A 50,950-nucleotide genomic window follows, 5' to 3' on the forward strand; every position below is an offset into this window, starting at 1 on the left:
GCTTCTATTTGAGTTCTGCTACGTTGTGCAATTGTATGTATTGAATGCTGAATAAATCCTCGAACTCAATTTGACGAGTTGTTTTCTGTTGCTGCGAAGACGGGCGACGTAGAATAAAAGAACACAACTATACGACGTTTGAGAACTTGTGGCAATCTCAAGTGTCGTGTAACAATTGGGGGCCAAGCCAAGGATCTACGTTTAACGCCAAGGGTTTTCCAGCAACAAGGACCAGCGTCAAGACAGTCACAGGAGGTAGCCATCAATCGGGTGTATCCTGAGGGATCAGTATTGAGACTATGGAACCGTGGATTCGGTGTGACTGTGGGAAGAGTTTGGTAATCGCCGCAGCTCGATACGGTGAGCGACGCCGGAGTGTATCGGGATTACAGAGGTTAGCTGCCGTTTGGACGAGACGGACTTCGTCGCGGAGCTAGTGCATTAATACTACGAAATACGACTGAGGTACGTCGTGTACGTATCGTGAGCAGAGTGCGCCGTCACGTTAGACGAGGAGGGTGGCAGCCTGCGTCTACGAAGGTGAACAGCGACGAGAGAAGCATCGGAGGTGCAGTAGAGACTGTGTTCTTTAGAAGACTACATTCGTCTACGTTCAGGGCTGTGAAAGAATACAGACGAACGCACCGGAAAAGACCAGAATGGCTGAGTTCTGGGCAAAAGGAATTGAACTGGGACTAAAAGGCAAGCAGTTGACGGAGTTCGTCGAGTCCCAGACACGACTGCTGGCGCAGCGTGAAGAAAGACAAGCGCAGCGTGAGCGAGAAGAAAAAGAAAGACAAGCGCAGCGTGAGCGAGAAGAAAAAGAAAGACAAGCGCATCGTGAAGAAAGACAAGCGCAGCGTGAGCGTGAAGAACGACAAGCGCAGCGTGAGCGTGAAGAAAGAGAAAGAGAAGCACAGCGTGAAGAAAGGAAAATGGAGCTGAAACGCGTAGAGCTCCAGATAGAAATGGAGACCAAGCGCTTAGAGCTTCAGACAGAAATGGTGCGTGTTCAAAATGAGCACGCGGCACCACGCCAAAGAGATAACCAGCAGCAAATGCTACACAGGGCACCGAAACTTCCAGCATTCGCTGACGGGAAGGACCAGATCGACTGCTACCTTGCAAGATTCGAGAGGTTCGCTGAGAGTGCTAGATGGCAGCGCGACGACTGGGCGATTCAACTCAGCGCACATTTGACTGGGGCAGCACTTGAGGTCTACACTAGACTCTCAAATGATGACGCCAGAGACTATGATGTACTGAAGGAAGCTCTGTTGCGTTGCTACAACTTCACTGAAAGGGGCTACCGTCAACGCTTCCGCGAATGCCAGCCATTGTCTGGAGAGACACCGAGCCAGTTTGTGGAGCGCCTGTCGTCATACCTGCAGAAGTGGGTGGAGTTATCAGGTGAAGAGCAGTCATACGAGAGTCTGCGGGACTTGATCGTGAAGGAGCAGTTCCTTAATGCCTGCCCGAAGGACCTGGCGACCCGCTTGGAAGAGCAAAAACTGCGGGGTTTGAAGGACATTACTGATGCTGCTGAGCGTTATCTCATTGCTCATGGAAGGACCCTGGGGACGTCAAAGTCATCGAAACCTTTCCAGAAGAGCGGGAACCAGGGAAACCAACCTGCCAAGGGACAAACTGAGTCCGCACCATCATCCAATGAAGGGCAGAACATAACGTGTTTCCATTGCAATGCCAAGGGTCACCGAGTCGCCAACTGTCCCCAAAAGAAAAATAACGGACATGTCAATGACAAAGCGCAAGAACATCGACGGAGATATTACGACAACAAGAGGCAAACGAGTGGCTCGAACCAACAAGTATGTGCGAGCAGCGTCATACTTCCAAGGGCTGCCGAGCAAGTGGCTACACCATCGGACGTGGAAGAATGTATATCTGATGGCCAGCTTCTACTCGCCAATGGCAAGGCAATCTCTGTTGTCGCCAGCGCAGCTGTGTCAGTGACGAACATGCCCGTGTCGAAGGGATTTGTTGAGAAGCAGGAAGTGACTGTTCTCAGAGATTCGGGCTGCAATGGGGTCATCGTCAAAGAGGATTTGGTGCCGACAGAGAAGTTCACTGGTGACTTCAAGTGGACGCTCATGGCTGACAGCAAATGCGTGAAGGCACCAGTGGTAAAAATCCAGATCGATACTCCATACTTCACCGGAGAAGTTGAGGCCGTCTGCCTGAAGAAGCCCTTGTACGATCTACTAATTGGGAACATTGGGGGTGCGAGACGTCCTGATGACCCTGATTTCGAATGGAGAATGGGCTCAGCTCAGCCTGCTGCTGAGGAGGAAGACCCACTGCCATTCGCGAATGAAGATATCAGCGAACTGTTACGAGATGACAGAGCAACTGTGCATCGCCGCGACCAGCCGCAGGTTGTAAGCGCTGTGACGACCAGAGCCCAGGCGAAGAAAGACAAAACAACTACGGCCACTCAGGGTCACCAACAGTTCTGCAACTGCTGTCGTGGACAGGGATCGGCTGATTCAGCTACAGGAAGCTGATTTGACCTTGACAAAGTACAGGAGTCGTCCTGTCAAGGAGATGACTAAGGGCGAAGGCACTGTGCAGTTTGAAGTGAAGGCCAAGATTCTGTACAGAGTGTTCCAGCACGCGAGAGTCAACGGTGGGAAGCCATTACGTCAAGTTCTGGTGCCTCAACCACTTAGGCGCCAGGTGATGGAGGTGGCCCACGACTCTATAATGGGAGGTCACCTGGGGGTCAAGAAGACATCGGACAGAATCCAGGCTGCGTTTTACTGGCCAGGACTGCATGCAGATGTGACTCGATTCTGCCGATCGTGCGATATTTGCCAGAAAACCATACCTCGAGGAAGGGTCCCGAAAGTGCCGTTGCAGAAGATGCCTTTGATCGACCGACCTTTCAAGAGGGTGGCCATTGACCTCATCGGCGAGATCAAACCGCCAAGTGAAGCGGGTCATCGTTGGGTACTGACCCTGGTAGACTATGCAACCAGGTACCCAGAAGCCGTGCCTCTGAAGAAAATTGACACCGAGACTGTTGCCGAGGCACTTGTGGACATTTTCAGCAGAATTGGGGTTCCTGAAGAGATCCTCACAGACCTGGGGACACAGTTTGTCTCTGAATGCATGGAAGAGGTCAACAGGCTGCTGAGCATTCGTCACTTGACTACGACACCCTATCACCCGATGTGCAATGGGCTGGTAGAAAAATTCAATGCGACGCTGAAGTCCACGCTGAAGAAACTATGCAGTGAGCAGCCAAGGCAGTGGCATCGCTACATCAATGCCTTGCTGTTTGCATACAGGGAGGTGCCACAAGAGTCCTGGATTCTCCCCGTTCGAGCTGATGTACGGGCGGACCGTGAGAGGCCCGATGCAGATACTAAAGGAATTGTGGACGAAAGATGTGGACACACCTGAAGTGAAGAACAGTTACCAGTACGTGTTCGAGTTGCGAGAGAAACTGGAGGAGACTCTCGAGATTGCGAGAGAAAACTTGAGAAAGTCTCAGGATAGCGGAAAGCACTACTACGACCGCAAAGCCGTAAACAGGAAGTTTACACCAGGTAACAAAGTGCTGATACTGCTTCCCACTGATCACAACAAACTACTGATGCAGTGGAAAGGCCCATACGAGGTTGAGGCCGTGGTAGGGATCAACGACTACAAGGTGAATGTCGGCAAGAAGTCCAAGATCTACCACGCTAACCTCCTGAAACTGTATGTGGAGAGACCTCCGGAAGCAGTACAGGTCGCAGCAAGTGTGGAAGAACCAGCCGAACTAGACGAGTTCAACGGCGAGGAACTACTGGACTTGGGAGACCTCCACAAGAAAGAGGGAGTGGATGACGTCAAGTTAGGACCTGACCTGACAGAAGATCAGCAGAAGGAGCTGCATGATTTTATGGGCGACTTCACCCATAGGTTCTCTGATGTTCCAGGCTCTACGTCCTTGGTCGAACATGAAGTCCACCTCACATCTGACGTTCCTGTTCGCTCAAAACCATACCCTATCCCGTTTCAGGCTCGGGAATCCTTGAAGAAGGACATCGACAGCATGTTGAAGATGGGGGTCATCCGTGAGTCATCATCCCCTTACTCATCTCCCGTTGTTGTTGTCAAGAAGAAAGACGGTACAAACAGGGTATGCATTGACTTCAGGAAAGTCAATAAGATCACCGTGTTTGACCCTGAACCAATGCCGACGGCAACTGATCTATTCCGACAGTTAACCGGCAGTAAGATCTTCTCAAAGATCGATCTCAGCAAGGGATATTGGCAGATTCCTGTGCGCGAAGAGGACATACCAAAGACCGCCTTTGCAACTCCAGACGGAACGTATGAGTGCCTGCGGATGCCTTTTGGCATGGTGAACAGTGGTGCTACCCTGAAGAGGGGAATGCGAAAAATGCTCAAAGGAATGAAGAATGTTGTGTACTACTGGGATGATCTGCTAGTCCACACGGAGACCTTTGAGGAGCATCTGGAGACTTTGAGGGAATTGTTTTCCCGCCTGACAAAAGCTAATCTGACCGTGAGACCCAGCAAGTGCATTTTGGGGACCGACAACGTTGACTTCATAGGTCATTCACTGAAGGAAGGTCAAAAGGGGCTTTTGTTGGAAAACGTCACCAAGATCCTCAATGCGCCACGTCCTGAAACCAAGAAGCAGGTGCGATCCTTCCTTGGATTGGCTGGGTACTACAGAGAGTTCATTCCAAACTTCGCCGCCATAACGGCGCCTTTGTCGGACATGACCCGAAAAGGATGCCCCAACCGAATACTCTGGGGACCAGCTCAGGAGAAGGCATACCAGACCGTGCGCGACCTGATGTCACGAGACCCGGTGCTACGCCTTCCTGATACTGCCAAAGAGTTCATCTTGCGTACAGACGCATCGGACGAAGGGATCGGCGCCATGCTGATGCAAGAGCATGGAGGTAAACCGTTTCCGGTCAGCTATGCCAGCAAGAAGCTGTCAGGAGCCGAGAAGAACTACTCGACCATGGAGAAAGAGTGTTTAGCCATCGTGTGGGGAATCAAAAAATTTGAACTCTACCTCCAAGGGGTGAAATTCGTGCTTCAGACTGATCACAAACCCCTCACCTACCTGAACTCTGCAAAGTTTGTAAATAATCGTATCATGAGGTGGGTGATGTACTTGCAGAACTTTGATATGCGAGTGGAATCGATCAAAGGTTCAGACAATGTTGGAGCAGATTTTCTCAGCCGAGTATTTGAGTAAAACGGTGTTCATTCTCCAACAGACTAATGTACATACCTGGATTTCAATCTGTTATGTATACATAATATGTGTACAGGTAGCGTTTCAATGATTGAAAGAAATTAGGTAAATTTCTTCTGGTGTTGGGGGTAATGTTAGGAAACGCTACCGTTGCTGAGCTTTGGTTCAGTTTTGTGTGTTGCATGTAGTTGACTTATTTGTACTTTGTGGGAAAGTACCGAATTATATTTTGTAAACACAATATTTATGCTTGGACGAGAATGCAGGTGAACTTTCTAGTCCTGTCAAAACAAGTTGTTTACCATGCTGTTTTAGTCGTAAGTTCGTGGCGTTCGTTCGGATTAAGTGTGTCGGTGCTTTTGATGTACGTCAGAGAGAATGTCGCTAGTTTAGTCCATGCACGGCTCGTATAATGTAGTTGTATCGTGTTCGGTCTGGAATATTCTCGAGATTGAGTATTTACTATATATGCCAGCGCGATTTGAATGTTAAAAAAGCTTCTATTTGAGTTCTGCTACGTTGTGCAATTGTATGTATTGAATGCTGAATAAATCCTCGAACTCAATTTGACGAGTTGTTTTCTGTTGCTGCGAAGACGGGCGACGTAGAATAAAAGAACACAACTATACGACGTTTGAGAACTTGTGGCAATCTCAAGTGTCGTGTAACAATTGGGGGCCAAGCCAAGGATCTACGTTTAACGCCAAGGGTTTTCCAGCAACAAGGACCAGCGTCAAGACAGTCACAGGAGGTAGCCATCAATCGGGTGTATCCTGAGGGATCAGTATTGAGACTATGGAACCGTGGATTCGGTGTGACTGTGGGAAGAGTTTGGTAATCGCCGCAGCTCGATACGGTGAGCGACGCCGGAGTGTATCGGGATTACAGAGGTTAGCTGCCGTTTGGACGAGACGGACTTCGTCGCGGAGCTAGTGCATTAATACTACGAAATACGACTGAGGTACGTCGTGTACGTATCGTGAGCAGAGTGCGCCGTCACGTTAGACGAGGAGGGTGGCAGCCTGCGTCTACGAAGGTGAACAGCGACGAGAGAAGCATCGGAGGTGCAGTAGAGACTGTGTTCTTTAGAAGACTACATTCGTCTACGTTCAGGGCTGTGAAAGAATACAGACGAACGCACCGGAAAAGACCAGAATGGCTGAGTTCTGGGCAAAAGGAATTGAACTGGGACTAAAAGGCAAGCAGTTGACGGAGTTCGTCGAGTCCCAGACACGACTGCTGGCGCAGCGTGAAGAAAGACAAGCGCAGCGTGAGCGAGAAGAAAAAGAAAGACAAGCGCAGCGTGAGCGAGAAGAAAAAGAAAGACAAGCGCATCGTGAAGAAAGACAAGCGCAGCGTGAGCGTGAAGAACGACAAGCGCAGCGTGAGCGTGAAGAAAGAGAAAGAGAAGCACAGCGTGAAGAAAGGAAAATGGAGCTGAAACGCGTAGAGCTCCAGATAGAAATGGAGACCAAGCGCTTAGAGCTTCAGACAGAAATGGTGCGTGTTCAAAATGAGCACGCGGCACCACGCCAAAGAGATAACCAGCAGCAAATGCTACACAGGGCACCGAAACTTCCAGCATTCGCTGACGGGAAGGACCAGATCGACTGCTACCTTGCAAGATTCGAGAGGTTCGCTGAGAGTGCTAGATGGCAGCGCGACGACTGGGCGATTCAACTCAGCGCACATTTGACTGGGGCAGCACTTGAGGTCTACACTAGACTCTCAAATGATGACGCCAGAGACTATGATGTACTGAAGGAAGCTCTGTTGCGTTGCTACAACTTCACTGAAAGGGGCTACCGTCAACGCTTCCGCGAATGCCAGCCATTGTCTGGAGAGACACCGAGCCAGTTTGTGGAGCGCCTGTCGTCATACCTGCAGAAGTGGGTGGAGTTATCAGGTGAAGAGCAGTCATACGAGAGTCTGCGGGACTTGATCGTGAAGGAGCAGTTCCTTAATGCCTGCCCGAAGGACCTGGCGACCCGCTTGGAAGAGCAAAAACTGCGGGGTTTGAAGGACATTACTGATGCTGCTGAGCGTTATCTCATTGCTCATGGAAGGACCCTGGGGACGTCAAAGTCATCGAAACCTTTCCAGAAGAGCGGGAACCAGGGAAACCAACCTGCCAAGGGACAAACTGAGTCCGCACCATCATCCAATGAAGGGCAGAACATGACGTGTTTCCATTGCAATGCCAAGGGTCACCGAGTCGCCAACTGTCCCCAAAAGAAAAATAACGGACATGTCAATGACAAAGCGCAAGAACATCGACGGAGATATTACGACAACAAGAGGCAAACGAGTGGCTCGAACCAACAAGTATGTGCGAGCAGCGTCATACTTCCAAGGGCTGCCGAGCAAGTGGCTACACCATCGGACGTGGAAGAATGTATATCTGATGGCCAGCTTATACTCGCCAATGGCAAGGCAATCTCTGTTGTCGCCAGCGCAGCTGTGTCAGTGACGAACATGCCCGTGTCGAAGGGATTTGTTGAGAAGCAGGAAGTGACTGTTCTCAGAGATTCGGGCTGCAATGGGGTCATCGTCAAAGAGGATTTGGTGCCGACAGAGAAGTTCACTGGTGACTTCAAGTGGACGCTCATGGCTGACAGCAAATGCGTGAAGGCACCAGTGGTAAAAATCCAGATCGATACTCCATACTTCACCGGAGAAGTTGAGGCCGTCTGCCTGAAGAAGCCCTTGTACGATCTACTAATTGGGAATATTGGGGGTGCGAGACGTCCTGATGACCCTGATTTCGAATGGAGAATGGGCTCAGCTCAGCCTGCTGCTGAGGAGGAAGACCCACTGCCATTCGCGAATGAAGATATCAGCGAACTGTTACGAGATGACAGAGCAACTGTGCATCGCCGCGACCAGCCGCAGGTTGTAAGCGCTGTGACGACCAGAGCCCAGGCGAAGAAAGACAAAACAACTACGCCACTCAGGGTCACCAACAGTTCTGCAACTGCTGTCGTGGACAGGGATCGGCTGATTCAGCTACAGGAAGCTGATTTGACCTTGACAAAGTACAGGAGTCGTCCTGTCAAGGAGATGACTAAGGGCGAAGGCACTGTGCAGTTTGAAGTGAAGGCCAAGATTCTGTACAGAGTGTTCCAGCACGCGAGAGTCAACGGTGGGAAGCCATTACGTCAAGTTCTGGTGCCTCAACCACTTAGGCGCCAGGTGATGGAGGTGGCCCACGACTCTATAATGGGAGGTCACCTGGGGGTCAAGAAGACATCGGACAGAATCCAGGCTGCGTTTTACTGGCCAGGACTGCATGCAGATGTGACTCGATTCTGCCGATCGTGCGATATTTGCCAGAAAACCATACCTCGAGGAAGGGTCCCGAAAGTGCCGTTGCAGAAGATGCCTTTGATCGACCGACCTTTCAAGAGGGTGGCCATTGACCTCATCGGCGAGATCAAACCGCCAAGTGAAGCGGGTCATCGTTGGGTACTGACCCTGGTAGACTATGCAACCAGGTACCCAGAAGCCGTGCCTCTGAAGAAAATTGACACCGAGACTGTTGCCGAGGCACTTGTGGACATTTTCAGCAGAATTGGGGTTCCTGAAGAGATCCTCACAGACCTGGGGACACAGTTTGTCTCTGAATGCATGGAAGAGGTCAACAGGCTGCTGAGCATTCGTCACTTGACTACGACACCCTATCACCCGATGTGCAATGGGCTGGTAGAAAAATTCAATGCGACGCTGAAGTCCACGCTGAAGAAACTATGCAGTGAGCAGCCAAGGCAGTGGCATCGCTACATCAATGCCTTGCTGTTTGCATACAGGGAGGTGCCACAAGAGTCCTGGATTCTCCCCGTTCGAGCTGATGTACGGGCGGACCGTGAGAGGCCCGATGCAGATACTAAAGGAATTGTGGACGAAAGATGTGGACACACCTGAAGTGAAGAACAGTTACCAGTACGTGTTCGAGTTGCGAGAGAAACTGGAGGAGACTCTCGAGATTGCGAGAGAAAACTTGAGAAAGTCTCAGGATAGCGGAAAGCACTACTACGACCGCAAAGCCGTAAACAGGAAGTTTACACCAGGTAACAAAGTGCTGATACTGCTTCCCACTGATCACAACAAACTACTGATGCAGTGGAAAGGCCCATACGAGGTTGAGGCCGTGGTAGGGATCAACGACTACAAGGTGAATGTCGGCAAGAAGTCCAAGATCTACCACGCTAACCTCCTGAAACTGTATGTGGAGAGACCTCCGGAAGCAGTACAGGTCGCAGCAAGTGTGGAAGAACCAGCCGAACTAGACGAGTTCAACGGCGAGGAACTACTGGACTTGGGAGACCTCCACAAGAAAGAGGGAGTGGATGACGTCAAGTTAGGACCTGACCTGACAGAAGATCAGCAGAAGGAGCTGCATGATTTTATGGGCGACTTCACCCATAGGTTCTCTGATGTTCCAGGCTCTACGTCCTTGGTCGAACATGAAGTCCACCTCACATCTGACGTTCCTGTTCGCTCAAAACCATACCCTATCCCGTTTCAGGCTCGGGAATCCTTGAAGAAGGACATCGACAGCATGTTGAAGATGGGGGTCATCCGTGAGTCATCATCCCCTTACTCATCTCCCGTTGTTGTTGTCAAGAAGAAAGACGGTACAAACAGGGTATGCATTGACTTCAGGAAAGTCAATAAGATCACCGTGTTTGACCCTGAACCAATGCCGACGGCAACTGATCTATTCCGACAGTTAACCGGCAGTAAGATCTTCTCAAAGATCGATCTCAGCAAGGGATATTGGCAGATTCCTGTGCGCGAAGAGGACATACCAAAGACCGCCTTTGCAACTCCAGACGGAACGTATGAGTGCCTGCGGATGCCTTTTGGCATGGTGAACAGTGGTGCTACCCTGAAGAGGGGAATGCGAAAAATGCTCAAAGGAATGAAGAATGTTGTGTACTACTGGGATGATCTGCTAGTCCACACGGAGACCTTTGAGGAGCATCTGGAGACTTTGAGGGAATTGTTTTCCCGCCTGACAAAAGCTAATCTGACCGTGAGACCCAGCAAGTGCATTTTGGGGACCGACAACGTTGACTTCATAGGTCATTCACTGAAGGAAGGTCAAAAGGGGCTTTTGTTGGAAAACGTCACCAAGATCCTCAATGCGCCACGTCCTGAAACCAAGAAGCAGGTGCGATCCTTCCTTGGATTGGCTGGGTACTACAGAGAGTTCATTCCAAACTTCGCCGCCATAACGGCGCCTTTGTCGGACATGACCCGAAAAGGATGCCCCAACCGAATACTCTGGGGACCAGCTCAGGAGAAGGCATACCAGACCGTGCGCGACCTGATGTCACGAGACCCGGTGCTACGCCTTCCTGATACTGCCAAAGAGTTCATCTTGCGTACAGACGCATCGGACGAAGGGATCGGCGCCATGCTGATGCAAGAGCATGGAGGTAAACCGTTTCCGGTCAGCTATGCCAGCAAGAAGCTGTCAGGAGCCGAGAAGAACTACTCGACCATGGAGAAAGAGTGTTTAGCCATCGTGTGGGGAATCAAAAAATTTGAACTCTACCTCCAAGGGGTGAAATTCGTGCTTCAGACTGATCACAAACCCCTCACCTACCTGAACTCTGCAAAGTTTGTAAATAATCGTATCATGAGGTGGGTGATGTACTTGCAGAACTTTGATATGCGAGTGGAATCGATCAAAGGTTCAGACAATGTTGGAGCAGATTTTCTCAGCCGAGTATTTGAGTAAAACGGTGTTCATTCTCCAACAGACTAATGTACATACCTGGATTTCAATCTGTTATGTATACATAATATGTGTACAGGTAGCGTTTCAATGATTGAAAGAAATTAGGTAAATTTCTTCTGGTGTTGGGGGTAATGTTAGGAAACGCTACCGTTGCTGAGCTTTGGTTCAGTTTTGTGTGTTGCATGTAGTTGACTTATTTGTACTTTGTGGGAAAGTACCGAATTATATTTTGTAAACACAATATTTATGCTTGGACGAGAATGCAGGTGAACTTTCTAGTCCTGTCAAAACAAGTTGTTTACCATGCTGTTTTAGTCGTAAGTTCGTGGCGTTCGTTCGGATTAAGTGTGTCGGTGCTTTTGATGTACGTCAGAGAGAATGTCGCTAGTTTAGTCCATGCACGGCTCGTATAATGTAGTTGTATCGTGTTCGGTCTGGAATATTCTCGAGATTGAGTATTTACTATATATGCCAGCGCGATTTGAATGTTAAAAAAGCTTCTATTTGAGTTCTGCTACGTTGTGCAGTTGTATGTATTGAATGCTGAATAAATCCTCGAACTCAATTTGACGAGTTGTTTTCTGTTGCTGCGAAGACGGGCGACGTAGAATAAAAGAACACAACTATACGACGTTTGAGAACTTGTGGCAATCTCAAGTGTCGTGTAACAATTGGGGGCCAAGCCAAGGATCTACGTTTAACGCCAAGGGTTTTCCAGCAACAAGGACCAGCGTCAAGACAGTCACAGGAGGTAGCCATCAATCGGGTGTATCCTGAGGGATCAGTATTGAGACTACGGAACCGTGGATTCGGTGTGACTGTGGGAAGAGTTTGGTAATCGCCGCAGCTCGATACGGTGAGCGACGCCGGAGTGTATCGGGATTACAGAGGTTAGCTGCCGTTTGGACGAGACGGACTTCGTCGCGGAGCTAGTGCATTAATACTACGAAATACGACTGAGGTACGTCGTGTACGTATCGTGAGCAGAGTGCGCCGTCACGTTAGACGAGGAGGGTGGCAGCCTGCGTCTACGAAGGTGAACAGCGACGAGAGAAGCATCGGAGGTGCAGTAGAGACTGTGTTCTTTAGAAGACTACATTCGTCTACGTTCGGGGCTGTGAAAGAATACAGACGAACGCACCGGAAAAGACCAGAATGGCTGAGTTCTGGGCAAAAGGAATTGAACTGGGACTAAAAGGCAAGCAGTTGACGGAGTTCGTCGAGTCCCAGACACGACTGCTGGCGCAGCGTGAAGAAAGACAAGCGCAGCGTGAGCGAGAAGAAAAAGAAAGACAAGCGCAGCGTGAGCGAGAAGAAAAAGAAAGACAAGCGCATCGTGAAGAAAGACAAGCGCAGCGTGAGCGTGAAGAACGACAAGCGCAGCGTGAGCGTGAAGAAAGAGAAAGAGAAGCACAGCGTGAAGAAAGGAAAATGGAGCTGAAACGCGTAGAGCTCCAGATAGAAATGGAGACCAAGCGCTTAGAGCTTCAGACAGAAATGGTGCGTGTTCAAAATGAGCACGCGGCACCACGCCAAAGAGATAACCAGCAGCAAATGCTACACAGGGCACCGAAACTTCCAGCATTCGCTGACGGGAAGGACCAGATCGACTGCTACCTTGCAAGATTCGAGAGGTTCGCTGAGAGTGCTAGATGGCAGCGCGACGACTGGGCGATTCAACTCAGCGCACATTTGACTGGGGCAGCACTTGAGGTCTACACTAGACTCTCAAATGATGACGCCAGAGACTATGATGTACTGAAGGAAGCTCTGTTGCGTTGCTACAACTTCACTGAAAGGGGCTACCGTCAACGCTTCCGCGAATGCCAGCCATTGTCTGGAGAGACACCGAGCCAGTTTGTGGAGCGCCTGTCGTCATACCTGCAGAAGTGGGTGGAGTTATCAGGTGAAGAGCAGTCATACGAGAGTCTGCGGGACTTGATCGTGAAGGAGCAGTTCCTTAATGCCTGCCCGAAGGACCTGGCGACCCGCTTGGAAGAGCAAAAACTGCGGGGTTTGAAGGACATTACTGATGCTGCTGAGCGTTATCTCATTGCTCATGGAAGGACCCTGGGGACGTCAAAGTCATCGAAACCTTTCCAGAAGAGCGGGAACCAGGGAAACCAACCTGCCAAGGGACAAACTGAGTCCGCACCATCATCCAATGAAGGGCAGAACATGACGTGTTTCCATTGCAATGCCAAGGGTCACCGAGTCGCCAACTGTCCCCAAAAGAAAAATAACGGACATGTCAATGACAAAGCGCAAGAACATCGACGGAGATATTACGACAACAAGAGGCAAACGAGTGGCTCGAACCAACAAGTATGTGCGAGCAGCGTCATACTTCCAAGGGCTGCCGAGCAAGTGGCTACACCATCGGACGTGGAAGAATGTATATCTGATGGCCAGCTTCTACTCGCCAATGGCAAGGAAATCTCTGTTGTCGCCAGCGCAGCTGTGTCAGTGACGAACATGCCCGTGTCGAAGGGATTTGTTGAGAAGCAGGAAGTGACTGTTCTCAGAGATTCGGGCTGCAATGGGGTCATCGTCAAAGAGGATTTGGTGCCGACAGAGAAGTTCACTGGTGACTTCAAGTGGACGCTCATGGCTGACAGCAAATGCGTGAAGGCACCAGTGGTAAAAATCCAGATCGATACTCCATACTTCACCGGAGAAGTTGAGGCCGTCTGCCTGAAGAAGCCCTTGTACGATCTACTAATTGGGAATATTGGGGGTGCGAGACGTCCTGATGACCCTGATTTCGAATGGAGAATGGGCTCAGCTCAGCCTGCTGCTGAGGAGGAAGACCCACTGCCATTCGCGAATGAAGATATCAGCGAACTGTTACGAGATGACAGAGCAACTGTGCATCGCCGCGACCAGCCGCAGGTTGTAAGCGCTGTGACGACCAGAGCCCAGGCGAAGAAAGACAAAACAACTACGCCACTCAGGGTCACCAACAGTTCTGCAACTGCTGTCGTGGACAGGGATCGGCTGATTCAGCTACAGGAAGCTGATTTGACCTTGACAAAGTACAGGAGTCGTCCTGTCAAGGAGATGACTAAGGGCGAAGGCACTGTGCAGTTTGAAGTGAAGGCCAAGATTCTGTACAGAGTGTTCCAGCACGCGAGAGTCAACGGTGGGAAGCCATTACGTCAAGTTCTGGTGCCTCAACCACTTAGGCGCCAGGTGATGGAGGTGGCCCACGACTCTATAATGGGAGGTCACCTGGGGGTCAAGAAGACATCGGGCAGAATCCAGGCTGCGTTTTACTGGCCAGGACTGCATGCAGATGTGACTCGATTCTGCCGATCGTGCGATATTTGCCAGAAAACCATACCTCGAGGAAGGGTCCCGAAAGTGCCGTTGCAGAAGATGCCTTTGATCGACCGACCTTTCAAGAGGGTGGCCATTGACCTCATCGGCGAGATCAAACCGCCAAGTGAAGCGGGTCATCGTTGGGTACTGACCCTGGTAGACTATGCAACCAGGTACCCAGAAGCCGTGCCTCTGAAGAAAATTGACACCGAGACTGTTGCCGAGGCACTTGTGGACATTTTCAGCAGAATTGGGGTTCCTGAAGAGATCCTCACAGACCTGGGGACACAGTTTGTCTCTGAATGCATGGAAGAGGTCAACAGGCTGCTGAGCATTCGTCACTTGACTACGACACCCTATCACCCGATGTGCAATGGGCTGGTAGAAAAATTCAATGCGACGCTGAAGTCCACGCTGAAGAAACTATGCAGTGAGCAGCCAAGGCAGTGGCATCGCTACATCAATGCCTTGCTGTTTGCATACAGGGAGGTGCCACAAGAGTCCTGGATTCTCCCCGTTCGAGCTGATGTACGGGCGGACCGTGAGAGGCCCGATGCAGATACTAAAGGAATTGTGGACGAAAGATGTGGACACACCTGAAGTGAAGAACAGTTACCAGTACGTGTTCGAGTTGCGAGAGAAACTGGAGGAGACTCTCGAGATTGCGAGAGAAAACTTGAGAAAGTCTCAGGATAGCGGAAAGCACTACTACGACCGCAAAGCCGTAAACAGGAAGTTTACACCAGGTAACAAAGTGCTGATACTGCTTCCCACTGATCACAACAAACTACTGATGCAGTGGAAAGGCCCATACGAGGTTGAGGCCGTGGTAGGGATCAACGACTACAAGGTGAATGTCGGCAAGAAGTCCAAGATCTACCACGCTAACCTCCTGAAACTGTATGTGGAGAGACCTCCGGAAGCAGTACAGGTCGCAGCAAGTGTGGAAGAACCAGCCGAACTAGACGAGTTCAACGGCGAGGAACTACTGGACTTGGGAGACCTCCACAAGAAAGAGGGAGTGGATGACGTCAAGTTAGGACCTGACCTGACAGAAGATCAGCAGAAGGAGCTGCATGATTTTATGGGCGACTTCACCCATAGGTTCTCTGATGTTCCAGGCTCTACGTCCTTGGTCGAACATGAAGTCCACCTCACATCTGACGTTCCTGTTCGCTCAAAACCATACCCTATCCCGTTTCAGGCTCGGGAATCCTTGAAGAAGGACATCGACAGCATGTTGAAGATGGGGGTCATCCGTGAGTCATCATCCCCTTACTCATCTCCCGTTGTTGTTGTCAAGAAGAAAGACGGTACAAACAGGGTATGCATTGACTTCAGGAAAGTCAATAAGATCACCGTGTTTGACCCTGAACCAATGCCGACGGCAACTGATCTATTCCGACAGTTAACCGGCAGTAAGATCTTCTCAAAGATCGATCTCAGCAAGGGATATTGGCAGATTCCTGTGCGCGAAGAGGACATACCAAAGACCGCCTTTGCAACTCCAGACGGAACGTATGAGTGCCTGCGGATGCCTTTTGGCATGGTGAACAGTGGTGCTACCCTGAAGAGGGGAATGCGAAAAATGCTCAAAGGAATGAAGAATGTTGTGTACTACTGGGATGATCTGCTAGTCCACACGGAGACCTTTGAGGAGCATCTGGAGACTTTGAGGGAATTGTTTTCCCGCCTGACAAAAGCTAATCTGACCGTGAGACCCAGCAAGTGCATTTTGGGGACCGACAACGTTGACTTCATAGGTCATTCACTGAAGGAAGGTCAAAAGGGGCTTTTGTTGGAAAACGTCACCAAGATCCTCAATGCGCCACGTCCTGAAACCAAGAAGCAGGTGCGATCCTTCCTTGGATTGGCTGGGTACTACAGAGAGTTCATTCCAAACTTCGCCGCCATAACGGCGCCTTTGTCGGACATGACCCGAAAAGGATGCCCCAACCGAATACTCTGGGGACCAGCTCAGGAGAAGGCATACCAGACCGTGCGCGACCTGATGTCACGAGACCCGGTGCTACGCCTTCCTGATACTGCCAAAGAGTTCATCTTGCGTACAGACGCATCGGACGAAGGGATCGGCGCCATGCTGATGCAAGAGCATGGAGGTAAACCGTTTCCGGTCAGCTATGCCAGCAAGAAGCTGTCAGGAGCCGAGAAGAACTACTCGACCATGGAGAAAGAGTGTTTAGCCATCGTGTGGGGAATCAAAAAATTTGAACTCTACCTCCAAGGGGTGAAATTCGTGCTTCAGACTGATCACAAACCCCTCACCTACCTGAACTCTGCAAAGTTTGTAAATAATCGTATCATGAGGTGGGTGATGTACTTGCAGAACTTTGATATGCGAGTGGAATCGATCAAAGGTTCAGACAATGTTGGAGCAGATTTTCTCAGCCGAGTATTTGAGTAAAACGGTGTTCATTCTCCAACAGACTAATGTACATACCTGGATTTCAATCTGTTATGTATACATAATATGTGTACAGGTAGCGTTTCAATGATTGAAAGAAATTAGGTAAATTTCTTCTGGTGTTGGGGGTAATGTTAGGAAACGCTACCGTTGCTGAGCTTTGGTTCAGTTTTGTGTGTTGCATGTAGTTGACTTATTTGTACTTTGTGGGAAAGTACCGAATTATATTTTGTAAACACAATATTTATGCTTGGACGAGAATGCAGGTGAACTTTCTAGTCCTGTCAAAACAAGTTGTTTACCATGCTGTTTTAGTCGTAAGTTCGTGGCGTTCGTTCGGATTAAGTGTGTCGGTGCTTTTGATGTACGTCAGAGAGAATGTCGCTAGTTTAGTCCATGCACGGCTCGTATAATGTAGTTGTATCGTGTTCGGTCTGGAATATTCTCGAGATTGAGTATTTACTATATATGCCAGCGCGATTTGAATGTTAAAAAAGCTTCTATTTGAGTTCTGCTACGTTGTGCAATTGTATGTATTGAATGCTGAATAAATCCTCGAACTCAATTTGACGAGTTGTTTTCTGTTGCTGCGAAGACGGGCGACGTAGAATAAAAGAACACAACTATACGACGTTTGAGAACTTGTGGCAATCTCAAGTGCCGTGTAACAGTTGGTTTTTTGAACCGGGAACTTGTTGTTTCGCGTATGAATTAATACACACTTACATACTTACACACATACACACACACATACACCACCACCCTTGTCTCGATTCCCCGTCTATGTTAAAACATAAAGGGAAGTGCTCTGACCGGCTCTCCCTGTTGGGCAATCTTTTGTAAACCAAGATATTAATGTTTTGTTGACTCGCCTGAGTATTTGGTGAAGATTAGGATCCATATGTGTCCGGTTCTATGGAGGGACGGACGGCCGTCCCCTGTCCGTGGACAAAAAACATAACGTTGAGGTTATCTCAAATGTTTTTCAAGCTAGCCCTCTAAAACATTGCACACTTTTAGGGTTTGATGATTTCACGAAGTGACCTAAGTTTGGTTGACCCTCGTCCAGTTTTGGGGTCACAGCGGGGTCATGTTTGTTTCATAAAAACAAGGTTGAGGTTACAGTGGTACCTGCCATGTGTGGCCCCTCCCATGAGAGGACACCTCCCTTAAAAGGACACATTCTGAGGTCAGATGTGTCTATTATCTCTACTAAAATATACTTGTCATGACAGGCCACCTGCAATGTAGGGACTTTTTGATGGTCCCAAGGGTGTCCTTTCATCACAGGTACCACTATATCTCGAATGTTTTTGAAACTAGAGCTTTGAAACTTTGCACACTTCTAGAGTTTGATAATCTCCCGATTTGACCTAAGTTTGATTGACCTTTGTCATGGTTTAGGGTCACAGGGGGTCATGTTAGATTCATAATAACCTAACATTGATGTTATCTCGGGCATTTTTGAAGCTAGAGCTTAGAACATTTGAACACTTCAAGGGTTTGCTAATCTACTGTTTGGACCCTAGTTTGGTTGATACCCCATAACATTTTGGTGTCACAGCGGGTTCATGTTTGTAAAATCTTAACGCTGAAATTAGCCTCCATTTCACACAATTGTTGGTGTTGATAATCATCAGACATGACCATAATTTGACTTGTTTTCATCAAATTTCTGAGTCACAGCATTAAAAATGTTTGCTTGAGAAGATTTTAACCCCTGAAATATCCACTGAGCTATCAAAAAATAAGTCTTAAGGTCATTAAGCTTAATGATATCTGTCATTGTTTGATTTGGTCACAGTCTTGGCTGGACTATTGGTGATGACATCATGTTATGATGTCATAGTAACAGGAATGAGGTCACACAAGTGTGAGTATTAACAGCTACATGTATTGTGTTTTCAGCATAGCAATAGGGCCCGATATTTAGACGAGACAAGTATAATGCCGACGAGTCGAAGACGAGTCGCATTATACTTGTTCGAGTCTAAATATTGGACCCTATTGCTACGATGAAAACACAATAGCGTTTATATAGCTATTCTGACATTAAATTCTGTGTTAAAATCATGTTTTTGTCAGCAACAAGTACCAGAATGGTCCATGTCGTTGATTGCAGACGACGGTTCCCTTTCCGCATGAAGCCACGGAAATAACCGAACATTGAAAAACCCACGGACATGCATTACGGAGAAAACTCGAGATAACCGGATGTTTAGCATTACGTCAATATGCTAGGAATCATATGACGTCATGACGTATCATGCTTGCCTACGTAGATTGTATGTTCGAAAGTCTGACTTCTGTTGGGAATTCGCGTGGTGAAGACTGCGGTAAATCTGTAGATGATAAGAGAACAAGGATTGTCTCAGAAGAAACGACTAAATGTTTCAGACCGGTAACTTCATTTCAACATTGCACTATACAATGGACGTTCTATGTGACAGGAGAGTTTGCTGATTTTGTGTTAAACATTGGAGAGATCGTCTGCTAGAATCAGAGATAGGTCGCTTCAGATTGCAGCTTCTGGAAATTTGCAAGGTTTGTTGCCTGTTAAAGAACTGGATTTTACACGTAATGTATGTCATGTACATTAAGCAACAACAAAAACACACACAAAGCAAATGGCATCGTCTGTCGACTTGTCACATAAACAAACCTGGCGAGGTATGCGTGTACTTTATACACGTGGAAGAAACCGGAACCATGCGTCTTTGTTATTGCCAATATGCTTTTGGATATTGGCAAAAATGGCTGACTTCCGTAGCATTATGCTTTGATGATCGGAAAAGGGATGTGTGAGACCATCCAATCACAGCCCCCGAATTCCCCCACGTGTCCATCAGAATAGCTATATATAATTGTTACAGTTAATCTGTGAAACCAGGGAATATGTGTATTAACTAAACTATTTTAGGTAATACATGAATTAACTGTTTTTGAAAATTAGGTCTTAAAATGGGGGTAAACTTACAGAGGTTATGAACAGGATATCTTAAAAAACATGGTCTTGAAAATGTGTTTTTCAGGGGTTATGGGTCTTAAGGTGTTACAAGTGTATTCAAGTTGCGGTTCTTGCTAATGTTTATGTTCATAGAGTTACTTGCCTTGATTGCGACGGCGTAGTTACAGGCGTATATGCACGGTCCAGTGTGCATTCGCCAGGGGGTGCCCAATTTGTACTGCTAGAACTAAGATACTTCTTGATTTCAGTAAATAGTTTCATTACATATCAACTAGTTTGTTTCCCGCAGTGGGGCACTGCGGTTATGAAATTAAAGGCCCCTCCTGTTTTTGGAACCGCAGGAGCTTTCTAGTTTGCTGTTAGGTAGATTTTTGGTTCCTCTTTCCTGTCATGCTCTCTTTTTCTTCATGAATTCTTTTCTTTTTTCTGCCTTCTTGCTCATTCACCTGTATTTTTTCCAAAAATCTCTTCTCTTGCCGCTTGTCTCGCGATTCATGTATAGTTTAATCTGTTAGTGTTCTGATGTAAGCCCAGCAGTAGATAGGTTAAGCCTATTTTAACATACTGGAAACTGGTAATCTTCCAGTAGGTATTAATTTAGTTTTACTAAAGCCTGCTGGGACACAAGTAATGGGTTAGTGCATTTGTAAACAGGAATCGCTTGACAAGTGGCCCCCTTCATCCCCCCCTTCCTCGTCCTGATATGGCTCTGCGTAGTCGGCTGGACGTTAAGCAACAAATAAACAAACAAACAAACAAGTTTGTTTTTAAATGGGTTTTTAGAGATCGCCAGATGGTATTGTGTGAATAACATCATTCGGTCAATTGTGCGCACGGCGCCGTGCTTATAGTAGCTCTCATTCCATTCCTTCTTTCCGGTATGGAAACAGACGTGTTTCTGGCGAAAGAATCGGCGTTTTCAACTCGCCATATCTTCAAATCCATTCGGACTAGAACAACGAAATGTGACTTTTTTGTAAAAAAAAATCCCGAACCTTGCGACTCTGGTAGTCATTTTGTTACGCGAAGCGGCCTTTGGCAGGTACGACAATTTTAGTCACCCAAGTAAATAGATCTAAAACGCACGTGGACGAGTTTTTCAATGGCGTTTTGGAAGTATGTGAATGTTGTGCTTACAAATCATTTCGGGGCACCCCTCAGTCTATACGTACAGACAAACAAATTGCATGGAACGAAAACTGAGAGGCTGGACTGTAAGTTGTTGTTTTGACTTCTACAAATCTTGCAGGTCTTTTATGCAAAACAGACTCAAAATTGCCTTTTTGACTCGCATGCGAAGCAAAAGTGAGTCTATGTACTCACCCGAGTCGTCCGTCCGTCCGTCCGGACGTCCGTCCGTCCGGAAAACTTTAACGTTGCAGACCTGTTTACACTACACATTGAGCGTAGTAAACTACGAATTTGAATAATATACTACGCAACTACGCAAGTCTGTCGTTTTCTACGCAAACGGTATTTTAAAAAAAAAAAAAAAAATTTTTTTTTTTTTTTCTTTTTCGTCTTTACACCTGTTCCTTTTCCCGTTGTGCTCTCACACCGCCCCGTCCCTACACGCAAACGGTATTGTTTCGGCTACGCATATCACAATCCGTAATTTTCTTCATCTCCCTTGACCGATCCATTTTCCAATCCATGTTTTCGGCCAGCAGTCGTTTGCTGCGTGCAGCGCGTAAAGCGCCCACGGGCGTTGCGTTGTAGCTTGTTAATGCCGAATAGGCTTCTCCAAGCAAATGCCGGGCACAACTGAAAGCGTTACTGCCAAACCATGCGGGCGTTTCGACACAATGGCTGAACGCAGAGCACACGAAAGTGAAGATGAGAACTGTGAAGAAAATGACTCCGAAAGGCCACCGACCAAAAAGAAAAAGACGAGCAATGCGCCGAACCAAGTCTTTCTGCCAAAATATCATCAGGACTACCCATGCCTTGTCTTCGCGGAAAGGAAAACATCATGCTCATTGCACTGTCTGCAATTCCCATTTTTCCGTCAGTCAATCAATACATGTGGTAAAAAGTAGCAATCATTGTTCTTGTTGTTGTGATAGGTCGACGAGAAATTCTACACATTCAATTACAAAACTACACATTTGCCTCATTTTGCTCCCAGAAAATACACATGCAATGTTTTAGGGGTAAACAGGTCTGACGTTGGATATTTCTTGGACACTATTCAGTCTATCAGTACCAAATTTGGCAAGATGGTGTATGATGACAAGGCCCCAAAAAACATACATAGCATCTTGACCTTGCTTCAAGGTCAAGGTCGCAGGGGCCATAAATGTTGTCTAAAAAATAGCTATTTTTCACATTTTCCCCATTTTCTCTGAAGTTTTTGAGATTGAATACCTCACCTATGTATGATATATAGGGCAAAGTAAGCCCCATCTTTTGATACCAGTTTGGTTTACCTTGCTTCAAGGTCAAGGTCACAGGAGCTCTTCAAAGTTGGATTGTATACATATTTTGAAGTGACCTTGACCCTGAACTATGGAAGATAACTGTTTCAAACTTAAAAATTATGTGGGGCACATGTTATGCTTTCATCATGAGACACATTTGGTCACATATGATCAAGGTCAAGGTCACTTTGACCCTTATGAAATGTGACCAAAATAAGGTAGTGAACCACTAAAAGTGACCATATCTCATGGTAGAAAGAGCCAATAAGCACCATTGTACTTCCTATGTCTTGAATTAACAGCTTTGTGTTGCATGACCTTGGATGACCTTGACCTTGGGTCAAGGTCACATGTATTTTGGTAGGAAAAATGTGTAAAGCAGTTCTTAGTGTATGATGTCATTGCTAGGTTTAGGTCAAGCATGTGAGTCGTATGGGCTTTGCCCTTCTTGTTTCAAGCAAGTGTTGATGACAGAGTATCGAAGGAATGGAATACACCTACCCTAGCCCATATGCCAGTCAGAATAAAGAACATGCTTTGCTCCTTTGAATGATGTACTATTTGGCACTATACACAGGTTTTTAGACCTGCCCCCAAAGTGATTTCCCGCAGTGGGGCACTGCGGTTATGAAATTAAAGGCCCCTCCTGTTTTTGGAACCGCAGGAGCTTTCTAGTTTGCTGTTAGGTAGATTTTTGGTTCCTCTTTCCTGTCATGCTCTCTTTTTCTTCATGAATTCTTTTCTTTTTTCTGCCTTCTTGCTCATTCACCTGTATTTTTTCCAAAAATCTCTTCTCTTGCCGCTTGTCTTGCGATTCATGTATAGTTTAATCTGTTAGTGTTCTGATGTAAGTCCAGCAGTAGATAGGTTAAGCCTATTTTAACATACTGGAAACTGGTAATCTTCCAGTAGGTATTAATTTAGTTTTACTAAAGCCTGCTGGGACACAAGTAATGGGTTAGTGCATTTGTAAACAGGAATCGCTTGACAAGTGGCCCCCTTCATCCCCCCCTTCCTCGTCCTGATATGGCTCTGCGTAGTCGGCTGGACGTTAAGCAACAAATAAACAAACAAACAAACGTTTTTACCACTAAATTAGTGATAATTTTATGTGTACGCCCTTGACAAACCTCGATAATTATCTGAAAATTCACATTGATAAGTAACTTATTATGATAGAGTGATACTCTCCATTCATTTATCTACACAAATTAATGTTTTATTTATCATTTGTAAAGCTAAATATGTCGGTTAGGATTACGTTAAGAATCAGTGTTTTTTGCAAAATCATATTTGACCACCCCCAGTAAAAAAATTGTAAAAAAAAGTTAATAAGGCGACCCCCTTTTTTCTTTGCACGGATGTGTTCATGTTGTTAGAGGAACCTGTGCAGAAAATGTGTAATGGATTTAAGCTGCGGTTTGAACACACCAATAAACCCTTTAAAGGGAGGGCGTCTTCTATGGGGTAAGGTGGTTAAGGGAGGGGCGTGGGTAACGAAGGCGAGTCGTGTGTAAGCATTTGCTTTTCTTGTAATAATATTCAGAAGTATTGGCGCATATGGGTTTTAAAAACGTATTGTGGGTGCATAGATCGGGGTGAAATAGAGAAGAGTTGGTGGAACTATGTGTCCCCATGACTTACGGATGAACATTTGAACTTTTGTTTTCATGTTTAACAGATGCAGAAAAGATATAAAGAAAGCATGGAAGACCACCTTGAAGTACTTCGTTTGGAGCCGCAGAATTCATCGTCAAAGACGGAACTTGAACATCTAAAAACATTGTACAGAGAAGTGAGTTAACACTTTTGTCAGAGAGAACTTGTGCTGTGACGCAATTTTTAAACAATCAAGGTCCCCAAAACTTAATCCTGGCAGTGTTTGTGTGGAGTTGGAAAGCATCTACAATAAAAACAAAATATAGGGGCACAATTCTGCTTTCAGTGTTTTAAAGTTATAACGTGCATCAGATCACTTTGTTCACCTTAGTTGTGACCTTACGCCTTTTAATGTGACAGCAAGCACTGCATGAATTTGCAATCGACCTGTGCCTTTAAAGAGACAATGGTCTGTACTGAGAATCAGGTTAGGACAGCAGCAAAATAATTTTATAAAGTCGCTGATAGTGGATAAAGTTTGTTCAGGCATGCCAGACTGACCTTGGATTCAAGCACCTGGCTGTTTGTATTCTGCGATACTTTTTAAGAAAAAAATTACATTGAGATTCCTGATAATATTATTCCCTCGCAAAATAGTTTTAATGTGAGCACACTTGTCCTAGTCCAGCGGCATGATAGTGTTATCTGGTATGTCCACATGTAATCACACCTTCACACATACACACACACATGCATGCACAGAGATGTTTTCTCTCTCTCTCTCTCTCTCTCTCTCTCTCTCTCTCTCTCTCTCTCTCTCTCTCTCTCTCTCTCTCTCTCTCTCTCTCTCACATACCACACACACACGCACACACACGCGTGCGCACGCGCGCAAATGCTAATGGGCACTCACACACACACATTCTTAAACACTGGACCCCCCTTGTAAGTCCTCCAAAACATCTGAGAAGGTAGACGTCTGAAAATGGGGGTAAATTTACAGAGCTTATGGAGAGAAAAAAAGTCTTAAGAAAAGAGAGTCTTAAAAAGGAGGGAGTCTTACATTAGGGGTCTTAAAAGGGGGGGTTCCACTGTACATGTTTTATATTTATATTGTTATCAATTATAATCAGGAGATCCATCCCGGAAAGGACATGCAAACAGCAGGCACCCCATACGACCATGTTGAGACAAAAGAGAGGGAACAAACACCACTGCCAGAAGAAGCTGATGATCCATCACCAAATACTTGTAAGAACATTGAATTTGATGTGTATGTGTAAAATCTCTCTCCTTTCTATACCTCTCCTAGTCTGTCTGCTTTCTCTTGCCATTGGTAGCTATTGATGAGTCAAGGGACAACATTGTTTTAGGAAGTAGCATGTTTCAGATTTTGCAGGATGCTTTATTTCAAAACTGCTCAAGTCAAAGTTTGTTGCTTTCTCTGCAATTTAGCCACCAAAGAGTTTACCAAGCTTTTTATACTGTAGCTACTTCTCTCCCTTCTGTCGGGGTCTGTCTATGCCTACGTGACCTTGATATGAGTGTTCTTCTATCATGTAACTTTGACCACCACTGACCCCAGAACCAAGAAGAGTGCAGGGCTATAATCCGTTTAAAATAAGTGACTGTTACAAAATTAAACATCGAAAAAACTAACATTTAACTGTTATTTAAACTCAGAATGGCTGAATAAATTCTTCACATTTAGATTTTATTGATAGACAATGTTTGGAAATAACTCTGTCGGGTTATTATGGGTTTTGAAGAGTTGCTTTTCCTGGAAAACAATGTTACAAATAAAACCATATGACATTGGAGACAACTGATCAACTGAATGCCCAGTGAAAGTTAGCTTCGATCTGTGTTTTCTGCATTGCCTGCTCAATACAACCCTCTTTTTGTTTGAGCTGTCTATGGCAGGGTCTGACTACTTATCATCCTCTTGCTTATCTTTTCTTTGCAAAAGCTTTTGAATTGTCTAATCTCTTCCCTTGTTTGACTTCCTTGGGTTCCAGACATGGTGTGATTTCTTTGACATTGTGTCTCCTAATAATTTAAATGAAACATCAAAGGTGATCATGTTTTAGTTGTGGTACAACAGAGGTTTCTTTGCAAGGTTTACGGTATATTCATTAGTTTAACAAAATCTTTCATAGCTTTGTTGTTTTACTGTCGTTTAGATGTACAATGGATTTGATTCAAAGTTGTACGCTGTGTAAACCTCTGTAGTTAATGTTTGTGCGTGTGTGTGTGTGTTTAACATTTTCTTTGGGATGGACAGGTTGAAATGAGAAATTTGTGTTTTATTATTTAGTGTGTGTGTGTGTGTGTGTGTGTGTGTGCAGGTAACCGGAAACTAGCTGAGACTGCATCTGAAGAAGATGTTCTTACATGGCTTGAACAAGTATGTGGCCTGAGAGAACCTGAATGGAAGCAGTTTGGCAATACTGACGGAGACACACTCTTCGCATACAAAGCTGATGAGCTAAAGGAGGACTTTGGAATATCATTAGGATGTGCAAGAAAGATCATTTATTTACGAGACAACCCAAAGTCAGAATGTCAAATGCTTTTCTGGCGTGTTGAAGATGTAGTGCAGTTTATTGAGAGTTTTGACAGAAGTAAACAGGATCTGACAGCCTTGAAAACACATGAGATTGATGGCGCTGCTCTTTTGTCATATAACAATAGAAACGAAATTGAGCTTGATATTGGGCTGGAAGGTCCCCTAGCAATGAAAATCATTGCTAAACGAAACAAATTAATGACAGAAGAGAAACGTGAGCCCAGCAGGGTACACGAAGGTGATACAGAGACTGCTGGTATACATAGTGATGTCATGAAGATTGCAAACAACACAAGCTATCCTCACCATAAATTGTTTCTACAGAATGTTTTGAACTTGCAGCCGTTGAAAAATCCTACCCCTGATCTGTGTGACTTTGTCAAATGTGACTTAAAAATAATTTATCATAAGGAGAAAGATTTGAATAAGTTAGAAGATAGTTTTTTGTTTTTGATCCTGTGTAAACCTGAATTTTCTGATTTTGGTCCACAAATTCAGGGGCACACCACAGATTTGTTCAACTCAATAACAAGCAATGTTTGCAGGTGGATGCAGTTCTTACCACCTGAAAAACAGAACATGTTTGTAGTTGATTCTGAGAAGAAACAAATATATCATGAAGGCCAAGAAATATCTTTTAAGCTTCCAAACAAATCCAGACCCAAGCTGAAAGCATTGAGAGAAAGAAGTGTTGCAGACCTGGAAAGTTTTAGCTGTGCCATTTTATTTGTGGACAAAAATCTGTTACAAGACCAGCGCAAAGGCTATTACTTTGACATGGGCACCAGGAAAAATCCAGAGTATTTTTATTTTGGTTTTGACATTCAAAAGCAATATTGGTTTTTTGATTCCCAAAATGGCCTCTCATTTAGTGAAGGGAGGATAGCAGAATCACAAGCTGGTTTGCTCAGAAAATGCAAGCTCATGCTGACTGATCCAAATAAAAAACTCAAAGATACTGACCCATGTTCAATAGAAGATGTTCCTTGCACTCAGACAGCAGAATATAGCCAAGAGGAGCTGAAGCCACATGAAGACATATGTGGTACAGGAATGCAAGAGAGTTTGCATGATCAGCATCAAACAATGCAAACTGAACGAGAGGAGATCAGAAACACGGACACTAGCCTTGAAAAGGATCGCATTCCAACTAACCTTGCTAACAGCCAGACCCCAAAATCCAGCCAGGAAGAGCCAAAATCTTATGTGACACCAAGAGGCTTTAAAGATTCAGATGTTGGTGTATACGAGGCAGGGATCTTAGATACTTTTGAAACAGCTCATGGTATGATAGATCCTCCATCTCGTGAGTTCAAGCTGCATGATTGTGCTGATGCACTTGACCCTAAAGCTAAGCGGGCTTTTCTCCTGAAAACACTTCGTTTTGTGTGCGGTTGTTTGAACAGTCGCAGAAATGGCACAATCTATTTTGGAGTAGCAGACAAAAATAATGAACATTACAAACATGGGGAAATTGTCGGTGTTGAAATGACAACAGAAGCACAGAGTGATTATTGCAGTTTGTTGCGGAAGTTTCTTTCAGAAGCATTTCCTGGCCAGGAAACAGTTGTCCCAGACTGTGTTGCAGGGCCAACCTTTGTTCGAAAAAAAGATTCATGCCCCCGAAAATGTGTTGTAGAAGTCGATGTGGAACCTTATTCCAATCTTACTGAAAACAAAATTTTCAAGTTTGATGCAAGCGTAGTATATTCATTTCTTGGTGAGCCACCTAAGGCTGAACGACAAAAAGATGTAAGTGGTGTATTTATCAGAGACATTGATAAAAGAACAGCAGAACCAGCTACAATAAGTCTTGGTCCTCAAGGTTTGAAAGACTTTAAGCATGATCGTCTGTGCGATTTGAGAGACATGAGATGTAAGGAAGAAAAAACATCAGAGAGACGGAAAAAGGGGATAATTACAATGGAAGAAAAACAGAAGTTTAAGACGTTTATTGCAGAATGTGATAGCTCTAGGTTTCCGATATTTTTTGTGTCAAAGCCAACTGATGCTGTGAGGGAAAACATGGAAAGCTGCCTGTCATTTGTGCCACGTATAAGATGGGCTGCCATTGTAGACTTTGATGGTGACTCAGACAAGGATGGGCTGTATAGTCTGTGCAGGACATCAGTGTCAAGCCCAAATGAATTCACAGAAGTGCCCATAACAGAGTTTGTTAATAATAAGTCAAACAATGAACTACGAGAAACATTTAATTTCCCAGTGAAGACTCCTTACATCTTTGCGAATGGAAAATCATCAGGTGAAAACTGTTTTGATTCACTAGGCCCCAATGAGTGGAAGAATCAGTATTTTCAGTTTGTTAGAACAGCTGATAACTTTTTTCAAGACCCGTCAGTTATCAGCTCTCTGAGACGTCTCCTTTTGGTCTTTGTTTCTGAAGAAGCAGGAGATGAGGTGCTCAAAACGTGTGATGACATACGTTACGCTTTCGGCTGGGAAAACCTTTTCTTTGTGTTTGACAAAAAAACACTGCAGAGCAAGTTCAGAGAAGCTTTGTCTGGTGACCTGATACAGCACAGTGCAGTTTTGTCATGGAGAGATGCTCAGTGTATCATTGAGGAAGTTCTTGAGTTCCAGAAAAAGGACAGAAGCAAATATGTTTGCACTGCCTCTGGGGCTTTGGTTGAGTTGCCACCTGAACTCTGGAGGTCCTGGGAACAGAACTTGGAAGTTCTTAGTGCAAAGGAGTGTGAGGAGTTTGAATTGACTTCTGGTGATCAATGGCGACAGATAGCAGAAACTGAGGAGAAATATTTCTATCGTGGAGGAAAAGTTTCATGGTTGAATTTTTATTTCCCATATCATGTTATGGAAAGAACATTGTTATCTGACCTTAAGCACAGAGTTTCTGAGTTATCTGAAAAGGTCAAAAACAAAGAGGCATCAAGGGTGATTGTTGGACATATGCCAGGAACAGGTGGAACTACCATAGTGAAACATTTACTGTGGAGTTTGAACAAAAAGTATAAATGTGCAGTTGTACATAGAATTACCCCTGACACAGAACGTCAGATCTGTGAATTTTGGGATGCTTGTGAGTGTGAAAATGTCAATGAAAGGAAACCTGTTATTTTGATAGTAGACAATGTCAGCAATGATGACGATGAAATTGACGACTTTGCACTTTGTAGAAGGCTTCACAGGTTGCAAAAAAATAAGAATCTTTTAAAGCCATTAGCCATAACTGTTATATGCCAAAGAAGTGTTAAGCGTACTGGAGATTTTTTTCTCACACAGGATACAGATGACACAGAGAAAATGTGGCTTCGAGAAAAACAGAAACAGCTGGAAGGGAATGACAGACTTGCAGGTGAAATGCAAACTTTGCTTGGATTCTTGTCTCTACGTCATGGATTTGACAGGACGAGTTTGCAGAAAATAATTTTGCCATATGTGAACTCTGAAACTCTTGGTGAGAATGAGAGAAAGCTTATTGGTTACATTGCCTTGGTGATGGTTTATTTTCCTAGTTCACTAGAGTCACCCGGAATTCCAATGATAAGCTGTGACAAACTGATGACTGCAATTCCTTACTTTACAACACCATGGGAGAAACGACTGACTACAGTTGCCAAGTACCTTCTTGTGGTAGACGGTTCCAGTGAGTGCAGGCACAATATAGTTAGGATTTCAACATATGCGTGTGCTGAGGCTATTCTTGAAACAGTTATCCAAAACTGTTCACTTGGAGACTTTGTCACACAATTTTTGCATTCTGATCTTTTGACAGAACAGTCCGGTACAAGCTACACAACAAAAAGGATTGTCAGCAAAGTTCTTATTGAAAGGCAGACGACAGTGGATGGGAAGAATATCACGCATATGTCGCCTCTTATAATGGCAATCCAAGCTGAAAGTTTTGAAAAGGCTGCAGAAGTCCTTGATCTTGGTGGAAATCAACTTGATGATGTAGTATTTTACCAGCAACTAGCAAGACTGTACTTGAAACATGGTGAGGTCAAAGAGGCTGAAGTGAATGCCAAAGAAGCTGTTAAACAGAGCCCTGTCAATGGTGAGTACAAGCACACACTCGGTCTTGTTTATTTGCGGATGCTTGATGATGCCTATAAAGAAAATTGTTCCATACCGAGTAGTTTTAATGAAACTCATATAAACAACCTTGCATATGGATTTGAGTCTCTAAGCAATTTTGTTCTGGCGCAAAAAGGAGATGATGCAATAAGTGTCTCATACGCTTTTTGTGATGCGGTCAAGGTCATAAATCTCATTCTGTCATATATGTGCAAACATGTTTTAAGACCAGAACAGTCTTACAACTTCGGAAGCTTTCTCACCCAGGAAGAATTCTGCATGCCTGATTTTGAAGTGTTCAGTGCTTTGGAAAAAGATTTCAAGACTTTGTTGAGTAAGGCGCAGGCATCTTTGAAATTCTTATACTACTTGGGCTTTTCTTACAGGAACAAACGTGGTAGAGATTCATTGAGACAGGCACGGAGTCAATTTGCAATCTCATATTCAAAAGACACGAGTGTGGAACAATCCAAGAAGCTTGCTGAAAAACTTAAAGTTCTGGTACGCAGACCAGATAACTCGGAGCATAGTACATTATGCCATTTTTTCAGAATTGAAAATCTTAAGCTTCAGGGAACTTTTTTTGAGAGTATTATTTATTATGTTACACTCTACAATGAACCAGGGATAAGTGCCCAGAACAAACGTGATTGTTGGTCAAACTTACAACTTATTAGAGAAAACTTGCTGCAGATTCCTTGTGGGAGCATGTCAGGAGAAGATATGGACAACTTTATTACTGTATGCTTGGCTCTCCAGATGATTAGAAAAGGACATTATTTTACATCTGATAAGTCAAACTTGTACAGATTTTGTGGTACCCTAATTTTGTGCAGTGATCAGGTTTTGCAAATGAGGGCTCATGTGTACAGAACTTTGGTGAGTTGGCCAAGAAATAGAACTACCGTTTTCAACGCAGAAGAGTTTAAAATTTCATTTCGCGGAAAACTTTCATTTTTGAAGAGCAGAAAGGAACCCCTATCCCCAAGAGTTCACTTTTTCATTGCAAGATCCTCCTCAGACTTTCACATTTGTCACTGGACAGAAATCTACCACAGTGAAGAAGATGAAGGTAGTATAACGTCTACAATGCACCAGCGCCTCGAACCCTTTCATGGAACTGTCATTGTTTATGAGAGACAAGGTGAAGGTCAGTCACTGCCAGAAATTATGCTCAACTTGAGTCATCTCACAGATGAGTTCCCAAATGGCCTAAAAGTTCGAGCTCTGAGAAATGAAAATATGCTGAGTGGGGAAAGCGTTAAATGCTATTTGGGTTTCAGCTTACAGGGACCAGTGGCTTACATTTACGAGAGTGAATAATTATAGACTGAGCTGTTGTGGGACGCACATTTTGCTGACTTCTGTAGACTTGTGCTGATGTGTTCCAGATGGTGGGCCCTTTTCTTATATTGGGAGGAGAACAGTGCATATTAATTTAGATTTACCAAGCACAATGTTATTTTGCATATATATATAACCCCTTAACTACCGAAAGGAAAACGAAAGTGAAACTAGAGTTATACCCCAGAGTGACCGCCCTTAGCGGGTAGCGCTTGGCGCCAAAACTGCGTCATCCGATAACGCGGGCGCGTCATCTTCACTTCTCCTCCGTCTGAGAGCCCAACTGCTTGCCCTTTTTCGTGACGCTCATCTCAAGTCGTCCTACCTCTCTCCTGAGGAACGTCGGACTTTGAGAAACACCCTGACTACGTCTTCTTCCCTTTTTAACCCCGGCACTGTTTAACTCTAAGTGTCCTATAAGACTTTGAAGCTTTCTCTTCCCTGATCCTGTTATTTTCTGACTAAATTGTGTAAAACAGAGGTGGTTCAGTAAATAAATCATTTCTTTTTTGTTTGTGAATGGTTTTAATCCAATTTTTTTTTAGATGTTCAAATATGAATGCTGATTATGTTAATTGGAAGTTTAGACATTTTTGAAGATTAACCTTAGTTGTAAAAAGCCGTTAAGTGTATTAATTACAGGTGACAGTTTAAAAATAAAGAGTCAAAACCAAACCAAGGTGTTTCATTCTTTGTATTCATGACAAACAAACAGAACATTCCATTGTTTATGTAAACCTGCACTTTTACTCACTTGTTTCAACTGTCACATATCAACTGTCACCCTAAAAAAAAAAAATAAAAAAAAAACACACACACACAGACAGTGTTTATGCACTTTTTTTTCCACTTGTTTCAACTGTCACATTAAAAAATAAAAAAAATAAAAAAACCCACACACACACACACACACAACAGTGTTTATGTGTAAACCTGCACTTCTACTGACTTGTTTTAACTGTCAAATATCAACTCAAATATCAACTGTCACATTCATAAAAAAAAATTTTAAAAAACACACACACACACACACGACAGTGTTTATGCACTTTTTTTTTTCACTTGTTTCAACTGTCATATCAACTGTCACATTCAAAACAAAACAAACAAAAACCAAAAACCACACACACACACACACACACAACAGTGTTTATGTGTAAACCTGCACTTCTACTGACTTGTTTTAACTGTCAAATATCAACTGTCAAATATCAACTCACATTCATAAAAAAAAAAACACACACACACACACACACACACAACAGTGTTTATGTAAACCTGCACTTCTACTGACTTCTTTCAACTGTCACATATATATTGTAAGCCTTTTCGCATGGACGCTTTGTTATTTGCTTTTAATATTTTGTCAGGATTTTAGGCGCAAGCGGGCGTCAGATGTTGATTACGAAAATGCTCCAAAGTTTGCGAATTCTCCAGGTTTTTGTTGTGCTTGCCAGTTGCAACTTCCTTTGCAATCTGTTTATTACACACAACATTTAGAAAAGTGAAGACGAACAAAGATAAAATTTCATGCAAAAGATAGTTAGACAAGAGAGAATTTTTACAACACCACAGTGAGACGAGTGAGAACTTTGGACAATGCACATAAGGACGGGGTAGCCCACACCAGTTTAACATTTTAACTCAACGTTTATTTAGTTTGTTTGTTTTTTGTTCCGCCAACTTGTCCAGTTACAAAAGGGAAATAAAATAAAGATAAGAAAATAAATCAGCATTTCAAATATCAACTGTCACATTAAAAAAAACAAAAAAATAAAATTAAAAAAAACACTAACACACACACACACACAACCACAACAGTGTTTATGTAAACATGGGGGAGAACTTTTTGAGAACAGTTTCTGAGAAAAAATATCTTCAAGTGAGACAGTTCGCATTGACTTTCTCTCGCAATGTACACAATCACTCATTGATCAGCATCACCTTCAAAGCTACAGGCAAATCCAGCTAACTCACAAACGGTTAAGTCAAAAATTCGCTTAGCACACAAAGAAATTCTGGTCCGGAATTATCCCTCTTTATCTATGTGTACAAAGTACCCTCAGCTCGAAATGGGATTTCTCTTACACAAGTCGAAAGACGGATAGCACACAACAGAAAGTCAGTCCCATGTCTTCATGTCTGATTCAGACCCTGAAACCACAATCATTAACCCTACGTACTTGAACAGCACTGCATTGGACGCCCCCATACAACCACCAGATATGTCCAACCTAAAAGAACAGCTCAAGAACGCACTTATTGATCCGGAACTGATAGAACTCTTATCCAAGGCCCTGGCGGTTGAGGTCAGGAAGGAGATAGCCGACCTCCGGGTCATATTAGCGGCCAAGGACAAGGAGATCCTTCAGCTGAGGGAGCAGTTCGACGACCTCGAGCAGTACAGCCGACGAAACTGCATTAGGATCAGTCCAATCCCTGAGCTCGAGTCCGAGAATACAGACAACATCGTCAAGATTGTGGCGAAGAGCATTGGCGTCGACCTGAAGGACGTGGACATCGACCGGAGTCACCGCGTCGGGAGGAAACCTGCCCCTGGCCAGCCCTCTCAGCGCCCCATCATCGTGAAGCTGACGTCTTACCGCAGCAAGGCGACCCTGATGAAGGCCCGGAGGAACCTGCGTGACGTGGACTCCAGCAAGCTCTTCCCAGACGCCAGTTGGCCCGCGCTCCCTTCCCGCGACGGCAGGGGGGCCCGAGGCGCGTCAAAGATCTTCATCAACGATGATCTTACCAAGACGCGCGCCGCCGTGGCCAGTAAAGCTCGCCAGTTGAAAGTGAGCAAGTCGCTGGACGACACTTGGTGCAGAGACGGAGTCGTCTTTGTGAAGAAACACAACACAGTAAACCGCATCACAACCATGCGCGAACTGGAAGCCTTGGTGTAGTGCCAGCCTTGGTGCCAGCCTTGGTCACCTAGTTCTCTCCTTCACTAACTGTACGGTCACGTCACAATCCATCTAGGTGTGTGTGTGTGTGTGTGTGCAGGAAAATGAAGAATACAACACATAAAGAGACAAATACGTAGAGGTTACATGCCGAGTCTCAGTGATTATCAAAAATAATGGTCGAAGTTAGCGGATCATGAAAAATGCGAGCTTTAGCGAGCTTTTTCATGACCGCGAACTGAGACCATTATTTTTGATAATCACTGAGACGAGGTGTGTAACCTCTTTATTCCTCCTTTCTTCAGTTATTCAAAGAAAAGAGGAGGTTTTTTGCGAAAGTTTGATCGAATCCTATTCTCTCAACCAGTCAACCTGCGCAGGCGATCGATTAATGCGCGGTTGTATAGTTCCGTGCAAATCATTCCATTCTGTTAACACTTCTTGTCAGTTTTCCTATTTTGGACTAAAATCAAGTACACAGATATGCTGTTATTCTGCTGTGGCGGCAAAGGCAGATATTGTGTGTTCTGTATATGTTTTGGTATCGGTTAGGATAATGTTCTTTCGTCAAATGGGACTAGCAGACGAACTTTTGCACCCGTGTTCCAACGTTAAAAACTGTATGAAGTTAAGTTTTCTGGGGAAAATAGTGTATGAAACCGCTTTATGTTGTTTAAATTGATGAGATGTGTGCATTTGGTTGCGTGTGATCTGTTTATTAAATGAAATATTGTTGAAAACTGACCGTCGGATTGCAGTCTGTTGTCGAAGAAACTGAGTGAAAAGAAGGGGAACTACTCTTGTCGCTAGACAAAGTATAAGTTACTTGCCTTGGGAAATTGCTTGTGATGAACGTCTGATCTAGATTCAGAAAACAACCGAACTCATGGATTTTATATGGAGATTCATGTGTTCAGGCCTGTAGTTGTTAATTTAAATGCGGTATGTTTGTATTGTTTGCTCCAGAGATGTATACTTCGTACATTAGAGCGTTCGGAACTTTTCAGTCGCAAAAAGTAGTACCGAAACAGAACAGCTTCTCAACCCATTGCACTATCGAGGATTCAGGCTGTTTGCTGGGTCGTTATTTGTTTGGTTGCTGGGTCATTATCGAAAAATAACTACCCCTACAAGTTTACAGAGGTAAAGAAGCAGAGGGGGGAATAATGAACTTTACGCTGCACATGTTTTGAAGTGAACATCTTGTCACAATCACACCATTTCTCATAGTCAACGTGCATGTGCCTGTGAATCATACCTGTAACCTCTCCCCCACTCCCCTCGCCTGCCCAGGTCAGTGTATAGAGCGCGCATTCTCCACTCTGACCATGCGCTAGTACGTGCCACTGTGCCAAGAAACTGAACTGACACCAGTCTTGCTTTATGGTACAAGTGTATGCGCACCCCAGATATCGGAACTGATGATACGTATAGCCGTGTACGTGCGCCGAGTGTGAGTTGATACGTGTGTGTGTTTGTGAGTGTGTGTGAGTGCCAGCGTGTGTACGTTTGTGTGCCGTTTGTGAGGGTGGAGCGTGTGTGCGCGCACGCGCGTTTGTGTGCGTGTCAGTGTGCGTGGATGGTTGGGTGGGGGTAGTGTTATGTGTGCGTGGGTATGTGTACGTGTGTGTATGTGTGTGTGTGTGTGTGTGTATGTCTGTGTGCGAGTGAATGTGTGTATGTGTGCATGTGAACGACCGGGGTATGTGTCGTGTTTCAACGCATGTCTGCGTGCGAATCTTTTCATTGCATCAATACTTAGATTCGACTTTGCCGTGTCAATTCACTGTTAACATGTAATGTATCCAAAGCTTTGTCAACATCGTTGTAATATAAGTATGTATAGTCTTATAGTGAATGCATAATACTTTTGTTTACATGTCTTCACCCTTGTCATGCTCACTTCGTTTTACTTTCTCATTTTTCATGATCGTACAGGCTACATCAACTAAACTTACACCACATCGTCCAACTCTTGTGTTCATACTTTAATACTCAAATGTACATAGCTGTGCCTAATTCAAATGCTACTCATATTTCACTCTGTTGTATAACACATGCAATATTGCGTATTTGACGTAGAATGTCTTCACAGCCATCCGTGTGACCTATTCACTTACCCGACAATTATATCACCATCGTATCCATTTACTTTACTTTGTCTTGAAAACACATTTATTCTTTATTCTTTCCTCCTCTCCTTCTTACTTGTGTTCTGTATAAAGTCATGCTCTGTTTCCCCAGAGGCTATGTGAGAGCTAGCCTCTGTCCCTTGTGCAGCCACTTTTCCCGTTGTTCGGCGTGGGGTAGAGTACCACCGTTTCGGCCCTGGATTTTAAGCATGTACTTCAGAGATGCCATTACCTAAATGCCTGTTGATTTTCTAACTTCCAGGGCTAGAGTCGGTGGTTTCTGTTCCAAGGCGGCAACTCTCTCACAGAAAGTATTATTTTACAATGTTCTTGATGCTTGTATAGCAATAGCCATAGTTGTTAGAAGAGGAAATGGTGTGAACTTAGCTATTGTATTATGGTCTCTACACTTCGTCTATAGTTACAGTCCCAACGAATCGCGACAAAATAACTCTGAAAAGGACTCAGTAAATACTAGCAACCGTGAAGTACGCTCGATTCCTATAAGTACGCTGTTTTGTTTTGTAATATTAGTTTTTTGAGTCACTTGAGAAAAAGTGACTCTATGTAATCAGTCAGTGTTAGTCTGTCCGGCCGGCCGGCCATCCGGCCGGCCGGCCGGCCGTCCGTAGACACCACCTTAACGTTGGACTTTTCTCGGAAACTATCAAAGCGATCGGGCTCATATTTTGTTTAGTCGTGACCTCCAATGACCTCTACACTTTAACGATGGTTTCGTTGACCTTTGACCTTTTTCAAGGTCACAGGTCAGCGTCAAAGGAAAAATTAGACATTTTATATCTTTGACAAAGTTCATCGGATGTGATTGAAACTTTGTAGGATTATTCTTTACATCAAAGTATTTACATCTGTAGCCTTTTACGAACGTTATCAGAAAAACAAGGGAGATAACTAGCCTTTTCTGTTCGGCAACACACAACTTAACGTTGGGCTTTTCTCGGAAACTATAAAAGTGACCGGGCTCAAATTTTATGTGAACGTGACTCATTGTGTTGTGAATAGCAATTTCTTCCTGTCCATCTGATGCCTCATATAATATTCAGAACTGCGAAAGTGACTCGATCGAGCGTTTGCTCTTCTTGTTTAGTCTTGAAACTGATGTTATGTGGGGACACTAATCCGAATCCGGGACCAGTTTCTCCGTTAGAAAAAAGTGAACTTATAGTAGCACACTTAAACACCAGAAGTTTGAGGAACAAACTTGATATTGTAGAAAGTGAAATTAGAGAGTTTGACATAGTAACTTTATCTGAGACTTGGTTACCTGCTGGTAAGATGCAAGACCAATTTAATATTAATGGTTTCCATCCACTTGTGCGGAGAGACAGACCAGACGGAGCACACGGTGGTGTGGCAATATAATTATGTTAAAGGATCACATCATATATTTTAAAATTAAAAGACCGAAAAAGATTTATTCATACTATTGCTGTGCATGTAGACACACCACAAGCTTGGGAACTCTTTCGTAAGATAAGGAACCAATACACAGATGCTATTCGAACGCGAAAGAAACAATATTTAGAGGAACTTGACCGGTCCGTATCTGATCCAAAGAAATTTGGTCAGAAGCAGTGGTGGAAGTTAGTTAACAGGTTTATGGCAAAGAAAGGCTCTGACCAAAACGAAATCCCGCCACTAACAGTTGATTGTAAAACCTATTTTGAAGACCAGGAAAAGGCTGAATTATTTAATATGTCTTTTGTTAAACAACACGACACGAAATAAACGACACAGACGATAATGTTCCCGATATAGATAATGATGAGTTTTTTGTCGACGATATGGTCGTGACTTCCGAAGAAGTGAAAAGTGTAATAGAAAGTCTTGATACATCTAAAGCTGTCGGGCCTGATAAAATTCATAATAAGATTCTTATTGCAAGTTTACCTATAATAGCAGAACCTCTATCTATTTTATTTACAAGATCATTAAATGAGGGTGTATTTCCAAGCATATGGAAAACAGCACACATAACACCGATATATATAAAAAGGGGGATAAAGGAGACTGTTCAAATTATCGTCCCATCTCACTCCTAAGCTGCGTAGGTAAAGTTCTTGAAAAATGTGTTCAGAAACATGTGTTTGATTATTTTGTATCGAATAACATAATCACACCTTCCCAGTCTGGTTTTATTCCCGGTGACTCCACTGTGTACCAGTTAACATGCCTATATAACGACTTTTGCAAGTCACTCGACGACAGCATTACTGTCCAGGCAATCTTTTTCGACATTTCCAAAGCATTTGACAGAGTCTGGCACAAAGGTCTTCTGAGAAAGTTATTTGCACTAGGGATTCGAGGTCAGATGTTTAATTGGTTGCAAAACTATTTAACTGATCGAACACAAGCAGTGGTGCTTAAAGGAAGTATGTCTAGCTACTTACCTGTGCAAACAGGCGTTCCACAAGGCTCTATTCTAGGACCTCTCCTTTTTCTGGTTTACATTAACGACATAGTTGATAACGTTGAATCCATTATTAAACTGTTTGCCGACGATACAAGTATGTATTTAAGCCTGGAAAATTCTCAGATGCGAACAGATATTTTTAACTCAGATCTTGAAAAAATCGACCAGTGGGCTAGTCAGTGGAAAGTTAAATTTAATCAAAGTAAAACAAAACTTTTGAATATAAGCAGGAAAAGGAATCCAGATTACATCCCTTTAAACTTCGGTGGCACAATTTTACAAGAAACTGAAAGTCATAAACATCTTGGTATTATTATTCAGAATAACGGTAAGTGGGAGTTACATATTAAATCTGTTATAGCAAAATGCCGTACGCTAGTAGCTTGCTTACGATCTTATAAATATAGACTAGGCAGAAAAGCTTTAGAAACAATGTATAAATCCTTCATATTGCCACATTTTGATTATGCTGATGTTCTCTGGGACAACTGCCCAAAGGAGTTAGCCACCGAGCTCGAAAGTATTCACTTAGATGCAATTCGAACAATTGTTGGAGCAGTCCGCGGTACAAGCCATCAAAAATTGTACGATGAGTCAGGCTTTATTTCATTACTAGAGAGGCGAAAACGTCATAAATTGATATTATTTCGCAAGATCGTTCACCGCAAGGTGCCAAACTACTTATTAGCGATATTGCCACCATTGATATATATAGGTTACACACTCCGAGTTCTGAATATCGTGCATATTTTCCCTAGGGTCGATTTTCAGGTATTACCGAGCCTCTGGCGAGGTAATACCTGTAAATCGACCCGAGGGAAAATATGCACGATATTCAGGACGAGGTGTGTAAGCTTTTTATCCCATTACTCCGACGTTTTCATTAAAAAACCTAACTTTTTGACACAAACTTTGCGAGTGCCTGTTTACTGCTCATCAAACCTTCTGCCACCGAAAATCGTGTCACTATTCATGTGCGAAACGAGTCCCCTTTTGTCTTTTTGTTTCCAGGATTTGAATGCATTTGATACTGTGCAGTTACCGGCTGGTTTCAGTCGGTTACCCGAGCTGGCATTTGTCACAACTGCGAAAGACCGCATTCTGATAATCTTCGCTTCACAGCTAGCGGACGGGAGAGAATGATACCCGAAGGGAAGTAACTCATTTTGGACCTGAGTTCAGCGGGATTCGAAAGACCGCGTGTGTGATTTTACAAGCGATGAAGATGATTGCTGAGTTTGTGCTCTATTCGAGCCTTTGTGCTTCAGTGTTCAAATTTGTATTACCTACTTCTTCAATCGTCACTTACTCATTTAGGTGAGCCTAACTTTGATGTCTGTCGTTGTCTTAGGCGAGGTATCTGTCTGGGGGAAAACGGCGCACCACTGTCGAGTTGTTTTTATGCGGCAACGCATGTAGCCTAGTGGTCTCTGTATGCCCAAGATCCGACCTACTTCGCCACCTTTTATTCTAACAGTATCACCAACTTTGAAAATGGCAATTTCCATGCTGGTCAAATTGAGCCGAAGATACTACATGTACAGCAAACGACAGATCCTGCAGCAGAGGGGGCGTATCGCTAGCGCTAGCGAGACGCACCGGCAGCAGACGATAGATCTGTAGCAGACGACTGATGAGACAGCCTTGTTCTGTTGAACCATATTTAGCAATCAATGCTCTAAAAGCGATAACAAATGAACAAAACTATAAGCATACTGTTTTAGTGTAAGTTTTATTTTGTCGCTCAAGATTTTGAATCAGGATGCTCTTGGGATTGATCTAAGCGGTTGCCCATGAAGCGTACCTCGTTACGACAACTTTACTAGAGTTGTGCCCCTTGAATCACTGTGTGTCTCTGTCGCTCTCTCTCGTGCTCTCTGTCTCTCTCTCAGTCTCACCACGTCGGACAACTCATAATCTTGCCATAATCTTCACTCAGCTCTATTCACCCAAACAGATTATGTGCATTCTTTGTTGTTTTCTTTATTTCTTCAATGATAATGTTTGTAGATCGTTAGCCAAACGTCAGTTCGACTTTTATACCGCAGAATATCTCAATCGTTTTGCTGAAAAAAAGTAGTCCCGAGTTAACGATAAATATGCAGATGACCTCTATAAATTATTCAGTTGTACTCTGAGACCAAAGACAAAGACCAATGACAGGTGAGATCGAGACTCGGTTGTGATGGATAATTCATATGGTTGTGATGGATAATCCAGATTATTCCCCCCTCTGCTTCTTTACCTCTGTAAACTTGTAGGGGTAGTTATTTTTCGATAATGACCCAGCAACCAAACAAATAACGACCCAGCAACAGCCTGAATCCTCGATAGTGCAATGGGTTGAGAAGCTGTTCTGTTTCGGTACTACTTTTTGCGACTGAAAAGTTCCGAACGCTCTAATGTACGAAGTATACATCTCTGGAGCAAACGATACAAACATACCGCATTTAAATTAACAACTACAGGCCTGAACACATGAATCTCCATATAAAATCCATGAGTTCGGTTGTTTTCTGAATCTAGATCAGACGTTCATCACAAGCAATTTCCCAAGGCAAGTAACTCATACTTTGTCTAGCGACAAGAGTAGTTCCCCTTCTTTTCACTCAGTTTCTTCGACAACAGACTGCAATCCGACGGTCAGTTTTCAACAATATTTCATTTAATAAACAGATCACACGCAACCAAATGCACACATCTCATCAATTTAAACAACATAAAGCGGTTTCATACACTATTTTCCCCAGAAAACTTAACTTCATACAGTTTTTAACGTTGGAACACGGGTGCAAAAGTTCGTCTGCTAGTCCCATTTGACGAAAGAACATTATCCTAACCGATACCAAAACATATACAGAACACACAATATCTGCCTTTGCCGCCACAGCAGAATAACAGCATATCTGTGTACTTGTTTTTAGTCCAAAATAGGAAAACTGACAAGAAGTGTTAACAGAATGGAATGATTTGCACGGAACTATACAACCGCGCATTAATCGATCGCCTGCGCAGGTTGACTGGTTGAGTGAATAGGATTCGATCAAACTTTCGCAAAAAACCTCCTCTTTTCTTTGAATAACTGAAGAAAGGAGGAATAAAGAGGTTACACACCTCGTCTCAGTGATTATCAAAAATAATGGTCTCAGTTCGCGGTCATGAAAAAGCTCGCTAAAGCTCGCATTTTTCATGATCCGCTAACTTCGACCATTATTTTTGATAATCACTGAGACTCGGCATGTAACCTCTACATAATCCCCTCCTCAGCTAACAGAGACAAAGAGGCAGGTCATGGGATAACAACTAATAACCCATATCACCGGCGCAGACCTCTAGACAGGAAAGTTCCATCGTTTAAAACTGAATTATATAGAAACTCATTTCTCCCATCTACTACACAACTCTGGAATTCTTTACCTGACTATATAAAACTTAGTGATTCCCTAAGTGAATTTAAGCACTTTTTGTCAAAAAACGATTTAAGTCCGCCGTGTTATTTTTATTCTGGAGATCGCATGTCACAAATAATTCACTGTAAGCTCAGGTTATATGTGATCTCAATAACGATCTAGTGAGACGTCACGTTGCTACAGATGCATCTTGTGACTGTGGATTCCCGTCCGAATCCGTCCACTGAATATTAGGCTTTTATCGTTCAAAAGCCTGTATGCCCAATGGATCCGACTATTCAGTGCCGATGTGATTGTTTGCCAACACAGATTGCCGACCATGTGTGGAGACTCGCTGCTCGCTAGGTTTGGCCTACGCTTGTGGCTGGCGATCTGTGTGTGCAAGCACTCACATCCGCATTTAACAGTCAGCTCCCGGATGCATATTTTCACATGAAAAAAGCATAACATTGAGCAGACAGTGGAAAACACTGATGGAAGCTAATGTTCACTGGGATGTCAGTCAATTGCTCAACTTTACTGTTATGTGTGTCTGTTTGCCTCAGTATCCCCAAGGGTGAGCAACTCTTACACAGCCCACAAAATCCCAGACAGATTTATTTCCAAACATTGTTTTATCTTGTTTCAATAATCAAGATGCATATAGTTCAAAGGTCACTTCCACCCACCACATAACAAAAGCAATTTAAAATCTACCTCTTCATATTTTTTTCCTCCACCACTCCATACATGTATCATATCCCTTAAAAGTATGATACAGTTGTCTCACCCATTGTGTTGGGGAAAGAATTGTGACATATAAATGTGTAGCTATAAGCAACAGTTACAAATGGTGAGCAAGAGTTATATTGCTACATTTTTCAACAAGTTGTCTATAAAGGTAAATATCTTGTTTTTTGCATTGTGTTTGAGGACTGTCAATATTGTTGCAATTTGAAACCTTTCTTATTTTGGTGTGTGTGCAGTGTGTGAAAGAAACTTTATTATAAAATCCACAGCTGCCAATGCAAAATGCTGTGTTGTCAGTGTACATGTTTTCTGGTATGTTTTAGAAACAGAAATGATAAAATAGTGCCGGCATCCATTTTTAGTCCACCTGATCACTATATCTAATCTATAACTATAACTGGTACATTTTCCGTATACATGTACGTTTTCGTTTTAGATTTTACTGTTGATTGTGAAATCTTGCTACAGATCTCTGATTGACTCTGACATAAAGTAGTTGCTGGTAAAACAATCAGCAACGGTAACGTCAATTGAGGTACACTTTCCCCTCTGGGGCTAAACATGATCATGATGCTGTTATGTTGTTAGTTTTTTGACTCACATGCGAAGCAAAAGTGAGTCTATGTACTCACCCGAGTCGTCCGTCCGTCATGTGAGTCGTATGGGCTTTGCCCTTCTTGTTTTTAGTGGTACAGGTGTTAACAATTAATTAAGAACCAAATGAAACATAATAATGACACGTGTGCCTTGTGTAAATAGCACTGTACAGTGTTGCCTGGATTTGTGTCGATAGTGCTACAAAAATAACAGAAATGACATGTAAATCATGAATTAATGCAAATGACATGTAGAGATTGCGGGAGTTACCCCCTTATTTTCTCATCTAAAGCATGGTTTTGAATCTGTTGCTCTCTCCAAGTCAAAAGAGTGTAAAAGGGTGAATGCATTTTACCTGTGGTTTAGCATTGGAGAATTTGGTTTGTAATTTTTTTTTAGATTTAACATTCTTGTTATCAGGTCATTGGGTGGCTGGATTGAGGTAACAGCAAATCAATTCACATTGTAGGTATTGACACAGGGAAATTCTTGTATAGAATATATATAGTCAATGTTTGTAAAGATTTTAGTCTTCTTCTTCTGCTGCGTTCGTTGCCAGAAACTCCCACGTACACTCGTGTTTTTTCCACGAGTGGAATTTTACGTGTATGACCGTTTTTTACCCCGCCATTTAGGCAGCCATACGCCGTTTTCGGAGGAAGCATGCTGGGTATTTTCGTGTTTCTATAACCCACCGAACTCTGACATGGATTACAGGATCTTTTACGTGCGCACTTGGTCTTGTGCTTGCGTGTACACACGAAGGGGGATAAGTCACTAGCAGGTCTGCACATAAGTTGACCTGGGAGATCGGAAAAATCTCCACACTTAACCCACCAGGCGGCCGCGGCCGGGATTCGAACCCTCGACCTTCCGATTAGGAGGCCGACGTCTTACCACCACGCCACAGCGCCCGTCGTAAAGATTTTAGTCAAGCAGTATGTAAGAAATGTTAAAGTCCTTTGTACTGGAAACTTGCATTCTCCCAGTAAGGTCATATATTGTACTACGTTGCAAGCCCCTGGAGCAATTTTTTGATTAGTGCTTTTGTAAACAAGAAACAATTAACAAGTGGCTCTATCCCATCTCCCCCCCTTTCCCCGTCGCGATATAACCTTCTTGGTTGAAAACGACGTTAAACACCAAATAAAGAAAGAAAGAACACAGGGAAGTTTACCTGTCTTTTGACAAAATGCACCCATGTGCATCATGTTTTTCACTTTTCATGTGAAAATAAACAGGCTTTCTCACTCATCATACCAAATATCTTGAAAAATAGCCTCTTACCACACCAATACCGTCTTAGGCCCTTCGCCAAATACGACCACCGACCCACCCTGCACCCCCCACCGAGACGTGCATCTGTTTGCGCACAAGCGCTTCTATATTATGTCATGCATGTTTTGTCAATTTCTTATAGAAGATAAATCATTATTAATATATGCAGATTTGCACGTGCAATTCATTTATTTGTTTTACATCTGTTTGCACACAAGCGCTTATGTCATGCATGTCTCGTCTATTTCTTACAGACGATTAATCATTATTGATATATGCTGATTTGCATGTGCCATTCTTTTATTTGTTTTACATCTAGTGTGATCATCTTGCAATTTATATTATATGTTATACTATATTTGGTCCTGGTGCTTGAATATACAGAATCTGTATGTCCTTTTAGTATTTAGTTGGCGCGTTGATGCTCTTCTACTCTTAGTTCACAATTATTTTAATGTGCTGCATTTGTTGCTGATTAAATAATGTTGCTGCTGCATTTGTGATTATGTTTTTGGCTCACAGTGTACGAGTGCATCTGTTTGTGTGAGAGAGGATGGGGGGGGGGGGGGGGGGGAAGGGGGGGATGTGAGAGAGAGAGCTTAGCATTCACATGTGTAATTTATTTAAAGGGATAGTGCAGGAGTGCACAGCATTGCTGAAGCAACTATTTATTTTTTGTAGCAGATTAAGATATCAACAGTCAAAAGCTTTACACAACTATCTCGCAGATGACATCACAAACGTTTAGAGTTGCCAGTTAAAAGAAACTTTATGTGGTTTGTCAGTTCGCATCTTCCGCCAAAATGTAAATAACATTTACCGTGATGACGTGCTTGGGCTGAAGACTGTGTGAGGCATGCCAAAATGAACCCACATACCATTGTTTACACATTTCTTGCGTAATCAAACACGCTATCTTAAACGTAATGTACCCAAGTTAAAAAGAATTCTCTCTCTTGCCGAGACTAATAGACTTCCATGTAGACTTTGAACGTAATTAGTTCACGCCCGGGACCTGGTGTGAGCCTGGGTTAGGGCCACACTTTCCTGCCCGGAGATACACTAAAATTAATTCATTAAAAAATTGCAGTTTTTGAATCTTTGAATGGGAGTCGATGAAACTTATTTTTTTTCAAACACATAGCTGCCTGAGGCGAGGCTGCCCAAGGTGCTCCGTGCACCTGGATGTGACGTTTAATTTTGTTCTCTACATAAACATTCAGTAATACATGTACAACTATTTAAAAGACACAATTACAAAAACACTTTAGTTAACCGTTGTTAGCCTATTGGCCTTTCTAAGAACACTTTTTTTATTATTGTATCGTATTATATGCAAAGAGTGTATGGGTGTATGAATGTTATCTGCACCAGGACAAATACCAATGTAAGATAATTGGTGGCTTCTTGTCAGACCAGCTTTTTCGTCGATCGGAGGGGAGCATATAGTTTTCTGTTTCATCTTTAACGACCTAGGCTGAAAGTTGAGGAAAAATTAACAGAAGGTGATACAATGTATGCTCCCTGAGGATCGGCAAAAAAAGCTGGTCTGACAAGAAGCCACCAAACATCGTTTTTGTCATCATTTTGGAGGAGCAAAAGTATGCAAAATAATCTTTGGGGACCCATAGTTTGAACAACATGTTTAGAATGCAATGCATGGCCCCAAAGCGCGTCACAAGGTCAAGATATCACGTCATACTTGTATGTGACGTCAAAATTAACCTGTTCGTCGCTTTTCTTCCAGTCTGAAAATGTGAAGAGCTGTCATTATATTCACAAGTTCAGTAAGTTTTTAGTATGTGCCTTTTCCTTTACGTATTTCAATACTTTTTGTTGTGCAATTTAGGATTACAGAGCTTAGTTGCAAACTGACCATGAGTCATCCTGGTAATTATCAACATTAATTGGGAGTGTATTGTTTATAATCTTGCTCAGAAACACATATCTAAAGCGGCGATGGTTTCACATATCAAATAAATGGCCTGATTGGCTTTTATTTTGTCAATCCATCATTCACTACTTCGATTTATCCCATATTAACATTTGTTGTTTGTTACCCAGCTGGTTATTAATATAATCTCGAAAAAATTATGACAATGGCTTTTATGCTATATGGTGGAATAAGTTGTTCTTTTTCTTATAGCCATGCTGACTGTTTTCATACAGTTACTTCAGGGTTTTCTCTAAAAGCACAATAAAACATAAGGCATCAAAATGTAAATGCAATGATGTATAGTTTTGATTCGAACATTATAGTCCAACACTTTGTATGTCCTCTGGTAAGATAAGATGTGCATTTATGAGCACAATAACATCACCAGTAATATAATATAATAGGTTTGACAATTCTTAAGTGTTTTATGCTAAATATCTATTGTCAGTACTACACACACACACACACACACACACACTTACTTGGTACAAGCTTTTAATATCATTTCAACACAAAAACTGCACTTTGCATTCTCACTCGCACTCACTCGAATCACTTATAATGATGCATGCAGTTCACACTTTGCCCATTACAATAATTATACAGCAATGCAACCATAGTATTGTCTCCTTTCATAACTTGCCAGCCACACACACAAGACAGAAATAATAAGAGTATGAAACAAAATTGTCATCACAGTTGTCAACCGAACTTGAAAGTAGACAGGACGAGGTACATACAGGTACCTGTGCCTCCACAAAATAAGTACAGGGTGACCCAAAAAAAAGAGTACCCAAACAAAACGTCATAAATTGAACAAAAATAAAGCAATCTTCATAAAATTTATTTACACACACAAGTAGCCTCTGCATGATTTCAACAGAAAATGTTAGCGTTCTAGCTTGTCTTTCAGGAAAGTTATGCTCATTCTACAGAACATGCTCCAAATGGCCTCCCCCGGATTTAAATCCCCCAGATTTCTATCTTTGGGGGTTCCTGAAAGACAACGTCTACAGGAACAACCCACAGACAATCGCAGAACTCAAGCGAGCCATCACAACAACCATTCGCGGAATCTCGCAACAGGAGTGTGTGCGGGTGATTGATAACTTTGCGCGGCGAGTTCAAGTTTGCCTGAATCGGCGCGGAGGCCATTTGGAGCATGTTCTGTAGAATGAGCATAACTTTCCTGAAAGACAAGCTATAACGCTAAAATTTTCTGTGCAAATCATGCAGAGGCTACTTGTGTGTGTAAATAAATTTTATGAAGATTGCTTTATTTTTGTTTAATTTATGACGTTTTGATTGGGTACTCTTTTTTTTGGGTAACCCTGTACACGATTTTATTCCCCATGTACAGGAGTAACATTTCTGCTATGTACAAAACTGAATATGAATTAATGTGTGGATTGATAGACGATGTGTGGAAATACCTCTGTCAGGATTTTCCATAAAGAGGGGTAGCTCCTAACTTCAGTGATTCAAATAATATGTGGTCAACCAATTAAAAACCAAAAATCACAGCGAATAACTAACAAAAATCTGCAGTGACCGCTGAGAATGCATATTTCCCAAAACTGACATGACCGCAAGCGAAACTCACATGACCTCAGGCGAAACATGTTGGCGATCACTCGGGGCAAGTGATCATTGCCACAAGAAATCGTAAACTCTGATGTGTAGATTTTGAAAGAAATAATGTCATACTGAATGGACACTGCATAACAAGAGTCAGTTATTCGCTGCGATTGCTGGTTTTAACTGGTCAACCACGTGTAATTGTTTGGACTCGCTAAAGTGGGGCGCAACTCTTCCAGAACGCTTGAAAATCCTGACAGCATTATTTCTGAAAACGTCTATTGTGCAGTATCCTTTGTACAGGTATGATACACACTGTCATTGAAACCAACATTACCTCAACACTCAGTGAAGAAATGAAAAATGCAGTGCCCAAAATATAAATATTCACATTCATATAATTGCTCTGTCAAACAAGAAACAGAGAAAGAGCTAACATGAAAAAAGTTGAACAATCAAAGGATAAGAAATGATCCACTAATAACCCATAATTTCTTCATCAACCCTTCATGTTTAATTATTATTGTTATTACATTAACTACTATAAATAGGAACAGAAATGAGCTTCAGGTGTCATTCCTACCTCTACTTTGAGCTCTTTCATGTATTTTCACGTGTTCAGATTTTGCTACACACATTCGGTGGATATAAGAAAAAGAAAGATTAACCTGCTCAAGGTCAAATGAGTGAATGTTTACCTTAAATCCAAAAATAATGTTCCAAAATCCAGAATCAAAAATAAGAAAGGTGAGTTACAGGCATGAAAATTCTCCGTATTTTCCGTATTTTCTGTATTTTTGAAAAAAATAAACTGTATTTTTTTTTATTTTCCGTATTTTTCCGGTTTTTGACTCACATGCGAAGCAAAAGTGAGTCTATGTACTCACCCGAGTCGTCCGTCCGTCCGTCCGGAAAACTTTAACGTTGGATATTTCTTGGACACTATTCAGTCTATCAGTACCAAATTTGGCAAGATGGTGTATGATGACAAGGCCCCAAAAAACATACATAGCATCTTGACCTTGCTTCAAGGTCAAGGTCGCAGGGGCCATAAATGTTGTCTAAAAAACAGCTATTTTTCACATTTTTCCCATTTTCTCTGAAGTTTTTGAGATTGAATACCTCACCTATATATGATATATAGGGCAAAGTAAGCCCCATCTTTTGATACCAGTTTAGTTTACCTTGCTTCAAGGTCAAGGTCACAGGAGCTCTTCAAAGTTGGATTGTATACATATTTTGAAGTGACCTTGACCCTGAACTATGGAAGATAACTGTTTCAAACTCAAAAATTATGTGGGGCACATGTTATACTTTCATCATGAGACACATTTGGTCACATATGATCAAGGTCAAGGTCACTTTGACCCTTATGAAATGTGACCAAAATAAGGTAGTGAACCACTAAAAGTGACCATATCTCATGGTAGAAAGAGCCAATAAGCACCATTGTACTTCCTATGTATTGAATTAACAGCTTTGTGTTGCATGACCTTGGATGACCTTGACCTTGGGTCAAGGTCACATGTATTTTGGTAGGAAAAATGTGTAAAGCAGTTCTTAGTGTATGATGTCATTGCTAGGTTTAGCTGAAGGTCAAGGTCATGTAAAGGTCAAGGTCAAGCATGTGAGTCGTATGGGCTTTGCCCTTCTTGTTTTTTTTTTTTTTTTTCCCTAGTCATAGTTATAGTAAAATAGTTTTGGGGCCATGTTTGAATCCAATTTTAAGGCTCAGATAGCCCCAGATTGCACCAAATTGCACCGTTGAAAAAAAAATTTCTGGGGGGGCATGCCCCCGGACCCCCCTAGAAGTCTTGGCACTTCGCGCCTGCGAAACCTGGCGTTACGCGCCTTCGAATTTTGTTTTCAGTATTTTTTTTTCTTTCAGTTTTCATGCCTGGAGTTACTGCCACGTTTCATTTTTGTTAAAACAAGATATTGACAACCCCACCCTCCTCTCTTAATCTTTGACTACATCTTTCTTTCTTTCTTTATTTGGTGTTTTACGTCGTTTTCAACCATTCAAGGTTATATCGCGATGGTTGACTACATGTAACTGACTGAATTTTTGTGACGAGTTGATGATAAAACTAACTCTGTATATCAAACAAACATTTGATAAGATTTTGTTAGATTCCAAACTGCATGAAATGTTCAGCCCTGTCAATTATCAACACGAGTTCATTTGTGCTTTTGAATAGAGTTTTAAACCTGGATTATTTTACATGCAAGTAACAAATGCTTTGCC

General features: G+C 43.3%; 1 protein-coding gene across 1 annotated transcript; it reads left to right on the top strand.

The window, feature by feature from the left end:
• Positions 1-1,979: 1,979 nt before the first annotated feature.
• LOC138957034 (sterile alpha motif domain-containing protein 9-like) lies at positions 1,980-32,477 on the top strand. The gene is made up of 4 exons (XM_070328207.1): positions 1,980-2,144; positions 7,664-7,891; positions 13,410-13,637; positions 27,296-32,477. Exons 1-4 carry the CDS (start codon positions 1,980-1,982, stop codon positions 31,676-31,678), a joined length of 5,004 nt encoding a protein of 1,667 aa, XP_070184308.1. The 3' UTR covers positions 31,679-32,477.
• Positions 32,478-50,950: the final 18,473 nt, after the last annotated feature.

The sequence above is a fragment of the Littorina saxatilis genome, unplaced genomic scaffold (genome assembly GCF_037325665.1).
Source record: "Littorina saxatilis isolate snail1 unplaced genomic scaffold, US_GU_Lsax_2.0 scaffold_967, whole genome shotgun sequence".
NCBI classification, from domain to species: Eukaryota; Metazoa; Mollusca; class Gastropoda; order Littorinimorpha; family Littorinidae; genus Littorina; species Littorina saxatilis.

Bases quoted from the DNA above. Each gene is read 5' to 3' on its own strand.
- LOC138957034 (XM_070328207.1), top strand. From the start codon at position 1,980: ATGCCCGTGTCGAAGGGATTTGTTGAGAAGCAGGAAGTGACTGTTCTC. The intron at 2,145-7,663 runs GTAAAAATCCAG...TCTGATGGCCAG, and splicing joins AATGCGTGAAGGCACCAGTG to CTTATACTCGCCAATGGCAA. The intron at 13,638-27,295 runs GTAAAAATCCAG...CCTTGCACTCAG, and splicing joins AATGCGTGAAGGCACCAGTG to ACAGCAGAATATAGCCAAGA.